The sequence below is a fragment of the Urocitellus parryii genome, chromosome 12, assembly GCF_045843805.1.
Source record: "Urocitellus parryii isolate mUroPar1 chromosome 12, mUroPar1.hap1, whole genome shotgun sequence".
Classification (NCBI taxonomy): Eukaryota; Metazoa; Chordata; class Mammalia; order Rodentia; family Sciuridae; genus Urocitellus; species Urocitellus parryii.
This window is the reverse complement of record NC_135542.1, coordinates 99,979,737-100,051,825: the sequence shown is the minus strand read 5'-3', so window position 1 is coordinate 100,051,825 and position 72,089 is coordinate 99,979,737. Positions and strand designations below refer to the sequence as shown.

The 72,089-nt window shown below is 34.8% G+C and overlaps 1 pseudogene; it reads right to left on the bottom strand.

Moving 5' to 3' along the window:
* Window positions 1-39,906: 39,906 nt before the first annotated feature.
* On the bottom strand, window positions 39,907-40,751 carry LOC113187949 (RCC1 and BTB domain-containing protein 1 pseudogene; annotated as a pseudogene).
* Between the last annotated feature and the right edge of the window lie 31,338 nt (window positions 40,752-72,089).

Sequence of the window (72,089 nt, the reverse complement as noted above, 5' to 3'; positions counted from 1 at the left end):
CTAAATCCGATGCAAGCACACAAGAGTCTTTATTGCAGGCTCGAGCCTGGACTCACAACCATTCCCAATGCAGCGGTCCCAGGGAGTGAGTCCCGGTCCTTTGTTCAGTGAGATTTTATAGGTTTTGGGGGGATACTCTATGCATCACAACATCACACAGCAAATCATACCATACTGTGGGAAAATCAAACAACAACTCTTAACATTGATTAGCACATTCAATGGCGGGAACAAGTTGGGTAGGGGTGATTGGTTAGTACAATAAGGGGATTCGTTTGAACTGATTGGTTTAGGCCACGAAGGGTGTACGTGCTGAACTACATGGTTTCCCAACATGTTATCAACCACCATAAACTACTTGGGGGTCATCTGGCATCCCAGGTAATTTCCCTGTCTCATGCTGATTGGAGGTTGTTAGGGGGGTTGCTATGGGTCCTCACCTAGCTTAACTGAGTCAGGGACACCTGGCCCCCCAGACCTATCCAGCTATTTACACACAAACAACTCAGCAGGGTGAGTATGTGCTTAGGAGTGCTCTATGGGTTTTTCCAAGGACAAGGGTCATGCCCCCTTCCTTAGGACAGGCCTTGAGGTAGAAGCTGCTGTTATTTATTTATTTTTAAAAATGGAGTCACATTAGTTTCTCAGTATGTCTTAATTCAGTGACATCAAGTTCATTATCAAGCTGCCTCCTGTGAATGTGGCTGTTTTTTCCAACATAAAATATATTTTTCCATGTTCAAAGCAAGTTAAACATATTTAATTAACTTCTTCAAATATGGTGCTCAGACAATGATAGAAAACTAACCACATATTAGATACCTAGAAAAAAATACTTATTGATTTTCAACCTGGGCCCTCTGTATGAAATTAAAATTTAAAGAAATTATTTCACAAATCCTGTTAAACTTAAATGTAAGGAGCTAATCCAAGAAACTCCTTATAATGCAAATCTTTCTTAAACTTAAAATTCATGAACTTCAACATGCTCTGAAACAATGGAACATCAGAACAAAGAAAGGGGGTGTATAAAATGTAATTCTGAGCTAGGAAACAAGTAACTCTCCTGTCTAAAATTGGAAGATATCAAGAAATAATTTATTACCACTGAGAACAGGAGATGGCCTCACACACACTGGCTTTAAGGTGTGTGCACACACACACACACACACACTTGTGCACACACAATATAATCCCTTTTTCTCTACTTTGTACACAATTTTCTTGGTGTGAATTCTTCATTGAAAGGGAAGGAGAAATATTAGATACAATGAAAGGCAGGGAACAAAGAACTGTGAAAGATTAGAAGGCAGGCTACATTTTATCTGTCAAATTCCCACTTTCTTGCTGTGAAATTGTTCTTTCTAGTACTTTGCTTTTTTAACATAGATTAGCTCTTACCTAAATCCTTCACAGTGCATTTAGAACTAAATAAAGCATTAATATGTCCATCTATGTGAAATGTTCCCTTAACTGTTACCTCTAGCAGTCATTTAACTGAATTTGATATGGAGAACACATTGACATTGTAAAGGTTAATGATCCAATGATTAACAATACTCATTTTCAGAAAATGGCTAATATTCATTGTTTCATAGAACAAGGGGAACAACAATTTGTTCAATAGTCCTCAATATTGGGGAGAAACGTCTTTCTTTTTATGCAGAATATTATTCTATTGTCCTCAAGCAGGTAAGTGTTCTTATAAACAGTATGTAAAGTGACTCCTGTTGTTTCTTCATCTATGCAGGATACAAAAGGGTTAAAAGAAACAAGTGCTTCCCTACTGTAGAACAGCCCAGTAGCAAAAAAAAAAAAAAAAAAAAAAAAAAAAAAAAATAGAACACTCCAGCCAGGTAGACAGAGCTTGGTATTGAGACTGTGATGAGGTAGCCTAAGGAGCCTAAACATGGATTTGCAAAGAGAAATCCTTCAGGCAGATTGAGCGGGGCAACATAAGACCAAGGAAAAACCAATATGTGGAATTCTTTATGCTAGATGGGCAGTGCTTTAGGACACAAGTGAAAAGAACTGCAAAAAGATAAATGCTAGGTGGATTTAAATTATAAATCCATGTGAGCAGATTTAATTTATTTAAAAATGAGTGGTCATATTTAGGAAAAGCAGAATTCTTTACTAATACTGAGGTTCACTATAAAAGATTAGTACTATTACTATCATTTGGGGACTTCCTATGTGCCAATGCATTGATTCTTTCTATGACTCTCAATATTCTCTCCAATATATCCTCTAGGGTGCGTAGTAATCATATTACAGCTGCAACAACCAAGATGAAGCCATCAAGGGTCAGAGCTACAAAGTGGTAAACAGTCTATCCAGACACAACCTGTTTTAATAGCAAAGGCCCAGTTCAAAACCATCATTCAGTCATGGTTTTCCACTTCTGCAATTCTGTAATCATCATTGATATTGTCATGACCACAGTGAACAACATCAGTATTATCATCAGCCTCATCCTTATCATGTTATACAGGATACTGTTCCCTGATTGATTAGTGAATAAATCCTATCCACAGATCCTAGGACTGAGAGTCTTTCTAAACACGATCTTGCTCACCAACAACTGTGGCTATTAGAATTACATATGAAGTTACCTATACAACCTCATACTTCTGGGAGCTTACTACATATAGTATGTTCCAGTGAGGAAAACAGAAGCTCTTGAGGTATTAATGGAATTTATCCAATGGACTGGGTCAAACAGATGATAGGAAAGCTATTAGACTCTCAGGTCATATTGCAGTTCCTCAATAATATACAACTGCTGAAAAAAACTGAAAGACAATGGGAAGAGAACGTGTTTTGGCAGGTTGAGAGCCTGAAATCATCTAACACAGGCTAAATCCAGGAACATTAGCACAGAATAGAACCACAGACATGTTTGTCAAGCTGCTGAAAATATCCCTATATTTGTATCTGAGGCACAAAGATCCCTATCACATCCAGAGATGAGTGAAAGGAGACCAGCGCAGAGATATTCTGTCATTTCCCTTCCTCCTGCCTTCACAACCAAACTAGCAAACTCCTACCCCACTGGCTGAATCTAGTAGTAAAGCAGGTAGACAAAAGAGCCCGAGAAATTAAGCCTGCTGGGTCACCCGCCTTGCCCCACTGAGTGAAGCAGGGAAAGGGTGAGGAGAGGGTCTGAGTACAAACTGGATAATAAATGGCACAACAATAACCTCATATTGTTACCATTGTTTACCAATGAGGAGTCCTTGCTTCTCCAATGCTGAAGTATAACACCAGAGAAGCACACCGAGGCAAGGTTAGAGTGGAAAGTAGAAGCTCTATTAAGGACAGCAGAAAAGACTTCTCCCTGAGGAAGAAGAGGACCCAAGAGGTGGAATCTGTGGAAGGGCAAGTTCTTCCCTCTTTTATAGCTAAGGTCTTCTTTCAGCTTTCCTGCGTTCCTGGGTCGGTCCTCTGTTCTGTTATCTTGCAGTGATAGAATGTAGGTGGGAAGGCCCAAAGGTGAGGGACAGATGGGCCAGAGGAGTAATCTGGGCAGGAAGGGCCTGGAGTGGCTTTCTATTAGCACCTCCCTGTTTGCTGGGAGCTGCTTCATTAACATTTCTTTAGAATGGGCTCTGGGCCTTGGGAACATTAACATTTCAATTTCCCCAAGTGCTGCTCTGCTTTCCTGGGCTCCATTCTCAACATGGCTTTCATTTTCGATTTTACTCCATATTAGACCCGATTTACCTAACTACACTGACTACCTATCTTTAAATCTGGATTCAATATGATGATTGGGGGTGCTAATCAAATGTCTCAAACTGAATTTTTCGTGAACCAAATAACTTGTATTTTTTTTTTTTTTAATTTCACTCTGTACCAAATTAAAGCAGATGTATTTTTAACAGTTCTGGAGGTGATAAGTTAGGAAATGGATCTCATTGGACTAAAAATCAAGGGCTGCATCCCACTCTAGAGACTCTAGGGGAGTCTCTTTTCTTGCTCTCTTCTTGGTTCACGGTCCTCTGCAATCATTGAAGCTAGTAAATAGCATTCTTAATCTCTGATGCTCCTCTTTGATTTCCCTTTTAAAGACCATGTAAGGAATCCCCCCACACACTCAAGGATGCTAGTGCTTATGTTGGGCCTATCCAGAAAATTCATGATGAGTACCTTTAATTGCACCATCTTAAACAAGGTTTCTATTGTTAGTATCATAAAATTTATTGTACTAATTGCATGTGATAAAGTAACAGGCAAGAAGCAAACTCATTAAGGTTGAAGAAATTGAGTTAAATCTGATCGATAATCTTGTGGAATTTTAAATGATGCTTTGGTGCCCAAATGTCATTTGGGCTATTTGGATGATTATTTTACTTTTTTTTTTCTAGATGTGTTTTTTGTTTTGTTTAATTCTAGACAGCTGGACATGCATATGATTTGACTTCTGTCTAAACAAGGTGTCACTATTCCAAGTACCATAATTGAATAAAATAGAGCCCTATTTTCTTAACAAATTAAGATAATTGCATACTAGTTTATCAAATTAGTTTGGTCCAAATGGACCTTTCTTTGTTTATTGGTCACTGTTATCCAGTTGGTTTGGAAACAATCCTGGAGCTAGAAAAGGCTTTTTTTTTAAATGGAAAATCTTGGCCTCTTCCTCTCCCCCTCTCTTTCCCCTTCCCCATCACCTCATTGCCATGATCTCAACTGGTTTCCTCTGCTGTACACTTCTGACATGATGTTTTGCTTCACCTCAGAACCCAAAGAATAAAGTCAGCCATCTATGGACTATCTGAAACCATGAGCCACAAAATAAACATTTCTTCTTCTAATTGTTCTTCTTAGGTCAGTTGGTCACAGCAAAGAAAGAGCTGACTAAAACACAATTCTACTCTAAAAATATTTTTAAACGCTTATTTTTAATTTAATCAAATCTGTAGAAATTTGTATGTTTTAATGTAATTTTAATTAACTGTATAATATACTTTACATATAATATACTTTACATATTTTTTCTCAGATATAAAATGAAGAAAAATATTATTACCCATTTCATAAAGTCAATGTCAGGATTTTAAAAGTTCACAGATAAAGGCATCTAGAGAAACATTTTTTTTTCACATAATAAATACTATATGTCTTCACTGTTATTAATAAAGTGATTAGCTGGTCACTGTTTTATTCAATACTAATTTCAACTCAGTGGAGAACTAGCACTGACATGCCTCACAATGATTGTCAAGGAACCAACAATAACTTGTTGGTTATTGAGATGGATAGTGCTCTTTGTGCATACCTGGACAGAAAATGACCTATTTCTGGGTATACATGAACCTTTATATAGGGACAATGCTTGCAATTGGTCTATGATCTGTGTTTGTAAGCCTTCCCCTTGGAAGTGTATTGGTTTTGTAAATTAACTCCTTAAAGACTTTCCACCTGGATTAAACTCATTCGTGTTCAAGCAGAGGTGCTAAGCTTCAATCTAGATTTTTCTTTTTACGTGGATACATGCATTCTACAATACTGGAGAATAATCAGTATTTTATTGAAGAGTAAGGTGACTATAGATAACAATGATACACTATATACTTCAAAAAAAGTTAAGAGAAACGATATTAAATGTTTTTACCACCCAAAATGGACAAATGTTCAGGGCGATAGATATGTTTACCCTGATCTGAGCATCACCCTAAGTATACATATACTGAAACATCACATGGTTCTCCATAAACATGTTTAATTTTTATATGTCAAAAAAAAAATAAGAGCAATCAAGTTAGACTGATGCATTTTAGAATTGTTCTGTATAATTAGAGATAGCACATGATCAAAAGTAACCCTGGAGAGGAAAATTAAGTTGCTTTTATGAGGAAACAAAGGCATGGTCACCTGCATAGTATGGGTGAGGGGCACATAGCAAAGCTTCTAGCTCCCCAACATCCCCCCTTGCCGCAGTCCAGCTGCAGCGAAATAACTGGGGGATGACGAGCAACTTGTGTACATTGATACAGCAGGAGTGGGAGCCATTAATTGTAGGACAGGAGGGGTACTTATACATTCCACACAGCTTATCTTAATTAACACAAACTAGATACAGCAGTCAACCAATAAGGAATCTCCATACTTAATGGCTCACTGGAATTACCTCACAAACCACTCCCTCTGGCAAAATGCCAGGCGCCATCTTGACTTGTTTACAGACCCTAATACCCCCTAACATACTCACCACAAAGCTCATATTACACAATTGAAACTGCCATGATTTTTAATCTGCATCTTATAGTGCATTGAAATGCCTATTCAAGAAATAGAAACTCTCAGCTAAAAGTTCCTTGGAACTTACACTGCAGCCAGTTAGCCACAGTCTTGTTGGACAAGGGTAAGCTTATAACACCTAAAGTATTGGAGAAGACACTGAGGCAACAGCAGAGGTAGATGGGCAAGTTTGAGGGTAAAGCTCAAGAGAAACTCAGCTTTTTAGTTGTTAGAACAAGGACCAAATGGAAACAAAACTCTTTACTAATGGAGAACTAGCACTGACATGCCTCACAATGATTGCCATGGAACCAAAATGTGAGCACACCTCAGTGCTCTTGACACAAAACCATAACTACTTTCTTGTTAGGAAAAGAAAAAGTGAACCTGTTTAACTTAAGAGAATCTTCTTTTGCTTCTTCATGACCTATAAGACAGGAAGTAAAATATATATATATATATATATATATATATATATATATATATACACACACACATATATATATATACACATATATATAATATAATAAATAATAAACATATATATATAATGTGATTATATTTTTTGGAAAAAATAAGCAGTAAACAGCAAAATGTGCTCAAATATTACTTTGGAAACAATGTTTTAGTGAATAATTAAGATATATTGTGTATTGATTTAGACAATGTGCTCCCTAAACAAAGAACTTCTTTGTCATTTGTATTACAGGATACTTGCAGCAATGCTATGAGTTATTTTACTCATTCCTTTGTTTTATATGTTATAACAAAATTAAATACAAAGACAGTTAACGTGCCTAAGATCAGACAAACAGTACTATGGGCATGAGACAGATCTAGGTTTTAAAATTTGTGTTTTGTAGGCATGCATACTAAAGTTTTGCATTCCTTTGTCTAATTTATCTCCTTTCTCCAAAATTAAGAAGTGACAAGCCAGCAGGTTCTCTTCCTTCATCTTTATTCACAGCTTTTCCTGCACCCCCCCAGTCTTCAAAAACATCATTTACCAAAATGCATAAAAGAATAATAACAGTGAAATCATTGCTCTCCTCAAATCATACTAATTTTAAGACTCATCTCAGGCTTAAAAAAACCCACACAATTTAGGAATGAAATATTCCCTATTGTTTTTGATAATATGTGACTTTTCCATCTTGCTTTCATTTGTTCTTCTCGGTCCTCCTAATATTTCTTTCCCAGGCTGGGTTATACCATTGCCTAGCAACCTTCTTTCTTCCTTCTAAATACTCACAACTGACATCAGTTGTTCCTGGCTTCCTCCTACCTTAATTACCATTTTGTTAAACTGAATCTCTTTATGTTAAAAAACTAGTTTCTCATTAAAGCATTGGTTTCTCAAAGTTAGCTGCATATTGAAATAATCTGAAGAGCTTATAAAACCTCAAAGTCTAGATCTGGAGACAGCAAATTAACTCAGAACCTGTGGAGGTCACCCCCTGACAGAGGTAGTTTTCTGAACTCTTCAGGTTATCTAGTGTCAGCACAGTGGAGGATCATCCTCTTAAGCTTTCATCCTCGGTCCCTAATGAATTTCTTTAATTCATTCCCCTGTTAAAGCATTCATTAGCAGATTATGGCAGATCAGGGAGCCATCTCTTCATTTTGTGATTACAGGCAAAAGCAGTTGTTAATGTGGTTAGGGTAAGTTCCATCCAAGTGAGAAACAGGATTGCCAGTTTGCCTCTTTAGTCCTTGCAATTCACTATCGGATACTTTTTCCTTGCTTAAATGTTTTATTGACTCATTCACTGAAGTCACTGAAAAATTTACAGCAGGAGCCATCTCCAAGGGCAATAGGTGCAAATGGAAGTAAAGAATCCCAGGACCAGCTCTGAGAACAATAGGGGAGCTCAGAGAAGTGGTAACAAGGACAATGATGGTGAGAATCACCTGCTCCCACGGCCTTCTCAGTGTTGGCAAGGATGGATGCAAAGACTTGGCTCGGCTGCTTGGCTGAAATCAAAATACAAGGGAAGGACAAATGCTCAGCAGTCGTATCCAGGCTTAGTGACAAACTCTAATCATGGACACTTATAAAAATCCTTATGCCCATTAAATTCCAGGCTAATTCAGCCAGAATCAGGGTTGAGGTCCCGGCATCGATGTTTTTATAGCTCCTTGATTCCAATGTGTATCCATCATGAGAATCACTCTATCAACAAAAATAGAACCTCACCGAGAACAATTCAAACTTTTCTACATTCTGGCAACGAATGGTGTTTGGCCAGGGCAGGAGGGTCAAACAGAAAAGTTCCAACTCTTCTCCTGACCATCACCCCAAGTGCTCACCTTTCCACTGAGCCTGGTTGAATATAGATTTTAGAATTGATTTCTGATCATCTGTTTCCTTCTCCTTATATAAGTCTCATCCTTTTGCTGCATTGGTTTTTAAAAGGACTCTGGATACCCTCCCGATCAAGCAAACAGAATTTCATTTTCAAAATTGTCACCTCTCTTCTACACTGCTGCCACATTTCTGACCCTTCACTCACCCCTAAATAACTTCTGCTGGCTACTATTATACTTAACACAATTATTGGTATATGGATCATGTATTTCTATCTACAGTAAAAGCTTTGAGTTAGAAAAAAAAGAAGAAACAAAGGACATAGCAAATCACGTGAAAAATTATTTATAGGTGATATATTCTAAATATGATTACATGGAACTGATTACAGGCATCATTTTTCTCTAACTCAGTAGTCTGATTTTCTTTTTAATATTCAATACATGGAATGCAAATGTGAAATCTTCATAAAACATGTCTCATTGATCCCCAATGGTTTCATTGAAGTTGACCTGATATTCTCCTTTAGCCAAGAAAAATTGAGAATTTTGTATTTACCTCATTCCCAAAACCATGATTTTTCCTTTACAAAGAGTGATCTCATAAATACAACATCTCTTAGTAATAATTGGGAAATTTGGAGCAGATAAAAGCTGTGTTCTTTTTTTTGAGAAACGTCTAGTGGGGGGAGACTAAACACACATTTAAAAATATTTTTATGCTGAATCACTCAATGAAAAATCCAAACGTAGATTCTTTGGCCTTATCTTGAGAAAAAATATGTAAAGTATATTATATGTAAAGTATATTATACAGTTAATTAAAATTACATTAAAACATACAAATTTCTACAGATTTGATTAAATTAAAAATAAGCGTTTAAAAATATTTTTAGAGTAGAATTGTGTTTTAGTCAGCTCTTTCTTTGCTGTGACCAACTGACCTAAGAAGAACAATTAGAAGAAGAAATGTTTATTTTGTGGCTCATGGTTTCAGATAGTCCATAGATGGCTGACTTTATTCTTTGGGTTCTGAGGTGAAGCAAAACATCATGTCAGAAGTGTACAGCAGAGGAAACCAGTTGAGATCATGGCAATGAGGTGATGGGGAAGGGGAAAGAGAGGGTTTAGTAGCTTCTTTGTGTTTTTCTGGAATATGTCTTGATGGTTATGCTCTAAAAAAAAATCAAACTCTAAACCTCAAGATCCTCACATATAAAATAGCAATAATACCAACAATCTGTTAAGATGATTGAATGGTTTAATTTGTATAAAGCACTTAGTGCCAGTTATATAATAAGTGATAGCCAAACTACATATGTTATATGTCAAATGATGTGGTATTGAGTTACATTATTTTATACTACAATGAATGCAAAACATTTTAAGTAAATAAAAAAGAAGCTTGAAATACCACAAGTAAAGGGACGAAGAGATGTGTTCAAGTTCACATGGAGTTAATTCAATAACGTTTCATTGTGTTGGTGAGTTGTGATGAGCCTTGAATCAGCAGAAAAATAATAGCAATTACTTCTGTTAAGAACATGGCATTTAGTAATGAGTGAGAACTAACTTGGCTGACTTACCTTGATATTCTAATAATAAGTCCCAGCTTTATGGCAATGTATTATAATTTATCATTTTGAGCAATTCTTTGTAAAAACCATCTTGGATATTTAAGAGTTTCTCACTCATGCATATTTTAGTCAATGAATTAAAAGGCAAAGCAGTATAAGTCCAAAGCTTCCCTTGATGGATGCTATGTGAACATAATGCAATGGAAAGTGAAGAAGCAACTTGGTTTTTATGGGAACCATGGGAGATGGTGCTAACCCCAGAGACTTTACTATTTTCAAGATAGACGACACACTCAATTGGTTGAGTACTCTGAGTTAAGAAGGTGTGCAAACATTTGTACAGACTGACTTTGGGGATCCTTACAACTTTGAGATTACCATTTTAGACAAGTGGACAGAACCTTTTCTAGCAGATGAAAGCAAACAGAAAATGGCCTGAAAGATAAAATGACATATAAAAAAAAAAGGCACACAGGAGACCCATGGAATCCCAGTTTTATCCCTTGTCAGAAGATTCAGGTTGCAAAGAGAGCCAAGCTCCCTAAATATTTATGTTCATACTGTTTTTCCCCCCAAATAGAAGACTGACTCATTTGATTTCAGGCAGGATATAAGGATATTCAGTTACCCTAAACTAAAGGAATTTGACATGGCCAGTCGTGGATAGTTTCTTATATGTGTACTTCCTTTTGAGGTTCCAAATACCAAAATTTATATTAATCTAAATTCATTGATTCGTATCACAAACAATGATTGAGTACTTAGTGTGTGATACATAAGGGTGTATGCATCATAGGAAAATATAGATAAATAAGACCTTCGTTGGGAGGAAATTGTATTTAATCCAGATGAGACTGTCATGTGCACAAATGTAATAGAAAATTAGGCAATAATTGATTCAAAAAAGGTGTCTGCATAAAGGCTAGTCATTAAAGCCTAGATTTCCATGTAGGCAGGGACAATGCTATTTCAGAAAAATCAAGAGAAAGATTTCCACTTGTGTATGGCTGTTATGATGGAATTTTTCAGTGTATAGAATGAAGGTAATAAAAGAGAATTTTGAAATTCTCAATGGTGATTTTTATACATATGCGGTCACTTGTAGGAAATCACCCAATAAAAGGAAGGGAGAGCCCTTTTCATCTGGAGTGATCATGGAAGATCTTTAATAAGAAATAACTTAGAAATAATTCCTTAAATTATTTAACCAAACAAAGCTTAAGAAAAAAAATATAGTTTCAGGAAGAAGTGACTCTATAAAAACCTTGGGCAAAATGTTTACAAATTATTAATTTTGAAAGGGCACCCATGTTAAAGGCCTTGTATAGACCTACCTCCTCCACAGAGACACAATAAATTGGTGAATGGGATACAAAGGGGGCACCTAAGGCTACCTTTGCAATGATAGCATCTCTGAGGGAGCCTGGGATGCAAAAAATAATGTGGTTTGTTCATAGCAGGCTTCATGGGTATATAACCAGTGGAGTTGAACAGGGGACCTCATTTAGAATATTAATATTCTGCAGTTGTCTTGAAACTATCAATGGTTTTATCAACAAATTTGTCTTTTGTAGGTAAAATTCAATGGGACAATAGAACATTGGTTTGTAAGCTTGACTTAGGGATAAGATCATCTCTTACCACCTCCCTGCCTCCTCAGCACAGATTCTCAACCACTGACACTCCCTGGAGTCTGTGTTTTCCTAGCCTCACCCTTTCCTCCTCTGCTCCAGGATTGCTCTAACTCTTCTCCTGAAATAGGGACTGGGTTCTGCTTTTATGGGAAGGCAGAATTCCACTTCATTCATTCACTCCTAGTAAGGGCCTGGGAAAATCATAAGGAGACTCCAGGTTGGGCATGCACATTCCACAGTGCCTCATGATGACACTCTTTTCACATCAGTTGGGCAGTCCCACAGCTGTTGGATAAAGGACTTAATGGAGATATGAATCCAGCTCACCCCAGATCCAGGTACTACGCTTGGCTGTGGATGCAATCCTTTGAGGGTCACTTATCTACCAGCTGTTGGGGTGACAGGCTGAGAGGAAGGAATATTGACCTGTCCATCCAGAGCCAGCAAGGCACATTGACTCAGCAACTGCAGGGCAGGGCACCAGCAGCTGTTAAATCATGCTCACAGCAGATGCCTGAACCAGAGCTCTCCATGCATGTGAGGTGCTATATAAGCCCTAAAAGTATCTCAATGCCTCAAAGAGGAAAACATGAAATGGCAAATTAAAATTAAGAAACAAACACATGGTATGTCAAGACAGAGTGGGTGAAGAAAGAAACATGTTTTTATATTTTTGCAATTTTTAACATAAAAAATGTATAATGAAAAACCTTACAACAAAAAAAATTGTAATATAAAAATGTATAATGAATACCTTACAACACAACAAAAAATCACTATCTCCATTTTCTTGCTGTTAGAACAAGGAGTCCTCAATTTTCATTTTGCACTTGACCACCCAAATGGTGTGGCTGACCCTGGGTCGGTGATTGCTTTTCTACAATCTGAGTATAAAAAGGGACATATAGCAAGAAGTGAATGTTCACCAATATTCATCCCACCTCTTTTCTGGATATATCAATTGATTGTATCTCACCCATTACATGTAGTACATGTATGTGATACACTGTCACCAACAGAATGTGCCTGGAAGTGAGGTGGATTATTTACAGGACAAGGCAATGAGGAACAGATGTGCCTTCTTCCTTTCCATAGTCCATCATCTGGTAACACAGCAGATTGTGTCCTTGGAGTGACAGACCCTTATTGAATTCATGGGGCAAAACCTCACCCCAACTCCTTTCAATCTTCAAGAACACATTAGACTCCAAATTCAATTAAAAAAATAAGCAATTGTTGTTAAATTTGGTTGTTATGTGTCAAATAGTTACTTTTTTGACTTAATACAGGTCATGAAAATAGTTATCAAACTGTGACTTACCTGGGTCTCTCTCTACTCAAAACATAAGAACTCAGTGACATATGTCAGATTACTTTCAAGTTCCTTAGGGTATGAGATGCAAATATTTTTTAAAATTATACTATTAAAAAATCATGTGAACTTTAAAAACCTCTCCTCTTTTCCTGTTTTGACATACCTTTTAAAAAAAGGTTAAATCATCCAGTGAACTTTGGGAACCAGGTATCAGAGCAAATCCAGAAAGGAATGATAAGAACAGATAGTTATAAACAGGAGGGAGTAGAAAAACTACCATTCCCACACATGTACCAGACACTTCAAACAAACCTACCAGACTTCTATAAGAAAGTGACTCATTTCAGTTCTTTTCCTAGAATCTAAGAAAAAAAAATTGAATTCATGGACTTGAAGTAAAGAGAAGGAAACCCTTCAGATCAGCAGGTTCTCTGAAAGGCCTTGAGCCTTCAAAATTTGTGAGCCCTATTTGAGTATTTAGCTCCTTAGGATATTCAACTTCACTTGTGAACACATATTATGCTAAAAGGTTGAGCTCTAGATGTGCGAAGCCTTAAAACAGAAATGACCACATTCACAGATGAAGACTTATTCATTACTGTATTTCTAAGATACATAATTTAGATAAAAAATTACATTTGAATTCCTGCCTCTACCATACCACTGGATAACCCTGGGGAGATGAAAGCATATATAAGTATAGATGAAAGATATACAAGTATATATTTAGGTTTCCTCATGCCCTTTGGAAGAAAAAAAAAATTCCCCTGAGTTATTCATCTCTTTCATCTAAAATGTGAAACCTATGTACAAGTTTCACTTTATACTTTTTAATGTCTTCATTACAAGCAGCTTTCACTTTGCAAATGGGGCTGTAAAAATGCCCATGCAACCTGAAATCACACAAGGGTATCACAATAACCAATGAGAAACATTCTGGTTATCCATGACCTTTACTTTTTGTCAAAATATTAAAATAGGTATAAATGTATAAGGAAATTAAAAAATAATAAAATTATTTTTGTACATTGTAATTGAACACATTAGAAATTTGATAAATTTTGAGCTTTCTGAACGTCACCTGGCTTCCTGCCTAGGTGAAGTTCTGTGCCTAGGTGAAGTGCCATCCTCATCATTCTCGATCACTTTCTAATATTTAACTTCTTATAATTTCAGTGTCGTAAAATATTTTAGAGTCTTTTATCTTTTCCTTTACCTTTTTATCATTTTTCTCTGGGACATCTTTTACATTATAAACACTTTCCACAGTTACATTAATAAGCTGGCCTTTACGAAGTCCTTTGGGCTGCATATCCATTCTCTGGAACATAAGGTGTCAACAGTCTCACAAACAGCTATTCCTTTTACAATTCCAATTTATATTTTATTCAAATTTCACTTTCATCACTTTCACTTTTCCTTTCTCACTGGACTTTCACCTTTACCAATTCCTTCTTTCCATTGTTAAATGTCCATGAGCTTAACCTCAGTAGACAAGGAGGCAACACAATCACATACTTTGCAGTCAGTCTGGATAATAAATAACAGATGCACACTGACCAAACACCAACAGACTCTGAAAGGAGTGATGCAATTGATCATTTATCATGATGTGAATCAGTTAACTCCCTAGTGATTGTGGACTGAAGCGCTACAGCAGTAAAGTTTGTACTTTTTTCAATTACTCATAGCTAATATATCATGGTAATTGAAATTTTAACCTTGTTCTTGGAAGCTGGTTGTATTTAACTAAATCATCACCAAAATGTATGTATGTTAGGGAACTTACAAAAAAAAAAGGACCGTCTGTACTTGGTAAATATTTTCTCAAGTATATAAAATGATTTAGTTTTATATATTATTAATTGATTTTTAACAATTGTTACCATTTTTTCCTAAAATAACTATATCTTTAACCTATGCTTTAAAAGTGGCTATTGTTATTTGTTAATGTCCAAATCTATTTTTTTTTTTTTTTTTTGGTAGCAGGGATTGAACTCAGGGGCACTTAACCACTGGGTCACATCCCCAGTCCTCTTTTGTATTTTATTTAGAGACAAGGTTCCAGTGAATTGCTTAGCACCTTGCTAAATTGCTGAGGCTGGCTTTGAACTTGCAATCTTCCTGCTTCAGCATCCTGAGCCACTATCATTAAAGGTGTACAACACTATGCTTGGCTAATGTCCAAATCGTATACATTATTAGGTAACAATTTCATAAAATGTCATGTTGTTTGACATAAATTCAATAAAATAGACAAATTTGAAATGTTGTATTAAAATTCAACTAATTGTTGAATTATACCATAGATATCAAAAATATTGAACCACTGTTTTCATATGAAAAAAACAAATCCTTATAAATTATAGCAATAGAATGCTTCTCTACATTTCCCAGGAGTCTTATACAGGTTGCAGTATTTATAGTTCAGTACAATAGTGCAGCTTGTCTCCAATTCACCTGGAATATTAATGGTAATATTAATTGGATGATATAATGGATATTTTTGTTATTTACTATAGAAATTCTCCTTGAAATTTGTAATATTTTGTATTTTCATGTATAATAGAATTGCATAATATTAAGGTAATGCAGGAAGAGGTACTTTAGACATGCATATACAATGCCCTGTGACTTTCATTCCCACTGTTCTGTGCAGAGGGGTGGGGTGAGTGTGGGAAGCCATCCTCGCACGTGATTTGAGGTACCTCCCTGGCTGGGTGAGAGGCGCTTAGACACATCTTTGTGTCCAGAGCTTCCTCCCCCGCTTCTAAGGTCTGAGTGTAAAGGTAAAATTTCTAAGCTGATTCTAAGCTGTAAAGCCTGAGTTAAAGTGTAAAAGACCGGGCATTGTAAAGTTTCTAAACTGCAAGGCCTGGGTTAAAAAGTAAAAGACTAGGTATTGTTAAAATTCCTCTGCTACCTCCAGAACCTGTAATCCCTGTAGCTGTTAGGACAATACCTGAACTGCCCAGTAAATATTTCCACTGTTTCCACTGGTTGTCTAATAACCTGGGATTCTGTGTAGTATGTCATGTAGTCCTATAGGCCCTAAAACCAATCAGTTTGAATGTGTACCCCACTTAGGAGTGACCAATCACCCCTGCCCAGACTGTTCCCACAAATGAATGTACTATTAATCATGTCTCAGAGTTGTTGTTCATTTTTCCCACGCCTCATGATGATTTGTTCTGATGTATGCAAAGCCCCCTGCCCTCCTCAAAAAGTGTACTTAAGCTCTGCTTGACCTCTGCTCTGGGCTCTGGGCTGCTCTCCCTTCCTGAGTGAGCCTTGAGCCACAGCATGCTGGTTCAATAAATCCCCTCCTGCCTATTGCATGAAGTCAGTCTCTTGTGTGGTCTCTTTCTCCGACGCTTCGCTGGACCCTTACATGAGGGCTTGTCTATCCATGTGGAGGCATGCCTGGCCACTACCCCTGAAAACCCAATCGTCGCACCTGACCTTGAGACACTGCCCCCCTTAATCTTCATTGGATAAGATTTTCCCCAGAATTTTTTGTTTCCCAATAAAAGTCCACTCACTGGAGTGTTTCTCTCTCTCTCTCTCTCTCTCTCTCTCTCTCTCTCTGGCTTCTTCAGTAAGCCTCACTACCCTAATAGGTAACTTGAGGCTGGAGGTAGGAAAAACTGTCCTGTAGCTGGTTTAAAGGTAATTAGAGCCTGTATCTTTAATTCAAACTCCTTTCGGATTTCTCAGGTAGCTGAACCTTCATTTATGAAGCCTGTGCTGGCCACAGGCTAAAGGGGAGGGGCAGAGCAGAAAAACAATTACATTTCATTACCTGTGTTTGTTACTTTAGTGAAATAGCTGCATTCTATTTCACTTAATTTTCATAACCACCTGTTATAATTTAGATGTGAGGTGTCCCTCCAAAGCTTGAGACAATGCAAGAAGGTTTAGAGGTGAGATAATTGGATTAGGAGCCTTAAACCAATAAGTGCATTAATCCTTTGATGGGGTTAACTGAGTGATAACTGTAGATCCCTAGGGTGTGGCTGGAGGGGGTGAGTCACTGAGAGAATGCCTTTGGGGTTTACTTTTGGTGAGCTGAGCTGTGTCTCTTTCTGCTCCCTGGAATCATGTTCCCATCTGCTTTCCTCCATCACACTCTTCTGCCATGATGTTTTGCTTTATCCTAGGACCTGAGGAATGGAGTCAGCCATCTATGGATTGAGACTTGAAACTGTGAGTCCCCAAATAAACTTTTCTTCTTCTAAACTTGTTCCTGTCAGGTCTTTTGGTCACAGCAGTGAAAAACCTCACTAATATACCACTCTAAGAAGAAAGCTTTGTTATTCCCATTTTAAGAATAAAGAATTAGAATCTCAAAGTCAAAAAGTAACCTTTCAAAAAAACACAAAGATAGAAAGTAATTGCATGGTGATTTATATCCACTTTTGTCTAATCCAAATATTCTCTTTCATTTTTAACACCAGCAGATGCAACCTTTTTTTTTTTTTATTAATTGCAAGCAATTTATTTGATGTGTATTTGAAGGGATGAAAACATACCAAAAAACTAGTTAATTAGTGATAATCACAAATCCATCAATAACATGGCAAAATATTGTGTTATATATCATAAAAACACCTACCCTGATTACACAATTCAAATTATCAGCCCATTGGATGATTGTTAATGCTGTAACAGAACTGTTTATTGAAAGATTCTAGTTAATCCCAAACATCTGTGGTTGTACCCTACCATATATATTCAAATTATTTTAAGCAAGTCTCTTGCAAGGATATCACAATTACAGCTCTGCTTAATTCAAAAGCCTGTTTTGAAACTGTGATGAGCTATTGTCCATCAAACAAATTTATAAGCTTCAAAATGTCCATGGGACTCACTTAGTATACAGTATGTGTATTGTTTTTTACATACAATAATGCAGTGTTATTCTCAACAGATAACTTGAAACACAATTTGATTTCATGTTCTTAGCATAGCAGAAGCAAACTCCATTTGCTTATACACAAAATGTGGGTGATCTGGAAAAATAATTCTCATAAGTACCTTAAAAATAGCTATGCAGCACTAAGTAAGCAAGGCAGCTAGAAAGTCATGTATTTTTGACATTACAGAATGAAGTCATGCTGCCTCTGGGTGGGTCTTCATTCTGCTATTTCCATTGTTCTCTATTCTGAATACTTTATAAATGAGTAATACTTCAGAAAACTTGAGAGCTAACTTTTCCTAAAGGCATCAGATGTTTTAAGAAAGAACCCTACAGCAAGTCTAACATTAATGTGAAATACTGTAAATTAAAAATCTCTGGACTGGGAAATAACAGAAATGCCAGTTTCTAGAGACTGTGGAAATCAACACACATTTTGCTCTATTTGTACTCACAACTCCAACTTGCTGGAGTGTAAATGAAAAATAAATTTATGCTTTCATATCTAAAGCAAATAAACTAGAAGCTTGGATTACATACTGCTATAAAAAAAGATCAATGAGCTTATGTCCTTGGCAATAAATAGTAAGAGCAGACATATTCATGTATTTTTTGCCATCTAAACTTATATTCTTTTGCTTACAATATCTCATTCACTTTTTAAAAATATTTTTAGCAATCTTAAATTATCTCTTTGGATTCCAAAGAAAGTACTTGAGATATATAAGTTAACATTATATACATTTAATGCGTGACATGACATAAATGAGATATGGAGTCAGTGATTTATCCAAAGAAAACAGATTTTTTTAAAAGAAGTAATGAAATGGATCCTTGTATAAGATAAATTTAAGCCCCGAGACTTGTTTTCTTCAAATACAGTTTTAGAGTCAGTCAACATTTGCCTAGAATGTGTCAGGTACTTACCAAGGGCCTTCCTTAAGAACTGGCTTCCCCCAAGAATTTATCTTCCAGAGGGCAGGACCTGATTTTGAATAAAATAATCACAGATTCTTGTAGAATTATATTGAAAGAGAAGGATACAGTTACTTTTAATGCCATATAAGGAGTATCTGATCTGTAGGTGTACTGTATTAAGCAGAGACTACATAAATCAATTATTACAATAAACAGAGTGTTTGGTATAGTTGAGGATATTACAAATGGCAAGATAAAGGATATTGGTGACACTCATGGTGTGACTTTGAGAATATGGGGCCAGAAATAGTGAAGAGATGAAAACTAGTGAAGTTGAGAAGACCAGAAAGTGGGATTCAGGTGTGCAAATGTTCCCTGGAAAGAACTTTCATCTTGAGACACTGGCCATTTTCTAAAGAGAGACATGACATTTTGGAAACCAGTTTACTCACTCACTTGATCTTCTCTATTTCCCTGTTGGCCAAGAATGATTCTATAAATGGCAAGCTTGATCAAGGCCATGTATTTAAAAGATAGTTCCTAACTCTTCCTCTGTTTGATTTTTACAATTAGCTCTAGATTTCAGTAACATTATATCTTAAATATCACTTATACTTATCTTCATCCATTTTTCTCTCCGTATTTGTTGTTCTTCAGGGTTTTTTTTATATTTCCCAGTTGGACTATGTTTAAAGCCTTATAATGCCAAAGTCAATTTCAATCCATCTAACGTTATTGTCAGAGTAATCTTCTAAAAATGAACTTTTTTTCAAATCCCATAGCTACTTTATGTCTCAATGCCCTCTGAAAACTCCAATAGCATCATCTTTCTGCACCTTTAACTTACTCATGGAATTATCATTCCACTATATTTTTTTTTAAGTTGGATCTTCCTTCTCTCCTTTTTCATCTTTTATGTGAAAATTGCTGATTTTTTTTTACTTCCTGTTAAACTCAAATCACATGTAATTTGTGCTGTTTCAAAGACACTACAATTTCATAGTCAAATACCAGTTTTTCCTTTAAAGTTTACGTCAACATATACTTTGCCTTTTGGTCTTTGTCCAGTGGCTACCCAGAGTGAGTCAAGTCTTCTAAAAATTGTCTTAGTGGTAGATGGATGATAAGACTAGACTTCAGAGTTTAAGATGCCTTCCTGTAACAATAACTAACTTTTCTACTTTCTTTTCTTTTTTTTTTTTCTTTTAGTAATTTTTCTGTTTCTTCTTCTCCTTTCTTTCTTTCTTCCTTTCATCTGGTTCAACTATTTTTCTTTTTTTTTTTTTTTCAAATTAAATGTCTTTATCTAACTTACAGATTGGAAACTGAGGTTTAGAGTGGTATAAGTAAATCTCCCAGGGCAACATCGAATAAATGGCTGTACCAGAAATTATGCCAGCTCAGACTGAGTCTCAGGTCTATGTTCTTTCCATTAAACCAGGCTGTCTCCATTTAAATATGTATGTCATCTTGATAAAGATCTGGTAGAGACCAGCCCCTTTCTGAGCTGTCCAAGGAGTTAAAGCTTTTATGTCCTGCAAGTAGTGGTTCAACTATTTTTCTTCCTCTTTGCCTTTCTTTCTCTGCTTTTCCTTTAGCAAGGAAAATGCTGTGGCAGACTGGTGAGATATGGAGAAAACTCAGACTGTTCTCTTCCTATTAATATTAATATGTGGAAAAATTCTCAAACTCTTTTAATTCAGTGTCCTGAAGAAATCTTTATCTTGCTCCAAAATCTCCACCAGTTTTCAGCTTTTATAGTCTCATGTCGTCTCCATCCTCTCAACTTTACACACCCTTGTTGAATTATCTCTTCTTGTCTGTATTTAATATTTGGCAAGATTTTTAGCCAAATGGGGGAAAAAGATTTTTATAATGCCTTGAGTAGATTAGACTTTACTGATATTTCATTATTGGGATTTCAGGACTGGGTAGGATGGGTGAAGAACAGAACACTTGTAATATTGAAAAAAAAAACATTTTTTCACTGAATAGAATATTTTATCAATGTTCAAATAATTTTCAACCTCCATATTTCTGGAGAATTTCACTATCATTTCTCATCTAATCCAGTGTCTCTTTTTTTCCTTTCTCTCATTTCTCCTGTGTATATATATTCTTTTTCTTATAGTTCCTCTTCATTTTCTGCCTCCTCTCCAGATTGAGAAAATGAAGAGGAACAATTTTGTTGAACATTGGTAAAATATTCTATTCAGTGAAAAATGTGTAAAGCACCTATAGGTTCAATCTCCAGTACCAAGAAAAAAAAATCCAGTTCCTCTGTTACAATGATAAGACTGAACGCCTAAGAGAAAATAAGTGATTTGTAAGAATAGCTGGCTTAATAAAAGGCTGGCCCAGAATTCAGATCTCTTAAAACCAATTTGGGTTACTATTAAGCTTATTGAATTCTCTCAGCCTGTAAAATGAGAATTATATCATCCATATTATCCATTTTTACCTCATAAAGTTATTGTAATTAATAAAAGATGTGATATATTTTTATAAGCAATAGTGTACATACTAATCTGCAATACTATTGATAACAGGGACTTTTAGATTCTCTTTCTTCCTGCAGAACAAAGATTATCATTATTCTGTTCTATATTCTTCAATTGGCTTTGGATTACTAAGCCCTTCCCAAGTCTTTGTACACTGTAATTATACCTCTTTATTAGACAAACAAACAGCAATCTATCTGCATACACTGATTCCATAGCAGATTTCCCCTTGAAGTATATCATCTAGAAATAGATCCAGGGATTTCACCACAATGGAGCAATAGACTGTGTCTGAAGTAAACACAAATGACTTCCTGGCAAAAGGTAAGGCAGTGTTCAGAAACATAGACTAGAAGGAAGTAATGATTAAGGTTTATCCTTTGGAGAAAATGCAAAATAACAGCTCTGAACTGAAATTCACTGGCCATAATTACATAGATTTGGACATTTAATATTCACCCAAATAAAGTACATGGAATCATTCATCCAATGCAAGCAGAGTTAAAATTTAAATCAGGATAGTCTGCTTATCATTGCAGATAAATGAAACCAAAAGCTAAGAGTCAGAAAGAAGCAGCTTATGGGAGCTTTTCTTTAGTTAATATATCAGAAAATATAAAGATTCTGCAGATTATGCCAAGAACTTCTTGAGGGAATACTGAGACTCTAGATGATGATCTGTAATTACTGGGATGGTACCACAAGCCCAACATGGTACTATGCCAGGAACTGAAGATAGGGAAAGATTTCCTCACTATATACAAAATTAGTTAATATGAACCAAGGAACTCTCTAACATGCTAAGACTGCTGAAACTAACTACTGTGCTTTTGGAAATGAAATTAATCATAGTTTCTGTTGTCAATGTTAATTCTCTATATAAAAGCTGATGCATTTTCAACAATAACAACAACAAAACTCAAGTAAAAATGCTGATCAGGGTAGGGTCTTGGTAGAGCATAACAAAGAAAAATAAAATGGGACAGGAAAAGCCCATAGGCTTACTTTTTTAACAACAGTTGGAAAGAAAAGCAGACAAAATTAAAAGAGGACCAACAAAAACGGGGAAGGAAACCACACAGTTTAGCCCAAATTATGGGCTGAAAACTGTGCCAGGCAGGACTAATTTGTAGCCTCCACAGCTGGTCAGCCTTCCTAGAAGAAATTCAATCAATACAGCTTCTCCCCATCTTCAGATAGATTTAACAAATAAAACTAGGAAAATGCTTCTGAAATGGGTTAGCTCAGTAATCTTTATAGAAAAATTTGTGAAGGGATTGTTACTAGTGGAACTTAATCCCCCACCCCCATGGAAGACAAGCAGAATGGGTCTGAATTGACCTGAGTACTAATCACTACTGGCAAGTGCTAACTCCAACCCAATGCTCCCTACAGTGTCTGCAGAAGTTCAGTCAAAGATGGGTCAACTGACATCCTTACCCCATCAAGGTGACAGGTAAAACTGGAGTGAAATATAGCAGACAGGGTGGAAATTTCTGTGCTGCCCATAGAGCGCTTGTACTCACAGTTAACACAATTCTAGATAGCCCCCAAGTTCTTAGATAGTACCATTCTTTAGAATTCTCAACGGAAGGCAGTGGACACCCATGATTTATAGCCACTTGTAGTAAGACCTCAGATGCTGACAGATCAACTGACACTTTGGCCCAATCATGGGGATGGTACTCCAGTTATCTACACCAGCCTGGATACAGGCTTCTGCACCAGAGATCACCCACAGAGAATCTGCATTTACAGGTTCCATACTTGCAGACAGCCAATCAGCTCTATAATACTTTAAAGAAGCCCCTGTAGAGGGGAGGGGGAGGATGGTATCCCACAGTAGTCAGCATGAGATCCCTGGGCTCCACACCCTATATCCCTGCACTCAACAGAAACAGCCAGCAAACACAGCATGCATGGTACCCTCCAAGCATTCAGACTGTGGTCCCTGGGTGACAAATAAAAACTGGCTGGTGAGAAAACCAGGGCAAGAAGGGAAGTAGCTCCAGTCCTCTAGGAGTTCCAAAATTTCCAGTTAACCCAATTCTCATTCAGATGCAAAAACCCATAGAAGATAATTCCTGAGGATAACTCAAAGCAGACCCCAGAGAAACTCATGAACACACAATGGCAGTTTAACACACAATGGCAGTTTACCCCACAAAGGAGTTTACAGAGGAGCACCCAACAGAAACCAACACCAACAGGTGTGCCCAATAAAAACCCACTGACTTGCAACCTGTGCATTTTAGAGGGGGCAGCAGTCCTATGTCCCATCATGAGCTATCCAGTGCCACATAAAACAGTCTATAATACCTCCATCTTAGACCACCACACTACACAAACTCCAAAGTATACACATGGGAACTCACAGTGGATTTTGATAGCCCTGGATACACAGAGCTTTCCTTCAGAAGGGCAAACAGGACTATGCCCCCTAAAAGGGAATAACTTGTCTGCTAAGTCACTTCTCTGACCCAACAGAAAGGTAGTAAGTACTCACACATACCAAAAAAGCAAAGGGGTCTCCCTGAATTGAATCAGAGGTGATCACTGTCTCTTTTTGCAAGAAAACAAAAAAGTAAAACCAAAGAGTAGTGGGCATTTACTAAAAGTTGCAAACCTTGATGAAACCTAAATTAGGAAGATTGAATGAGAAATCTATTTTATAATGGATTATTGTAAGTAGTTCTAATGTCAATTTAGATATTATAGATGACACTTTTGTATGAAATTGGTAGTATTCCATTACCATTTGATACTGTATCCTCAAGCCTGAAGGATTAGAAATGTGTCAAAATTACAGGAACTAAAAATCATCTTTCTATAATAACACTGAATGCAAATGGTCTAATTTCTTCAATAAAAAGACAGATTGGAATAAGGGATTTAAATAGTGAACCCAACTATGTGTTCTTTACAAGAGTCTCACCTTATAGGGAATGAAATCCTCAGGCTGAAGGTGAAAGGATGGAAAATGATATACCATGCAAATGACAACCAAAAGCAAGCAGGAGTAGCTATGCTTCTATCAGACAAAGTAGGCTTCAAGTAAAAATTATTTAGAAAAGAAAGAAGATCATACTGGTTAAGAGAATCATACTGGATTAAGGAATCACCTAAGAAGAATATATAATGATTGTAAATATTTATGCCCCAGATATTCATGCACATATGTATATAAAATAAACCCTACTCAATATAAAATCAAATAGATCACAATACAATCATACTGGGTGATTTCCATTTTTCTCACCAATAGATAGGTCATACAGACATAAACTAAGAATCTTCAGAACTATAAACACTATTAATCAAATAGACCTAACAAATATATATATATATATATATATATATATATATATATATATATATATATATATAATAGTTACTCATCAAAAACAGAATTCACTTTCTTCTCAGTAGCACATGAAACTCTCTACAGTAGGTTGTGTTTTAGGTTACAAAGAAAATCTACAAATAGAGAGAAAGGAGATGATTCCTTGCAACCTATCAGATAATAAAGGAATAAAATTTGAAATCAATAATATAAAAATAAAAACCACTTCAACACATAGAAATTAAATATTATAACTTTGAATGAGGAATATATCATAGAAGAAATCAGAGAAGAAATAAAAAAAATTATAAACAAGTGAGGACAGAGATACAACACATCAAAATCTTTGGGCTAGGGTGAAGGCAGTTCTAAGAAAAAAGTTTATATTATTGATTATGTACATTAAAATAATAGAAAGACCCCAAATACATAATCTAATGTTGTACCTCAAGGCCTAGGAAAAGAAGAAGAAAATACTTCTAAAATCAGTGGGAATAAAAATGATAATGAACTTCACAGCCAAATTAATGAAATGGAAAATAAAAACAATAAAAAAGATCAATTAAACAAATATTTGGTTTTTTTAAAGGATAAATAATGTTAATAAAGCCTTAGCCAAACAGTGTGAAAGAGAGGGTTATGGGTGAGACCCAAGGATGAAAAATAAGATATCACCACAGACACTTCTGAAACACAAAGGATTATTAAACTATTTTGAAAATTTACACTTCAATAATTCAATGAACTGGAAAGTCTAGAAGATACTGACGAGTTTCTAGACACATATGACCTGCCCAAATTAAACCATGAGAGTACAGAACACTTAAACAGACCAATAGTAAGCAAGGAGACACAAGCCAACATTATACTGAGTAGAGAAAAACTAAAAGCATTTCCTGTAAAATTGAGAAGACAACAAGGATGTCAACTCTCACCATTCCTATTCAACAAAGTTTTTGAAATTCTAGCAAGAGCAATCAAGCAAGAGAAGAACATTAAAGAAATACAAATAGAAAAAAGTAGTCAAATTATTTCTGCTGATGACATGATCATATATCTAGAAGACCCCCAAAAAACTGCAAGAGGAGACTTCTAGAGCTGATAAACAAATTTAGCAAAGTAGCAGGATAACAGATCAAAATACATAAATCAATATTTTCCTATACTGCAACAGTGATTCTGCTAAGAAATCAGGAAAACTATCCCCTTCACAATAAACTCAAAAAATAAAATTGTTGAAAATTTATCCAACAAAGGAGGTGACAATGAAAATTATGGAATTGAAGAAGAACTCATAAGATGGAAAGATCTCCTATATTCTTGGATGGGCAGAAATAATACTATCAAAATGGCTATTCTATCAAAAATAATATATGGATTTAATGCAATCCTCATCAAAATACCAATGAACTAGAATAAACAGTCCAAAATTCTTTTGAAATAATAAAAGTCCCAGAATAGCGAAAGCATTCCTGAGCAAAAAGAGTGATACTTGAAGGTATCACAATTCTTCATCTCAAAATACACTATAGAGCTATAGCAACAAAAATAGCATGATATTGCCATCAAAATAGACCTAAAAACCAATAGAATAGAATATGAGACACAGAGACAAGCCCACAGAGTTACATTCATTTAATGCTCAACAAAAGTGCTAAAAACATACATGAGAGAAAATATAGCATTTTTAATAAATGGTTTTGGGAAAATTGGATATCTATACGTAGAAGAATGAAACTAGATCCCTTTCTTTCACCCCACACAAAATTCAATTCAAAGAGAATCAAAGACCTCAAAATTAGATCAGAAACTTGGCAACTGCTAGAAGAAATCATACACCCAACATTGCAATATACTGGCACAGATACCAACTATCTTAACAAGACTTCTAAAGCTCAATAAATAAAATCAGTTTCAATACGAGGTTCAGCAACAAATTAAAAAGCTTCTGTACAGCAAAGAAAAGAATTGAAAGCATCAAGAGAAATCCTACAGAATGAGAGAAAAATTATTTGTAAGCTACTCCTCCAACAGGAGATTAATATCTAGAATATGCAAATAATTCAAAGATTTAACACCAAAAAATAAAATGAAGTAAATAAATAAAAACAAAACCCAAACCACAAATGCACAAAAGAAGTAATCAGATATTTCTCAAAAAAAAAAAAAATACAAATGGCCAAAATATATGTGAAAAAAAAAGTTCAACATTTCTAGCCATCAGGCAAATGTAAATCAAAACTACATTGGAATTTCATCTCACTTTTGTCAGAATATCAATTATCAAGAAAATAAATAGGGGCTGGACTTTTGGCTCAGTGGTAGAGTGCTTGCCTGGCAAGTGTGAGGCCCTGGGTTCGATCCTCAGCACTGCATATAAATAAATAAAAGATCCATCAACAACTAAAAAATATTAGAAAAATAAATAATAAAAATAATAAATGCTGGCAAGGATGTGGGGATGGGTAGATACACTCATATTACATTGCTGGTAGGACTGCAAATTATTACAATCTCTTTTAAAAGCAGTATGAAGGTTCCTAAAAAGACTTGTAATGGAAATATCATAGAACCTGGCTATTCCATGCCTTGGTATTTATCCAAAAGAACCCAAATCAGCATACTATAGCAATACAGGTACATCAAGGTTTATAGCAGCACAACTCATAGTAGCTAAGCTATGGAACCAGCCCAGGTGCCCATGGAGAGATGAATGGATAAAGAAAATTTGGTATATAAACACAATGTAGTTTTACTCAGTCATAAAATAGAATTAAATTATGGCATTTTCTGGTAAATGGATGAAACTAAAGATCATCCTGCTCCTAGAATGGTGAAGTATACAGCCAACATGGCTTATGCTAAGCAGCTAAGCAGCATAATGTATCACCCAAACCTGTAGCTCTCCTGATTAATCCTTACAATTAGATACAATACATATATATATTTTTGGTAACATTCATTTTATTTTTATATTAAAAATAATTTTGTTAAAATATAAATAGTATAAACTACTATTAAAACTTAATCATATTTTATAAAATTTGCCTCAAATGCAGGTCTGTCTTAATAAGTTGAAAAGACTGATAAGGCCCTAATATCTCAATCTGTAAAGCAACAATCTAGTAAAAAAGGCAGAATCAGGGAAGGCAGATTTCTAGAGATACTACCATTCTATTTAATGTCCATATAGATACAATATTTTTGTATAACAATTTATTAAATTCTATATGTCTTAATCGACTGAACTTCACCAAAACACACAACAAACTAGTCTGCCCCTGTATTCTTATCCCAGAGCATAATATTCCAAGTCAAATTAATACAAACACAAAAGTTTAGGATAAGTAAATTATTAAGTGGTTTATTGGTTGGCTGATGGTTTATGTAATATACTTTGGAATAAAGTGGCCGAGAGATCATTACTATCATTACTAGTTTTTTAATTTTATGGAAAAATAATGAAGTTATTTTTTTATAGTTACAGAAGTGTCAATATCCTTCTGAAGATGTCTAGCTTATTTTTTAAGGACTTAAGTTTTTTTTAAGTGTGTTAGTATTTTTAAGTGTTTTATAGTTATACAGAATACTGGAGTTCATTTTGACACAAGCATACATGCATAGAATATAATTTGCAAGTACTTCTGCTTTCTTTCTCTGTTTCCCTTCCTCTACTCTAATGGTCTTCCATGTTTTAGTTATATTTTATTTTTTCTTTGTATATGGTTGGAAAGCCCTGTGATATATTCATATTTGTACTTAGTATAATTTGGTCAATTTCATTAATTTCATTCTGTATTCCTGCTCTTTTCCCAATCCCTCCTCCCTCACTCTTTCCTTTCTCTCTTCTCTCTACTGATCTCCATTCTATTTTCATGGAATCCCTCCTTTTTAAATTTTTCTTCTTATTTTGCTCTTGCTTCTCATTATGAGAGAGAACCTTGGCCCTTGATGCTCTGAGGTTTATTTCACTTTGCATGATGTTCTCCAGTTCTATTCATTTACCAGCAAATGCTAAGTTTTGCCATTGTGTTTGTTTGCTTGTTTTCTTTTTCACAACACTACGGATCAAACCTAGGACCTTGTATACATCAAGTAAGTATCTGCCATGAACATAAAATAGCCCTGTCAAGCTCTTCACTTTTGTAAGGCCTTCTCTGACAATGCTAGCCAAAAATAGTATCCTGATTCTGTGGCTCAATCTGGAACATATCATTTGCACTATCCCTTTTAAGCCCTGTTAACTTTCTACCTTGCCCTATCACCCAGAGGCATATAGAATCCCTTAAATATCAGCTTTACTTGGCTCACAGTCTTCTGGCATTGAGTTCAAGACTGTGTTGGTTTTGTGTTCCTAATAAAGCCTAGCACTGTGCCCTGTGGATAGAAGAAACCAATAATTTTTTTTTGGTGGTGGTGGTGGAGGAAGATTAAACTCAGGGGAACTCAACCACTCAGCCACATCCTTATTTAGAGACAGGGTCTCGCCAAGTTGCCAGGTACCTCGCTTTGCTGAGGCTGTCTTTGAATGCTCAATGCTCTTGTCTCGGCCTCCCCAGCTAGTGGGATTATAGGTGTGCACCACTGTGCCTGGCTAAAACCAATAATCTTAACATGTTTGAATAAGTGAATGAGTGAACAATTTAGAAGTAGCTGCAAATTTCAATGTTCTGTGGGGTAAAGATAAGACATATCTTGAACAAATTGCTCTTTTATTCTTTTGAAATACATAAAGAAAAGATAAAAAGACCACAAGGCATTAACCTCCATATCATCTGCCATGAGATCTAGATGTATTTTCCATTAAATTTTATTTATCTGGTATGTTTTCTTCTGTTCCTCTTTTTCTTTTAAATTCTGTAACATTGAATTTCTTCACTTTCAATTTTATTTTGTATGTTGGAAAAATATCTCAACATTACTTAAATTTTGAAGGAGAAGTCATAATTCTTTAATCCTAATCTACCAGTTTTTTGTATTTTCTCTTTGATCTTTGTTTACAGTTCAATATGTTTACAGTATTATCTTTCTAGTGTATAAACAATTTTTTATTATTTTATATTTTGATTTGAGGAAATAATTGTTGTCTGAGAGTTTTCTTTTATATATATATATATATATATATATATATATATATATATAAAAGATACATATATAAAAATTTGGTATTAGGAAAGTTAGTTTATTTTTACCTAATTATATTAGTAGTACATTAGGTCGGTGGTTATCCAAGTTGGCTGCCAACCTTTTTTCCCCACCTCAGCTCCATAAAAGCTACTTGCATTTTTGACACATTTTTTTTTTTCTCAATTGGCCATTAAAGTTTAATGGACAATGACTGCTAAGACAAATTTCATGGTAGTAAAAGTATAGCTTTAGGGGTTTATAAAGATGTAAGTTTAACTTCATGCTTTTTATGCTTCCTTGCTCTATGGTGTAGAGAAAGGTATTTGTTAAAGCCTCAGTTTCTTTGTAAACAGGTTATGATCATTTATACTTTGAATGATGTGGTGAATGAACACAAGAAAAACACATGACAAAGCAATTTAAGTTGTAGTTTCTGTAGTTCCTATTCCTTTTCACAACCACACCTAACTTTATTTTCCTAATTTTTGCTAACTTCTCACTCATCCTAGCTCCTAAAATCATACATTTACAGAGCAGCTGATACAATATATCAGTTGAACAGATGATATATGTAGTTCTGTTCAAATATTTTTTTTCTTTATGAATACACGGAAGAATTACATTAAAGAATATAACCCTGGCAACTATTTAAAACTTCATGACCATCTTTAATAACAACAACAGAAGCAGTAAAAACAATCACAAAACCATTTTACCAAAAGCTTATTGAGGAAATTGCCTTAAATAGTTTACCTGAATTATTTCTAATACTTAGAAAAAAATCATAAAGTAATCACAAGCTCATGTTTTAGAAGAAGAAACAGATTAATATGGCCACAGCTGAATAGAATACAAATGCTAGAGAGCAGGTCCTATTCAGAAACCCACATGTTCCACCCAGTTTACTCCATTTCACCCTAATAAACATTGGAAAATCAACCTAGAGTACAGGACTTCACTGAAATAATTTACTGAAAAATGAATACAATTTCTCTTTAAAGATGTCTATAGTAAATGACAGGTTTATAAATTACACACATAAACACATACACAAAAACACAACTCATTTGGTGTTTTGAGCAACTGGTTATCAGAAATGAAGATTCAGGAGACATTAGCGGCAGTGTCAATTCTATGTTTCTCTTCACACAATCCTGATAACTTTCTTAACAATTTTTGGAGAACTTATATTGCCATTGGAGACATGTGTTGACAAAAGGCTAAGAATAGAGAACTGATTTCCTTGGTTTGGATAGTATTACATGCAAGAAGCTGGTCACTCCATCCAAATGTGTAAAACCATAAGGAAACATGTAGATTCTTACAATGTGAGTCTAGAGGGTGATTGACATTCAGGCAACACTCAATCCAGTGTCTCTCCTGATATTTTCCTGAGATGCCCACTTTTGAATTCTCTTTTGGCTTAATTTATGTTGAGGTTGGATTCCTTCCTGGGGAATAAATGGCTTTAGAACTCCACAGTATTCAAAACAATCTTGTCTCATCTGATGGTTTTCTCCTGTGTCCCACACAATTTCCTTTTGTGAAGCTTATTTTTTTAAAATCCCCTCATATTTCTTGGATGTGAGTAAGGTTCCATCTCCATACCTGAACCAATCCCTGCCAGGGAAATGTTGTGTTGACCAGCAAATCTCAAGGTAAGAGAATGAATGACTGTGATAAGGAAAACAAGATTCACCAATGGAGTCAACCTATCGATTCGGCACTACAGTGGTAGAGGGTTAATATTAGCTTCCCACATCCTCATACTGTTCATGAAGAAGAAAGCGACATTTTAAAGGTAATTACCAAGAAGAGGAAGAAAGTGGGTGGAGAGTGGATAGTAATATCCATCATCCTCTGTCCAACCCTCTTTCCTCAGCCTACCCACACTTTCCAATGTGTATGTTAGCTGATATAGATGGTAGCATTGTGAATGTTCTTGAACAGATAATTAAAAAAAAATCTTCTGTAATAAATCAGCTCTTAGAAGATGCCAATTGAGTTATACATGGCTATTAAATTTTGATAGGACTATATTTTTCTGTATGATTTTATTAGGTAAATATCATATATATTTGTCATTTTATTCATTGTCTTGAGATTTTTCTCATTTATTTTTTATTTATTCTTTGAATTGTTCAAAGGAGTCGTTTCATTTCCACATTATTTGTGAACTTTCCAGTTTTTCTTCCACACTTCATTCCTAGTTGGATTACAATTCAGTCAGAAAAGACGACTGTCATGATTTCAGTCTTCTTAAATTTTTAATGAACTCACATGCAATCATTGCTGAAGCACATAGCATAAGCACTTGAAAATAATGTGTATTCTGATGTTGGATAAAATGTGATATCTAAATCTTTTAGGTACATTTGGGCCAATAGTGAGTGTTGTTCATATCTTCTCTTTTCTTATTGATCATTTTAGATTCTCTAACCATAATGGAAAGTGTGATACTAGCTTTATATAGTAATGGTAACAAGTTTATATTGTGGTATTTTTTTGGTCTGTCTTTGTGTATGCATGTGTGTGTAAATATCTTAACTTCTAAACCTGTAAGGATGGTAGGGAAAGTTGAAAAATGATTTCTGGTGTTATGGTGTTATTATCAGAGAAAATTCTCTGTGGTTTAAGTTTTTTGAAATGTGTGATGATTACTTATGTTTCATTCCATGGGAATTTTTTGTAAATGTTCTCTATGTTTATAAAATTACTATTCATCTGCATTTATAGGCCTGGTCTTCTGAATTTTACTATTAGTTTGAATGATTTAAATCTTCTGTAACTATTCTGATATATTTTTTTTGTTTGTTCTAACAGTCACTAAGAGACATGTTTAAATTGTCTATTTGAAATTTGTCTCTTTTACATGTATATTTTGGTTCTTGAAGATATATTTTATCTATTTTAATTTAATGTGTATTTGTATCTAAAATTTTCAGCTTTAATTTAACTTTAACTTTGATAGAATTTAAGAGTCTCTCCTTATCTGTAGTAGTCCTTTACTCCTTAATATTACTTTATTAGACATATAGCTAAATCTGTTTTTATTTATTTATTTTCCTTTTTTGGACCAAAATATACAAATATGTACCCACTCTTACAGTATACAGAGTAGTTTTACTGCCCTAAAAATCCTCTGTGTTCCACTTATTCATCCTCCTTTCCCTCAGGTCCTGGCAACCATTGATTGCTTTACTGTCTCTGTAGTTTTATCTTTTATAGAATGCCATAGAGTTGGTATTATACAGCATATAACCATTTAAGATGAGCTTCTTTCACTCAGTAACATGCCTTTAAATTTGCTCAATGTCTTTTCATTTTAGTAGCAAATAATATTCTACTGTCAGAATGTACCAGTTTCTTTACTCATTCACTTCTTGGAATTCATTTTGAAATACATATCACTTCAAAGTTTTGACAATTATAAATACTTCCATAAGTATCTATACATAGATTTTTATGTAAACATAGGTTTTCAACTCTTTGTTGTTGTTGTTACTGTATTGAGGATTGAATCCAGGAGTGCTCTACCACTGATCCACATTCCTGTTCTTTTTATTTTTGAGACTAGGTCTTGCTAAATTGCTCAGGGTTGCCTTGAATTTGTCGTTATCCTCCTGCTTCAGCCTCCTCAGTTGCTGGGATTATGAGCATGTGCCATCTTAGCTGGCTTCAGTTTTTTTGGATGAGTTCCAAGGAGTGTTGATTGCTGGATCATATGTTAAAGTATATTTAGCTTTGTAAAAAATTGCCAAAAATTTCTCTGAAATGGCTGTACATTTCCAGTTCCCACCTTCACTGAACAAAAGCCTGTTTCACTACATTTTTACCAGTATTTGATGTTGTAAATGTTGTGGAATTTGGGCAATCTAATAGACATGTGATGTTTTCTCATTATTGGTTTAATTTGCATTTTTCTTAAGATACATGATGTGGAAAAAGTTTTTATATGATGTTGCCTGTATAACTTTCTTGGTGAGATGTCTGTTAAGATTTTTGGTATATTATTTAATCAGGTTGTGTTGTATTGTATAGTTTTAACAACTCATTGTATATTGTGTATAATAATCTTTTGTTGCCTGTTACAAATATTTTCTCCCAATCTTTTTTTTTTTCATTCTCTGGACAGTATCTTTCAAATGGCAGGCATTTTTAATTTTAATGGTTACCAGCCTATCAATTCTGTCTTGCATAGGTCATGCTTGTGATGTTGCTTGTAAAAAGTGACTACCAAATACAAGGATACTTAGATATTATCATTTATTTCTATCAGTTTTATAAGTTTGTTTCATTTTATATTTGTTATCTATTTTGAGTTTATTTTTATGTGTTGAGTCATTTGTTTTTCATGTGGATGTTAAGTAATTCTAGCACTATTTGTAGCAAAGACTTCTTTGTGCCCTTTGCATTGTTATTTTGTCTTTATTAAAAATTATTTGATTACATGTGTATGTGGGTCTATTTTTGGATATTATATTATTTTGATCTATTTGTCTAGTCTTCCACCAAAAGTATACTCTCTTGACTGCTGAAGCTGACAGTATGTCTTGTTGTACTTCAATGTTGTGTTGGTCATTTTGAGTCTGTATATATATTATATTAAAATATAATTAATAAATAATAATATTATTTATTAATTTATTAATTATATATTATTATGTTATTATTTATTAATAATAAATAAATATTATTATTATTTATAAATAATAACATTTATTTTTGGATTTTAATTGGGATTATGATGTACTATGAGTAAAGTTGGGAAGAAGAGATGGCTTGATAATATTTTTATTCTATGCATGAGCATTTATTTATTTAATTTATTTATTTTATAAGAGTTTTATAGTTTTCCTCATAGAGATCTTGTACACATTTTCTTAGATTTTTTTAAAATTTTTACCAGGTTACTTATTAACATTTTATTCTAAATATTACAAAAATACAATTTATATACTAGCATATCACAAACATTGTTCCAATAAGAAGTTCAAGAGTATATTTGGGGAAATTTTAAGAAATGTGAATACTTTGACTTCCATATGCATATCAAATGAAAAGTCAACTTAAAGTTTTGATTTTCATTATAATTAAAAATGAAATAAAAAAGAAAATTGAATATATTTTTAAAATTACCCAATTCTTGAACTTGTTCTCATCACTACTGTACATAGTCAAATTAACTCAGTTATAACAAATTACTCAGTTATCCAATATGAGAAGTGGTTCTTCACTTATATTAGAAACTGAGTAAATATTTGGTGAATAAACTCTTTATAGATATGAATATACTATGTTGTGTTTTTTGAAGAAATTTTTTTCAACTAAAGCAGTAATAAACATACAAAATTCTCCTTTTTTCCCAGATTGCAAGCCTATAGAACAATAATTGTAAAATACTCCCCTTTATGTCTAAATTAATGTGCATTTATCAACATAGCAAAAACCAAAAACTTCTACCATGGAGCAGAACTAATTTTAAGTAATCTATTGGGCCTGGATCACTTGTGGTTTGATCAATAAAGGGGGCATGTGACTTCTATGAGTTGATAACTTTGCCTATCAATAATTTTTATCTTTGGAGTCTCACTCTCTATCCACCCCAATACACACACAATTAAGTACATTGCTAAAATTGTAGCTGCAACATATTTTGTGCTTCTTGTAAATGTGGTTGTGAAAAGTGGATTCAGGATCTCAGTTCAGAAGGAGTCATTCTAAATAGGAAACAACATACTAATATAACTCATAGGAATGGAAATGAGTTAATAGACCAGAGAACAGGGCAGAGTTTGTTCTTAATGCAAACTCAATAGACACACGTGATAAAACTGATAAAAATCTTATATCCCAGAGTCATATTTCTTAACCAGACCAAAACAATAGCTACATTTTAAATAGAGCCTTTCCAGGAAAACTACGGTTTTAGAATCCCTTTGCAAGGTGAAGGTCTGCTAAACAGTAGATTTAGTGCAACCAAAAGAGGAAAAAACACAACATGAAAGGTGACTACATTTCCAATCAGTAAGTCTTTGATGGAATTTGGCCTAGATAATGTAGACAAAGCAAATTCCATTAAGTCCTATAAGAAAGGTGTTTGTAATACCACTTCTTCGAGTCATGATGTAGCAGATCTGACGTTATAGCAGTCATAGCAGGAAAGGAAAGGGTCTACTATATATGACTTTGTTTTTCTTTATTAGTTAGAATTTATAATATTTAAATGTGAGAGGGTAACATAAATTTTATTTTACAAATTGAATATTAATGAGATAAAAGACCACTGAATAAGCAGTGGAAATTCTAATATAGTAAACATTCACCTTTATCCAAAGTTTCAGTTTTCCATGGACAGTTCTACATGGCTACTGTTTATGTGCTTAAATCCATATAAAAATTTTGTAAGCCTAGAATTTTACTTTTACTCAATTATCATTTTAACTTATGTTAAAAGAACACACCTTTGATGTACCTTATAGCTTAAAATCCATCAATTACAAATACAAGCCTACAAAAGCCTCAAACAATCCTAACGGTCCTTTCCAGCAAGGTATTGTACCAACTAGCAACTAACAGCAGTACTTCACCTAACCCACCTCCAGGATAGCATTCTTAGTTTCTGGTGGGTCACTAGGTTCATTTCACAATTCACAAACTGTGACAGCTTGTGGCATCAATAATTTGTATTATTTGACCCAGGACAGTTGTCAACAACTTCCTTTTTTTACAAATTCAGAAGTTCCTCTAATCAGAAACAAAACCAAAAACAGCTAAACATTCAAAATGTTCCAGCCTAAACATAAGGAAGGTCACATTTAAAATACACATATCTAAAACGAGAGCTGTTCAAAATGGCCTCAGGGAAAGTTGAACATCCTTCAGTATTCCTACAGAGAATACAAATGTGCAAAAAACAACCTGAAGGTTTTTACCTGCAGAATCACATCACCTGTAGAGTACAAGCTGGGCACATCACCAACAGAGACTTAGAATGCTTGCCCATAGCCAGCAGCCTTGTAAAAAAAAAAAAAAAAAAAAAAAAAAAAAAAAAAAAAAAAAAAAAAAAACCTTAAAAAAAACTTTTTAAATTTCTATTTAATTATATATGACAGTATATTATGACATATTTATACAAACATGGTGTTTTTAGTCAGCTTTTTTTGCTGTGTCTAAAAGATCTGACCAGAACAATGTTAGGGAAGAAAAGTTTATTTGAAGACTCATGGTTTCAGAGGTCTTAATTCATAAAAGCTCCATTCCCCAAAGCTCGAGGTAAGGCACAACATCTTGGCAGAAGACTGTGGCAGAGAGAAGCAGCTCACATGGAGATCAGAAAGCAAAGAGAGAGATAATCTACTCTCTAGATACAAAATATATACTCCAAAGCCATGTCCCCAGTGAACCACTTCATCCAGCCACACCCCATCTGTCTCCAATTACCATTCAGTTAATCCCATCCAGGATAAATCCACTGATTAGATGAAGGCTATAACCCAATCATTTCTCCTTCAAATTTTCTTGCATTGTTTCACATGTGGGCTTTTGGGGGATACTCCACACCCAAACCATAACATATGGAATACATCTTATTCTAATTAAGATACCAGTCTTCTGGTTGAAAGGGATATGGAGATTCACTGTGTTGTGTTTAAGTATGTATATAGGAAAACTTTATGTCAGATTTCTATTCCTGTTCTCCCTTCCTTCCATTCATTCTCCCTTGTTCAATACAGTGGACTTCCATTCTCCCCCTACCCCACTTATTGTGTGTTAACATCCCCATATCAGAGAGAACATGCAGCTTATAGTTTTTGAGACTGGCTTATTTCACATAGCATACTATTCTCCAGATCTATCAATTTATTGGAAATGTCATAATTTTATTCTTCTTTATGGCTGAGTTAATATTCCATTGTCTATGTATACCATATTTTCTTAATCCATTCATCGGTTGAAGGGCATCTACATTGGTTCCATGGCTTAGCTATAGCAAATTGAGCTACTATAAACATTTATGTGGTTGTGTCATTGTAGTATGTAGATTGTAAGTCATTTTGGTATATACTGAGGAATGGGATAACTGAGTCAAATGGTGATTCCATTACAAAGTTTTTGAAAACCTGCCATAATGTATTCCATAGTAGTTGCACCAATTTACAGTCCTACTACCAATGTATGATTGTATCCTTTCCTCCACATCCTTACCAATATTTATTTTACTTGTATTCTTGATTGTTGCCATCTTACTGGAGTGAGATGAAATCTCAGTGTAGTTTTAATTTGCATTTCTCTAATTTCTAGGGATGTTGAAGATATTTTCATATATTTGTTGACTATTTGTATATCTTCTCTGTGAAGTGCCTGTTCAGTTCCTTTGCCCATTTTTTAGTTGAGTTATTTGATTTTTGGTGTTAAGTATTTTGCATTCTTTATATATCCTTCAGATGAATGCTTTATCTGAGTGGCAGGTGGCAAAGATTTTCTCCCATTATGTAGGCCCTCTGTTAATGTTATTATTTGGTGTAAAGAAGCTTTTTTGTCTTTTATCCTCCCGTGTATTGATTTCTGGTTTTATTTCTTGTGCTTTAGGAGTGTTGTTGAGGAAGTCAGTTCCAACATGATGGAGAGTTTGGTCTACATTTTCTTCTAGTAGATGTAGGGTTTATGGTCTAATCCCTAGGTCTTTGATCCATTTCGAGGTGAATTTTGTGCAGGGTGAGATTAGGGATTCAATTGCATTCTATTGCATATGGATTTCCAGTTTTCCCAGCACCATTTGTTGAAGAGGCTATCTTTTATCCAATGTACATTTATGGTGCCTATTCTAGTGTGAATTACTTGTATTTATTTGGGGTTGTCTCTGTGTCTTCTATGTTGTTCCATAGTTTTCATGCCTGTTTTGGTTCTTATACCATACTGTTTTTGTTATCATATCTCTATAGTATAATTTAAAGTCTGGTATTGAGATGCAACCAGATTCACTTTTCTCACTAAGAATTGCTTTGGTTATTTTGGGCCTATTTATTTTCCAAATTAATTTCACAACTGCTTCTTCTATTTCTATGAAGAGCATCATTGGAATTTTAATAGGAATTGCATTAAATCTGTATAATGCTTTTGGTAGTATGACCATTTGACAATATTAATTCATTTTGACAATATTAATATTAATCAAACAACATGGGATCTCTATTTCTTAAGATTTTCTTCAATTTCTTTCTTAGTGTTTTGTAGTTTTTATTATAGAGGTCTTTCATCTCTTTTGTTAGATTGATTTTCTTGAAGCTCCACCCTTACTGGCTTTATAAATTAACTCCTTTAACAGTGGACCATGCATTTGTCAAAATGTTACCATCTGTGTATCTTCCTTAAATGATAGATGCAAAACTTAAAGCAGAAGTCTTCTAAATCTTATCTTATAAATCTTATGCAGTGGAGAATAATATGATTTTCTACAGTGATTCCTTACTTGATAATGTGGTGGCAAAGTTTTTTCAGTCTGTTTTCACAATAAGATGTCACCACATTTAGAAGACCTATGACATCTTTAGGTGACAGATCCAGTGTGTCTCTGCAGAGTAACTGGTCAAAGGCATGATACATGAGGTACAAAAAATGGTCTATTTCTATCATGTCCTCCATGAATTCATATTCTAATATAAGTGGAACATGAATTGAAAAGTATTCACCTGATTTTCAAAACAACTTTATGGACATGAATTAAACATTTTAGATAGGCAGTTTTCGGTCTATCAGAGTCTTTCTTCATTACATGAAGCCTTTGATATTGATTCCCAGAAGCACTTTAAAATGTATTTATTCAGTGACTCTTACTACTGCTATAAAGTCTCCATGTTCTACAGATAGAAGGTAGTACTAGAAAGCCCACTTTATCCTTGCAGAAGTTGGTGAGATAGAGAAGGATTACTGATTGGCCTCCAACACAGGCCCCACATGGACATCTGCATGCCCTGGGCCTTGTCAGTAGACATGTGGATGGAATGACAGGCAGTAATCCCACTACCCTTTATATTCCACCATGATTGGTGCTGGAGTTAGGTTATTTTTATTACCAGTTTCCAACCACACATCTATGTAAGCTCCCCAGGAATAGTGCAAGCCCTTATCTATTCATGCTAGAGTACGTGCATAGCCACAATTTGTTTTACACACATGATCTATAAGGTTACCAATCTCACAGGCCTCAGCTGGTTGCTGATGTTTCCTAAATCTAGCTGACCATTGCCATTATAATCCCATCCAAGCACCTCACACTGTCCACGACTATCATAGACCAGATCTGACCATAGGCAATCAAATACCAATTACCCTCTTAATAAACAGTTGGTACGCTTTTGAGGAGTTAGTTGATTTGCTGTAGATCCTAATTACACCTGGTTACCATTGATATAGCCTGAAACAAACACCTTTCCATCAGCTGGTAGAGTCATTGTTATCTGATCCTCAAGCTACTTCAACACCTGCTTGATCAAAAGATTGGTGCAGACATGGATGAGAGCAATCCCCTGGTTGGCGATTCCTTTCCCCAGCTGGATGTATCCATGTGACCTTAGGCATAGACCACTCCATCTTCAGTGCTGAGGAAAACATGGGGGCCAATTCCATAACCAAGGATTTTAATCTTTCCATTTAAGGATTTTAGTGTCTCAGTTACAAGTGTGATCTGGTTATTTCCACTTGTCAGACAATTACTGTAGTTCAGTCCAAACACAAAAATCTCATCATTGTCATTAATGTACAGAGATTCCTTGGCTGAGAATGGCAAAGACACATGCTTTCAAAATAGATGCAAATTCTTGAGGGGAGAACAGAGTGAAGATTAGTCACGTTCCTACATCCACCATGACTGTGACTTCAAGCAGTTCCTGTAAACTAACATCTATGTTTTGGTAAATAGATCATGATGAAGTACAAGTTGAGAATCCCTAATCCAAAATCTGTCAATCTGAAATGTTCCAGAATCTAAAATTTTTGAGCAATAATGTGACACCATAGGCATAAAATTTTACACTTGACCTCACATGACAGGTTGCAGTCAAAACAGGTGCATCATATATTGCTTGTTTAGGATCTCTAAGGGGAAAAATAAACAAACTTCCCATCCCCTTCATTTGTGATACATATTTTCCATGCAAACCCAGGTTCCCTCACACAAGAACAAAGGGTAATACAAGAGCACATGTGCAAGCCAGATACTCCAACAGTTGCTTCATCAGATTACTCCTCAAAAGTGTGTGATGTACTGCATTACTAACTTTGCCTTTTTCCCTCATTCTTTGCTCTGAAGTATAATAATATAGTTGTGCATATCAAAAAGGACTGAAGACATCCCTGCAGTTGGCAGTGATAAGAAAAACAGAAGCATTTACATTTATCTGTAGCAAGAATATAAAGATTTTAGGGAAACTGGACACTGGTTTAACAGTGACGTGTCTTTTAAAAGAGCACCATGTTTGAATGACCAGTATACATGACCTAAAGAAACAGAAAATAAATCCTGATGCCGTATACTAAAATTGCCAATCAGAAGTGAATGAAAAGTTCTGTGAGGCCTCCTGCTTCACTTTTTTTCACTAAGGATTCTTTGGCTATTCTGGAGGGGTACAAATGAATTTCATGAATGCCTTTTCTATTTCTATGAAGAATGCCACTAGAATTTTAATAGGAATTGCATTAAATCTGTATAGTCCTTTTGTTAGTATGGCCATTTGACAATGTTAATACTGCCTATTCAAGAACATGGTAGATCTTTCCATCTTCTAAGGTCTTCTTCAATTTCTTTCTTTAGTGTTCTGTAGTTTTGATCACGGAGGTCATTCACCTCTTTTGTTAGATTGATTCTCAAGTATTTTAAATTTTTGAGGGTACTGTGAATGGAACAGTTTTCCTAATTTCACTTTCAGCTGATTCATCATCAGTGTATAAAAATGCATTGAATTATGGGTATTAATTTTAAATCTGCTACTTTGTTGAGTTCATTTATGAGTCCTAAAAACCGTGTTGTATTGGCACAAAAACAGACATGAAGACTAATGGAGCAAAATAGATGGCAAAAAGACAAACCCACATATATACAGTTATTTCATACTAGACAAAGACACCATAGGCATACATTGGATAAAAGATTCAAAATATTCAACATCTCTAGAAAGTAAAGGAATGCAAATTAAAACTATACTGAGATTTCTCACTCCAATCAGAATGGCAATTATCAAGAATATATGTAAAAATAAATGTTGTTAAGGATGTAGGGAATAAAGATGTACTTATCCATTTGCTGAAGAAGAAACTGTAAATTGTACAACCACTCTGGAAAGTAATATGGGGATTCCTCAGAAAAGTTGGAAAGTAACTACCCTTTGTGCCAGTTATACCACTCCTCAGTATATACCCAAAGTTTTTAAAATCTGCATACTACAGTGACACAGTCACATCAATGTTTAGAATAGCTCAATTTACAATAGCTAAATTATGGAACCAACGTAGATGCCCCTCAACAGATAAATGGATTAAAAAAATGTGGTACACATATACAATGGAATATTACCCAGCTATAAAGAAAATGAAATTATGACATTTGCCAATAAATGGATAGTGCTGGAGACTATTATGCTATGTGAAATAAGCCAGTTCCAATGAAGGCCAAATATTCTCTCTGACATGGATTCTAACACACAGTAAACTGGGGTGGGGGAGAGAATACAAGTGTATTGGATTAGACAAAGGGAATGAAGGGAAGGGAGGAGAGATTTGATTAGAAAGATAGTAGAATGAATTGGCCATAACTTTCTAATGTTTATGTGTGAGTTTATGAACAGTGAAACTCTACATCATGTACAGAATACAATTCTAATTAGGATGTTATACTCCATGTATGTATAATGTCAAAATATACTCTACTCCCATGTGTATGTAAAAAGAACAAATAATTTTTTTAAAAAAAATTTAATTAAAAAATAAAATAAGACAGTATAAAGCTAAAAATGAATATTATATACATTTATAAGGTCAATCTATCAGCACTGCAGTGAACACACACCACTTAATAGTGAACTGATCGTGAAGCAAGCAAATTGCTATCATGATAAACAAAACATTTGAGAGAACTACACATATACAGCTTGTTGTAGTTTAAAGTAAGATGCAACATTAAATCTTTAAAATTTTTTTTGTGATAAGGCATCTACTAATCACAAAGCAATGGATAAATTCACTGATAAGTTTGCATCAGTTATCTGATGAAAATCTCTCACCAGAAAGTGAATCTGTTGAGCTGATCAAATATTACAGTTTTGCCATTATTGCCCCAGAATGACATAGAATATGGTTGATGAGACAGATCTTAAAGGAATTAAGAAATCTTATAGGAAGCCCAGGGTAGAATAACTGTGATGTGCCAATGCAGCAGGTAAACATTATGTTAATTTGATGTGATACGCAAGAGCTGGTGTCCACACTATTGTAAAAATGATTTTCTTACCAGTTCAATATTATCCTAATGAATAGGCCTAGGTTACCCAGTACATGGTTTCTGATTACTTTCACCAGGATTTAGTATTGGTGGCTTGTGCTCCCTGCAGAAAAGCTAAATTGGATGGCAACTCCAAGATTTTATTATTCCTTGACAACTGTTCGATTCATCCTTTAGCAAAACGTCTCTCCAAGAGTCATGTTTATACCATATACTTTCCCCCAAATGTGACTTTATTAATTCAGCCATGTATTCATTCAGGCAGGGTATCCTTAGATCAATGAAGAGTAAATATAAAAACACTTTCTTGAACAGCTTGTTATAGCAGTAAACAGATGTGTAGGCCTGGAAGGTTTGTAAAACGACCTTATCATGCAGTTTGTTGAAATATGTTGCTGTCGTTTCTTAGAACATACAGACTAAGCATAATTGTGTGTGAATGGTCTGGAGTTATATTCAGCCATGATGATGGACAAGGTGGTGATGACTGAAGAATTCTGTATGTCAAATGAGAAAAAAATTATCTGACCTCTTTATATATGCAAAAAGCATATGCCCTTAGAATTCATTAATAAGCACGAAGTAGTGCATATTGACAATTTTACCATTAATAATGAGGCTCCAGTTCATTCATTGCCCATGGTGAAATAACTGAAATGGTTCTGAATTGAGGTGATCATAATATTAGTGAAGATGAATATGGCATTGTTGACACTTCAGAAAAAAATGCCTATAAATGACATGGTGAAAACGTGTGATGGGTTTATTGATGGAGCAGCGTGCATTCATTAAAGAATGAGAAATCATGTTCATTTATAAAATCAAAGGGAGACTTTCCTGACAAAAACAGTTGTTAATGAGGCAGAGAATTTTGTAGGAAACATTTTAAAAAGCCATCCAGCAGAGAGTGCCAGGGATCCCAGCAGCCTGCAGCAGGGCCCCGGAGATCCAGGCCAACTGATTCGCGTGGCCTGCCCTGCGGCTACAGAAGGCGTGGCGCCTCAGTGAAGCCATTAATTAGCAAGCAGGGAGGTTAGGGAAGGCCATTAGGTGGAATCCCACCAGCCAAGCCCACACGGACCCTTGGGCCGAGCACGGGATCTCAGAAGGGGAAGGAAGCTGTACAGTCCCATCCCCCACAGTGGACACTCCACCGAGGCAGTCAGCGGCCACCATCCGGGAAAGCTGAAGGATACACCGCCACTCTCCTTCAGAGTGCAACATCAAAACAGCGGACACTCCATCCAGGCAGTCAGCGGCCACCATCCGGGAAAGCTGAAGAATACACCACCACTCTCCAACAGCTTGCAACATCAAAACAGCCAGCAGCAGGACCCCGGAGATCCAGGCCAACTGATTCGCGCGGCCTGCCCCGCAGCTACAGAAGGCGTGGCGCCTCAGAGAAGCCATTAATTAGCAAGCAGGGAGGTTAGAGACTGCCATTAGGTGGAATCCCGCCAGCCAAGCCCACCGCACATGCCCGGAACAGGCCCAGCGACCTGCCAGCATTGTAGTCACGACACCCCAATTGGAATAGGGACAGAGCAGAGCCGCCTTCCACTCCCGGAACAGGCCCAGAGAGCCGCCAGCGTGGTAGACACGTCACCCCAATTGGAGTAGGGGCACAGCCGCCGCCCGCACCTGCAAGGGAGACTTTTCAAGTATACAAGAGCAACATAAATAAATAGGGGGTAAATTTCAAAACACAACAGTTGCACCAAGCAGAAAGAAACGCGAGCAGTATGAAAAGACAAGGAAAGAAAGGACCACAAGCAATGCAGGTCAACTCAACTTTAGAAGAGGTAATAGCTGCAACAGATGGAATATCAGATAAAGAGTTCAGGATATATATGCTTCAGATGATCTGGAGTCTCAAGGAAGACATGAGACAGCAAAATCAGACAATGAAAGATCACATTGACAAACAAATCCAGGAAGTAAAAGATCAATTTCACAGGGAGATAGAGGTAATAAAAAACAAACAAATTGAAATTCTAGAAATGCAGGAAACAATAAACCAACTTAAAAACTCAATTGAGAATACTACCAGCAGAGTAGATCACTTAGAAGAGAGAACATCAGACAATGAAGACAAAGTATTTCAACTGGAAAAGAACATAGACAGCTCAGCAAGTCTGCTAAGAAACCATGAGCAGAACATCCAAGAATTATGGGACAATATCAAAAGACCAAATTTAAGAGTCATTGGGATACAGGAAGGCACAGAGCTCCATTCCAAAGGAATACACAGTCTATTCAGTGAAATAATACGAGAAAACTTCCCAGAATTGAAGATTGAGACAGAATCCCAAATCCTAGAAGCCTACAGGACGCCGAATGTGCAAAATCATAAGAGATCCACACCTAGACACATTATAATGAAGATGTCCAACATACAGAATAAGGAGAGAATCTTAAAAGCTGCAAGAGAAAGAAAGCAGATTACATTTAGGGGTAAACCAATCAGGATAACAGCTGATCTCTCAACACAGACTCTGAAAGCTAGAAGATCCTGGAATAACATATTTCAAACACTGAAAGACAATGGGCTCCAACCAAGAATCGTGTATCCGGCGAAATTAAGCTTCAGGTTAGAAGATGAAATTAAAACCTTCCACAATAAACAAAAGTTAAAAGAATTTGCAGCTAGAAAACCATCTCTTCAAAAAATCCTTGGCAAAACATTACAGGAAGAGGAAATGGAAAATAACATTGAAAACCAACAATGGGAGGTAGGACAGTAAAGGGGGGAAAGTAGTCAAAGAGGATAACAAATCAGGTTTAGTAACATCAATAAACAAATATGGATAGAAGAACAAACCATATCTCAATAATAACCCTAAATGTCAATGGCTTAAACTCACCAATTAAGAGACACAGGCTAGTAGAATGGATCAAAAAACAAGACCCAACAATATGCTGTCTACAGGAGACGCATTTGATAGGAAAAGATATACATAGACTGAAGGTGAAAGGTTGGGAAAAATCATATCACTCATATGGACCGCGGAAACAAGCAGGAGTGTCCATACTCATATCTAATAAAATAGATTTCAAGCCAAAGCTAATCAAAAGGGATATAGAAGGACACTTCATACTGCTCAAGGGAACCATACACCAACAAGACATAACAATCATAAATATATATGCCCCAAATAATGGTGCAGCTGTGTTCATCAAGCAAACTCTTCTCAAGTTCAAGAGTCTAATAGACCAACATACAATAATCATGGGAGACTTCAACACACCTCTCTCACCACTGGACAGATCTTCCAAACAAAAGTTAAATAAGGAAACTATAGAACTCAATAACACAATTAACAACCTAGACTTAATTGACATATATAGACTATACCACCCAACATCAAGTAGCTACACTTTTTTCTCAGCAGCACATGGAACCTTCTCAAAAATAGACCATATACTATGTCACAGGGCAACTCTTAGACAATACAAAGGGGTAGAGATAATACCATGCATCTTATCTGATCATAATGGAATGAAACTGAAAATCAATGATAAAAGAAGAAAGGAAAAATCAAGCATCACCTGGAGAATGAACAATAGGTTGCTGAGTGATCAATGGGTTTTAGAAGACATCAAGGAGGAAATTAAAAAATTCCTAGAGTTAAATGAAAACACAGACACAACATATCGGAATCTTTGGGACACATTGAAAGCAGTTCTAAGAGGAAAATTCATTGCTTGGAGTTCATTCCTCAAAAAAAGAAAAAAACCAACAAATAAATGATCTCATACTTCATCTCAAAATCCTAGAAAAAGAAGAGCAAAACAACAGCAAAAGAAGTAGAAGGCAAGAAATAATTAAAATCAGAGCTGAAATTAATGAAATTGAAACAAAAGAAACAATTGAAAAAATTGACAAAACTAAAAGCTGGTTCTTTGAAAAAATAAATAAAATTGACAGACCCTTAGCCATGCTAACAAAGAGAAGAAGAGAGAGAACCCAAATTACTAGCATACGGGATGAAAAAGGCAATATCACAACAGACACTTCAGAAATACAGAAGATAATCAGAAATTACTTTGAATCCTTATACTCCAATAAAATAGAAGATAGTGAAGGCATAGATAAATTCCTTGAGTCCTATGATCTGCCCAGATTGAGCCAGGAGGATATAGACAACCTAAACAGACCAATAACAATAGAGGAAATAGAAGAAACCATCAAAAGACTACCAACTAAGAAAAGCCCAGGACCGGATGGGTATACAGCAGAGTTTTACAAAACCTTTAAAGAGGAACTAACACCAATACTTTTCAAGCTATTTCAGGAAATAGAAAAAGAGGGAGAACTTCCAAATTCATTCTACGAGGCCAACATCACCCTGATTCCGAAACCAGACAAAGACACATCAAAGAAGGAAAACTACAGACCAATATCTCTAATGAACCTTGACGCAAAAATCCTCAATAAAATTCTGGCGAATCGGATTCAAATACATATCAAAAAAATTATACATCATGATCAAGTAGGATTCATCCCTGGGATGCAAGGCTGGTTTAATATACGGAAATCAATAAATGTTATTCACCACATCAATAGACTTAAAAATAAGAACCATATGATCATCTCAATAGATGCAGAAAAAGCATTCGACAAAGTACAGCATCCCTTTATGTTCAAAATGCTAGAAAAATTAGGGATAACAGGATCATACCTTAACATTGTAAAAGCAATCTATGATAAGCCACAGGCCAGCATCATTCTGAATGGAGAAAAATTGAAGGCATTCCCTCTAAGATCTGGTACAAGACAGGGATGCCCTCTCTCACCACTTCTGTTCAACATAGTCCTCGAAACACTGGCCAGAGCAATTAGACAGTCAAAAGAAATTAAAGGCATTAAAATAGGAAAAGAAGAACTTAAATTATCACTATTTGCAGATGATATGATTCTATACCTAGCAGACCCAAAAGGGTCTACAAAGAAGCTATTAGAGCTAATAAATGAATTCAGCAAAGTGGCAGGATATAAGATCAACACGCATAAATCAAAGGCATTCCTGTATATCAGCGACAAACCCTCTGAAACGGAAATGAGGACAACTACTCCATTCACAATATCCCCCCAAAAAATAAAATACTTGGGAATCAACCTAACAAAAGAGGTGAAAGATTTATACAATGAAAATTACAGAACCCTAAAGAAAGACATAGAAGAAGACCTTAGAAGATGGAAAAACATACCCTGCTCATGGATAGGCAGAACTAACATCATCAAAATGGCGATATTACCAAAAGTTCTCTATAAGTTCAATGCAATGCCAATCAAAATCCCAACAGCATATCTTGTAGAAATAGATAAAAGAATCATGAAATTCATATGGAATAATAAAAGACCCAGAATAGCAAAAACAATACTAAGCAGGAAATGTGAATCAGGCGGTATAGCGATACCAGACTTCAAACTATACTACAGAGCAATAGTAACAAAAACAGCATGGTACTGGTACCAAAACAGGCGGGTGGACCAGTGGTACAGAATAGAGGACACAGTAACCAATCCACAAAACTACAACTATCTTATATTTGATAAAGGGGCTAAAAGCATGCAATGGAAGAAGGATAGCATCTTCAACAAATGGTGCTGGGAAAACTGGAAATCCACTTGCACCAAAATGAATCTGAATCCCTATCTCTCGCCGTGCACAAAAGTTAACTCAAAATGGATCAAGGAGCTTGATACTAAATCAGAGACACGGCATCTGATAGAAGAAAAAGTTGGTTATGATCTACATGCTGTGGGATCGGGCTCCAAATTCCTCAATAGGACACCCATAGTGCTAGAGTTAACAAATAGAATCAACAAATGGGACTTACTCAAACTAAAAAGTTTTTTCTCAGCAAAAGAAACAATAAGAGAGATAAACAGGGAGCCTACATCCTGGGAACAAATCTTTACTCCACACACTTCAGATAGAGCCCTAATAACCAGAATATACAAAGAACTCAAAAAATTAGACAATAAGATAACAAATAACCCAATCAATAAATGGGCCAAGGACCTGAACAGACACTTCTCAGAGGAGGACATACAATCAATCAACAAGTACATGAAACAATGCTCACCATCGCTAGCAGTCAGAGAAATGCAAATCAAAACTACCCTAAGATACCATCTCACTCCAGTAAGACTGGCAGCCATTAGGAAGTCAAACAACAATAAGTGCTGGAGAGGATGCGGGGAAAAGGGCACTCTTGTTCATTGCTGGTGGGACTGCAAATTGGTGCAGCCAATTTGGAAAGCAGTATGGAGATTTCTCGGAAAGCTGGGAATGGAACCACCATTTGACCCAGCTATTCCCCTTCTCGGTCTATTCCCTAAAGCCCTAACAAGAGCATGCTACAGGGACACTGCTACATCGATGTTCATAGCAGCTCAATTCACGATAGCAAGACTGTGGAACCAGCCTAGATGCCCTTCAATAGATGAATGGATAAAAAAAATGTGGCATTTATACACTATGGAGTATTACTCTGCATTAAAAAATGACAAAATCATAGAATTTGGAGGGAAATGGATGGCATTAGAGCAGATTATGCTAAGTGAAGCTAGTCAATCTTTAAAAAACAAATACCAAATGACTCCTTTGATATAAGGGGTGAAAACAAGGACAGGGTAGGTACGAAGAGCTTGAGAAGAATATTTACAGTAAACAGGGATGAGAGGTGGGAGGGAAAGGGAGTGAGAAGGGAAATTGCATGGAAATGGAAGGCGATCCTCAGGGTTATACAAAATGTCATATAAGAGGAAAGGAGGGGTAAGACAAGAGAATACAAATGGAAGAAATGATTTACAGTAGAAGGGGTAGAGAGAGAAAAGGGGAGGGGAGGGGAGGGGGGATAATAGACAATAGGACAGACAGCAGAATACATCAGACACTAGAAAGGCAATATGTCAATCAATGGAAGGGTAACTGATGTGATACAGCAATTTGTATATGGGGTAAAAGCGGGAGTTCATAATCCACTTGAATCAAACCGTGTAATATGATGTATTAAGAACTATGTAATGTTATGAACGACCAATTAAAAAAAAAAAAAAAAAGCCATCCAGCAGAATGCCTCCTCATCCCTAGGGAAATTTCTTTCTTGCTTCCTTGTCTCCTGACTTTTTCTGTTTCCTACCTAAAAAAATAAAATAAAGTTTACAGTAACCTTTTAATATGAATACAACTTCAAAGGTGAGGACTGAGGGTTTTTATCATTTGCTGCTGCTGTTGCTTAATATCTGGTAGGGGCGCTCTGGTAATGCTACTGTACTGCACTGTTACGATGCTGAATACTTAACTATTTTCTCACTGGGTTACTGACATGCTGTGATGAGTTGGATATGTGGCATCTCCCAAAAGCTCCTGTGCTAATACAAGAATATTCAGAGGGAAAATGATTGAATTAAGAGATCTGTAACTTACTTTGTCCATTCTAGTTTGAATGAACTAACAGGATGATAATAGTAGGAAGGTGGGAGAAGTTGTCTGGAGAAGTTGGATCACTGGGGTTGTGCCAGTGATGGGTTTTCTTTCCTGTTGTTCTTTCCACACCTCACACCTCTGCTTCCCAACTGGTGTGAATGGAGCAACACTCTTCTGCCATGATGTTCTGCCTCCTCCTGGGCCTAGAGCAATGGTTTGGGATTACCATGAACTCTGAAATCATGAACCAAAACAAACTCTCCCTCCTCTAACTTGTTCTTGTCAGGTGATTTGGTCACAGTGCAGAAGAGCTAACATATATGCCATATTTTCCTGATTAAGTATTTACGTGTGAATAGGTAGAAGTAAATTATTGCTTATTGGTAGCAAATAGAGAGTCAATAATGATGGTGTTTGCAAATCACCACAGACTATACAGGACACGGATGGTGGATAGTGACATCGTTGCTTCTGATAAATCAATGTACATAAATTCAGTTTCATGCACAGAATTATTAAAAATGTGTACAAAATGAACTTCAGGCTGTTTATATACAAAATACAAAAGTATTTTATTTTTTGACTTAGTTCTCATCATGAAGACATCTAATTATGTAACATAAATATTCCAAATTGCCCCCCCAAAATTCTCAAACCAGAAAAACTGTGTCTAAGCATTTTGAAAAAGGGATAGTCAACCTGTATGATCTTAAGCTATTGGTTTTTGTAGTTATTCTTTAGAAAATTGGTGGAATTACCCTCTTTCCCTTTTTATACTGACAGTTTTTATTTTATTTTGGGGCACCATTGGACTTTGATAAATGCTTTTCTACATTTGTCAATATGACTGTGTGTTTGAGCATGTTCAAAAACTGTGTCTAAATATTTTGAAAAAGGTATATTCAACCTGTATGATCTTAAGCTATTGGTTTTTGTAGATATTCTTTAGAAAGTTAGTGGAATTACCCTTTTTCCCTTTTTATACTGATAGTTTTTATTTTGGGGCAGCATTGGATTTTGAGAAATGCTTTTCTACATTTGTCAATATGACTGTGTGTTTGAGCATGTTCCTATCTCTATGCTTAGTTTAGGTAAATCAATAAATGTGAGAGTTTAATTGATAAACTGTGTGTGTATGTGATCCTGGGGACCAAATTCAGGGTTGTGTGTGTGAAGGCCAGCACTGTATCACTGAGTTACATCCTAAGGCCCGTTAATTGATTTTTGGAATACCAACTTTCCATAAATAAAGTAATCTCATTTGGTCACAGTGTTTAAATTTTTTACACTGTATTGGATTCGGTTTGTTAATGCTTTGTCTGGTATTTGACATTGATGTTTATGATGGACATCAGTCTGTACTTTCCAAATCTTTGGGTATTGCTTGGTTTTGGTAATAAAGTAATGTTGTCTTCTTATAAAGGATTGGGAAGTAAGTATCCCCTCTGCTTCTATTATTTTAAAAATCGCTGCAAATTGATATAGTTCCTTTCTAAATTGTTTGGTCGAACATTGGTCTGGTAGGTACCACTAACAAAGGCATTTAAATGTTGATTCAATGTATTTAGTAGATAGAAACCACATATGATCTTCTATCTCATCTTACTTAACTTTTGTTTGTTGAATTGTTTCATTTTATGTAGGTTATAAAATTTATGTTCAGAGTTTTTCTTAGTATTTCTATAATATCTTTTTAACAATCATGAGACCTGCCAGGATGACCCCACTTTCATTTATGACATTAGTAATTTCTCCTCTTGTGATGTTGTTACAACAACTTGTTACTGTCATTGTTGCAGTTGTTGTTAAGGTCAATTTTATTAATCTTTTCAAAGAACTAGATTGCACTGTCAGTAATTTCCCCCATTGATTTCCTGTTTACAATTTCACTGGTTTATGTTCTAATGGTCTTTCTATTCTTCTGCTTACCTTGTATTTAATTTTTTGTTCTCTTCTAATTTTTTAAGGTGGAACCATAGGTTATTGACTTTACTTATATATATTTTTTTCTAACATGTACATTCAAATGCTATAAATTTTCTGAGCATTCTTTCTCTGCAACCCAGAAACTTTAATAAGCTGTGTTTTTATTTTCATTTAGTTTCAGGTATTTTTAAAATTTCTTTCTTTTTCTTTTCCTTGCATGCAGATGTTTAGAAGTATTATTCACTCTCCAAGTATTTGAGGATTTTTAAATTTACCTTTCTGTTATTGATTTCTCCCTTAATTCCATTAGGCTCTGAGAACAGAAATTGTGTGCTATTCATTCCTTTAAATTGTTTAAATTGTTTTAGATATGCCTTATGGCCGAGAATGTGTTCTATCTTGCCGAATATCCCATGTGAGCTTAAGAGGAACATGTATTCTGATGCTATTTAATGAAGTAGTCTATAGACGTCAATTATATCCAGTTGATTAATGGAGGTACTGTGTTTTAAGTATGCTCCTACTGATTTCTGCCTGCTGTGTCCATTTCTGAAAGAAACTTATTAAAATCTCTAACTGTAACCAGTGTATTCATCTATTTCTTCTTGTAATTCCATCAGTTGGTTTCTCATGTATTTTGAGATTTTGTTGTTAGGTGCATCCATGTTAGGATACATACAAAGGATAATTGATCCCATTCTCATATGTCATACTTATCTTTGTTCCTGATAACATTCTTTGATCTCAAGTCTATTCTCTCTGAACTTATTATAGCTACTCCTGCTTTCTTTTCTTTGTTTTAGCATGGATTATCTCTCCATATATTTATTTTTTTACTATTCTTGCATACATTGTTTCTGAGTAGAAATTAGGTTTAATTTTACCTTTGTTCCTCTATAGGTAAGGTGGTTTCCCTTCTGACGTCTTTCAGGATATTTTGTCTTTGAATTTCCATAGTTTAAAAATCATATGCCTGCGTGTTTTGAATTTTTTGTTGTTTTGTTTTGTTTTCTATGTATCCTCCTTGGAGTTTCTCTGGGATTTCTGCGTCAGCAATTGAGTGTCTGATATTCATTTGGAAAAACTCTTTCTGGAATTTCCATTCTATAGACATAAATCTTTTATAGTTGTCCCACAATTCTCGGATATCCTTCCTTCTTTTCCTTCCTTCCTTTTTCTTTTTCCTTTTTTTCCCCTTACATTTCAATCTTGGCACTTTCTTCTGAGATATTCTCCAATTCAGGGATTCTTTCCTCAGCCTTTTCTATTTTGCCATTAAATCGATAAGAGACAGTCTTCATTTCTCCATCTGAGCTTTTTAATTCTGACATTTATTTTTGATTCTTAGAATTTCCAACTCTGTTGCAAATCAGCTACTTTATCCGTTACAGCCTTTAACAAAGTAATCATGATTATTTTAATTTCCAGGTATGATAATTCTAACACCTCTGCCTCCATCTGAGACTGATCCTCAGGCTTGTACTATCGCTTTCTCTCTTTAAACTGTGTGTGTGTGTTTGTTTGTCTGCCTTTAATATGTCGCATATTTTTTCCCTGATAGCTGCTCATGATGTTCACGATAAAAAAGGATGATTGCTCTGATATAAGGGAGGTGACTCAAAACAGAGTAGGGAGGAAGAGCATGAGAAGAAGATTACCACTAAACAGGGAAGAGAGGAATAGGCGGGAGAAGGGGAATTGAATGGAAGATGGAAGGAGACCCTCATTGTTATACAGAATACATATATGATGGTGTGAGGGGGAAGGAAAAAAAAAAGAGAGAGAGAAATGTGTCACAGTAGATTGAGTTGAGAGAGGTGATGGGAGGGGAGGGGAGGGGAGCAGGGGATAGGGAGGGCAGCAGAATACAACAGACACTAGTATTGCTGTATGTATATACGTGGCTATATAACCAATGTGATCCTGCAATCTGTACACGTGGAAAAATGAAAATTCATACCCCATTTGAATCAAATGTATGATATGTCAAGATCATTGTATTGTCTTGAGCAACTAATAATAATAACAAATTTTTTTAAAAAAGGATGGCTGTAAATAAGAACTTAGTGATATGGTGGAATAGTGTGCAAGGAGAAGCATTCTTTAGTCCCAAACCTACAGCTCAGACTTTAATTGAGCCTGAATCTCTGGGATGTGAGCTTCACATGTGCTTCCCAGGTTTACTTACTTATCCTCTGAGGTGAGACAGGATGAACAGAGTGAGTTGGTGTTTGGGTATTTCTGTTACAGCTGTCTTAACTTGGGCCATTTCCCTTTTCCTAGGTATATTAGACTCTGACAAAACCTCACAGGTTAAGTTCTGGACAGTTTCTCCCGAGAGCAGACCTTGTTAAGAACAGAATGACCTGGGATGTTTAAAATAATTCCCTTTGCCCTAGTCCTTTGGGAGCACAAAGGAATTTTTCTCTGATAATCATGGTGGGAAGCTAGTCCGGCTGCTGGAGGTAAAATCACAAAATGGCAAGGGCTAACAATAACTAGGTCTCCCTGGAGTTCTTATCTTTCAGGCTTGTTACTGAGTTCCCACAATTATCAGTTACAGTTTAGGTTTTCCTACCTGAATACTGGTTCCCATGTAGTTTTGTGTTCCTGGATTTCTGTTTCAAAAAGCCATGAGGCTCTGCATTCATCTTTTAGTTTTTGCAAATTTGGACACAGTTGTTTGCCCTGAGACCACACCAATAAAAGAACTAGAAATACTCGTTCCTTTATTAGTTTATTCATCTTTTACTTATTTTAATAATGGCAAAACATGTCCTAATACTGAACAACAACCCTTGTGTGTTTATGTTTTAAAATTAATCCATGTTTTCTTAGTTATTTAGTATATAATACAATTTTGTTATTTATTCTTATTCAATGTTTTGCATAAAATTTTGCCATACAGAAATATATTTGTGTTGCCTAATATAGTAGCCACAAGCCCCATACTTGAAATATGGTTACTGTGATTATTTTTGTTGTTAAATTTTAATTACTTTACATTTAGATTTCAATAGAAGTATTGAAAAAAATTGCATAAAAACTACAAACTCAATCATAGGAAATCAAATGCAATTTTATTCTCTTTCCTAAACTCTCTTACCTTACTTTCTGCAAGTGTAAATTTATTTAGTGGATCTGTCCCACAGTAAGTGAGTTTGCATACCTACATGAAGACTTATGCTGACACACCCAAACACATACACACATATACATATTTCCAAGAATACTTTTGATATTCTGAATAGTGTTCAAATAAACAAAAATGTGTGTAAAATATGTCTGTTTATTCACATACATATATATTTTACACACACATATATGTATGTATATGCAAGTATTATAATAATCATATTTACATTCATATTGTCAATTTTATCCCTCATCCCTAAACTTCCATACGATGACAGTTTTCTGCCTTTTGAAGAGCAACTTTTATTTCCTTTCACAATGTTTACTTCTTGTGGCTACATCTTGTTAACTTCTGTGTGACACCTGTGTTCTTGAAAGACATACTTGCTAAGGTCACAGGGCTGCTTGGGGCAGGTTGGTAGTGATTTTCTTTCAGCACACTGAGGATTCATGTTTTATTTTCTCTGTTATAAAGTTATTGGACAGTCCAAATATTTATACTTTAAAGAGAGTCTCAGTTTTCTTCTAGCTTTTTAAAGTAGAAGCTTTTTTTCTTAAATGTTCCACAATGTTAAAGTGATATATTTTGCATATGATTTCTTTATACTTGTTGTCCTTGGTTGTTTTTGTCCTGTTTCATTTGATTTGAAATTACACTTAGATTTCTTCAAGAAATTTTAGATATTTCTTCTTATTCTCTTTTTCTTTTACCATTCCAAATAATTAGAATTTTGACCTCCCTGTTATATATCTTATTAACTTAACATTCTTCTGTTATTTGCCCTTGTTTCTTTTGTCTTTATTTTGGATATTTATACCTCATATATATTCTACTTCACTGATCCCTCTACAAAGATTTCTAATAATTTATATTTAATCAACTGTTACAATCTTGGTTGTGGCTATTCTAGAAATCCTCTCACTCTTTTTAAAGTCTTCTAAAAATAGTTTACATTTCCTTAAAAACTGCTTTGATCATGTGTTTTATTTTGTAAACATAGTGAGCATAGTTGTTTCAAGTTGTGTATGATAGATCCAATTTCAGACTGCTGGTAGTTATTTTCTACTGCAAGTGATAATTCTTGCTCATGATATCTTATCTCTCTATTTCCTTGGTTATTTTGGGTAGTATGTAAAAATTTGTGATAGCATATTTTTGTTTTTTGAAGAATTATTACTTATGCATAATATACTAAAGACTTAAAGAGTATCTTCACCCAGGTTTGGGGATTGAGCTGTATATAGGGTACCCTATATTATGGGATAATGTTTTGCAGTTTGTACAAATGCTAGTTAGTGTCGTTTAATCCTGATTCTAAAGATGTAAGATTTTTTTTTTTATCTCTACTCAAAATGTGAAGGTTTTACCAGGATTACACATAGGTGTGCCTTGGACCCCAACTTCTGTACCCATGTCATATTATGTTTTAAAGATACAGTCTCTCAGCCTTTCTTTAGTAATGGCAAAGAAAGACCAGAAAAGGGGACAAAAAGAGTGGTTTACTTCTGCTTTCTGCTTAATCTTGGCCTGGTAGTTTTGCAAATGAAAAAAAAATCAGACATTGTCTTATGAGAGTTTGTTTAAACTGAAGCTGTAGCTAGATCACATATTACACAGAATTAAGCTGACACATAATCTCCAGAGCTAGGAAAAAGACACACTGCCAATGATCACAACCTTTTCAGTTTGTGTTCTTTTTTTTTTTTTACACAATAATTATAATTCAAAGGCTGTCAAGCATTTCACCAGTTGGATAAAGAAAATATTCTAGACACTGTTTTTACTTCAGGTAGATTTTGTTACTTGCACATCATCATTTCCTCTTAAAAATATAATGGGACATGGGAGTCCAGCAATTTAAAATCGAAACTTTGATTTTGACACAAGACTATTTATGTAACTTCATTATAATTTTCTTCTGAATGGAATGTAGTTTTGTATTTTAAAAGTATCTGCTAAATCAAAGAATCCTTTCTTACACAAAAGGTTTCCAAAATTTATGTCAGAATTCCTGTGTATTGTCAATGTCTCCTATTTTTTTTATATATTTTAGCATCATTTTATGCTATATATAAAACTCAAATTTTATTTAAAGCAAGAGAAATGTTTTCTATACATCAGGTACAGAAGAATTTTAAGTCAAACCATTTAGAGAATAGTATCTTTGAAGTCAATCATAAGATCAGTACGAAATCTTTTCTAAACTTTTGATTGTATTCCATTCCAAAGCAGAGAACTGAATAGTGTTCAATTAGACAGAATATCTCCATAGTAAATTGTTAAAAAAAAAAAAAAACAGAAGACTATGGTAAAGCACTTTGTTCCTGGTTCCTGAAATGTCCCAAGAACCCATCCAACGCAAGGGAACAAGGGTGGGCCCAAACTGCAATGTCCAGATAAATACTATCTTGAAGAACACTGACTCTCTTTTCCACATATATTGCAAACAGGGCAGACTAGTATTATATGTACAAACTCCTTTCCTGAGTGCCCACCAGGACACCTACTCCTTGGAATGCTGGTTATATAAGGAACAAAGCAATCTAATGATGTCACTGCTTCCATAGCCTTACTCAGAAAGCTTTTCCCTTGTATTAACTGGTGTGGAACTGCAGAGGGCACAGTGGAGAAGACAAGTGTCACTCATTTCCCAACTATCACCAGAAAATACATAAAGGGGGACAGAGGTGCTATTTTCAAAGCACTGTGAGGAACAGAGGTGCAATCTATCTAGGTCAATAAACCTATGTCTCATATGACATCCCAGGGTACTTTCTTTGGTCTTTGGTTAAACTGTGCCACTGCCCTAATTCAATAAGACTGTGAACTGAACAGTAATAAATTAATACATCCAAAATTCAAAAATTAATGAATTAAGATTTGAAATAAAATTTAAAAAAACAACAGAAAACAAAGCCCATGCACATTTCCCTTGGAAAATTATTCTATTGGAAATTATTCTATTAAATTTCTTTCATAAGCCTTGTAGTAGTATAGACCAAGTTCCCTTATCTGCAGTGTACCAGAGAAGAGTGATTAGATAACCAAAGATTTGAAGATATTATTCTGCCAGTGCCAAAGATCTTAAGAATATAATGAAATAATTGACTTTCATTTAATTATTTAAAAGCTGGCCAACCAAAGGATGATTATGCATGTAAGTCTAAATTTTCTGAATAAAACAGCCTATAACATATATCACACTGGAAGAACTAGAATCAAAGGTGTTCTGGGCCAGTCTGACCTATAGTCAGTAAATTATGGAAAAGGGCCTTTATGATAAAGGCCAGAAAGTAGAATTGAAAAGTCCTATTTGTTATCATTAAGAAGCTCTTTCTTAAATTTTATAAAAGAGATAAATTGATGGGTATTTGGACTACTGTGGATTCTCCCACAATGCCATGGGAAGACAGTAGTGAATTTCATATATTCTAAACTGTTGGTTTAGGAGGTAATTATAGCACTTACTGGGTAAGACTGTTAATGCTGATTATTTCATTTAATCTTTAACATAGCCCTCCTGTGAATTAGAAAGTACTGTTTGCTTATTCTCTTCTGAGGATGAAAATTAGAAAATTTTAACTAAATTTTTCATTGCCCTAAAGTTAGCAAAATACAGACAAACATTTGGACCCAGCCAACCTGGGGCCCGAATGAGCTGTCTTAAAATTACATTTAAGTTTCTCATGGAATAAAAGGAAATGTATACTAAGAGATCAAGAGAGAGCTACACCCCTAAAAGAGGCTGCTTGAGATGAGACAGCCAAGGTCATGCAGAAGTGAGAGTCCAGGGAGCAGTATTGGAACGACTGAGCACCATCAGGAAAAGAACAGTGTTGCTAGAGTAGGGGATACATAGGCCCTAATTCCGTCAAGATTTTCATGAGAAAGAATGGTCAGAGAAATGGGGGCACTTGGAGAAGCTAGGAGCAGCATGAATATTTAACAGATTGTCTGGCTTTCTGTCTAGCAAGCATGCTTTGGGTTCTTAATATCAATTAGCTGGTTAATAAGGAACAGTTTGCTAGTGGCAACAACTCATTTCTCTGAATTTAAGTTCGCATTAATAAAATGTGATTCACACTCCATTTTCGTACAGTTCAATTGCATCTTCATGACTCTTCAACTAATTTTTTTTTAATTGAGCTCACTCTCAGAGAACACAGTATATCTGAAGATAGATGCTAAGATGAGGTAAGCAGGGAAAAATTGTAGTGAATGAACATAAAGAAATATACTTCTCATGTATACTCACACCTACTTTAGATCAACTGGGGGTTTTGCTCATGGTAGTTGCTCTAGAATTCTAGTACATCGGAGGCTCCATGTTGAAATATTCCTTTAATATTCAATGAAGAGCAGGAAAGAAGATGAATTGCATTCAGCTCTTAGAGCTTCTATTTGCAAATGAGTTATATCGCTTCCTTGGTAGGATGGTAGTCAACACATATGACTGCCACACACAGAGCAAGTATGGCCAGGGGACTTTCTGGACTGGACTTTTCTAAGTCAACTAGGCATAAGAAGTGGATCAGAAAATAACAAAGCATAATTTATTGGGGATCTTCTGTCGATAATATAATGTAATGAGACATTACATTGATACTTTTTTTTAATAAATTTTCTCAATGTCCATAAAATTACTTACCATCCTCATTTGAAGGAATGGTCCCCTGAGTTTTTCTGTTAGAGGTTTCAATGATGAAATAATAAATCTTTTCTCCCCCTTTGGCTTTATGCAGACAGTGAAGTTTGTTAATTATCTGATTCACCAGCTCCTGTTGAACCAACTAAGAGTGATCCTTTGATAGAAGAAATCAGGAGCTGAGAGAAAACCAAATTTTAACATCTGCCATGACCAGTGATCTACAAGGGCCTGAAATTTGAGCAGCTTCTTGGGTAGCTCAGCCAGGCATGAGCAAGAAGAGTTTAGGTCAGTGAGCTGTTCAGCTATTGATGTATTACACTTGGCACCTATGGAGAGATACCTGAGGTGAGAAATAAGATGCAATTTCAAATACATAAATAAGTTCTGCCCCTGGAGTCTTTTTTCTCAAAAGAATACACAAAATAACCTTATAAAGCAATGTTCATGTTCGTTTCCCTTGTGGTCCCAAAATAGCCATGATATTTTCTGTTCATATAATATCCTCAAATTAAACTCAGGGCCTTTTTAATTACTTAAATTACTTTAATGACTTAAATTTCTTTAATCGCTTTGGTATATGCTGATTAGATTATAGCAAGTAAATAAACTCGATATTCTATTTTTATTAATTGAAGAAAATACAATATACTATCTGAAAGAAGTTATTATGTTATGGTAATTTAGGAAAATTATTCAAATGGATAGAGAATTTTAGTACTTTAAAGATATTTTATTTCACAAACTAAAAAGCCCTGATAGTTTCAAATGGGAGTTTGAAGAGATAAATTAATATTATACCTATTTCTTTTGCATGTCCTTTGAAAAACCTTTATTCCTAGCATGGAATGAAAGGAAACTACTTTTATTTTAAAGAAAAGAGAACTGAGATTAATGCAATTCAAAAAATAACCTTTTGGACAAGGAAAATATTTTTTAAGGTTTATAGATTTTTTTAAGAGAAAGTATCATATTTCAGTATTGGAAAAGTAACAGGGAAAAGAATTAAAGGATGAAAGGGGTTACCTAAACACAAATTTTCCAAGTTCATATTTAAGAAATCTTACTTTAAATTCTAACTCCAGTTCCTCTGATCTTCAAATTTCACATACTGCTTTGTGAGTATTCCATATACGACTCATGCTAATCTATACTGTGAATTAAATAGGAATAAGAGTAACTCTAAAACATTCTATTATTGGTACAAATAAGGAAACCTCTAAAATATTTTAATATTGCATGGGTCTTATATCTGTATTTGAGAACATAAAGAGTGTTTAGTCCCACATGAAGACCACAAGTGGCAAAGTAATGAGGAAAACCTGGGTAAAATGAAGAAAAACTAAAAAAATAAAAAATCCAGATGCATTATGGGTTTCATTTTTAAAATAATTTGTTGTAATATTCACTGCATTATTACCAGATGAGTCATACTACTTCTTTAAACATGATAGTATGTAAAAGTGAATATTAAATATTAAAATACCCATATTTTATTTTATTTTGTATTTTTTGCCAACCTTTTAAATTCAGGGGCTATGGGTCAAAAGCACAAATACTTTAAAACCATCACTATTTCATGTGATCTCTAGTAGTTAATTGATCTCTAGCTTGTGATATTGCATTAGAAAAACTGAGAAACTACATTAGTGAAGAAATTTCCAAGAAACCACTTTATCATTTTCTAAATAGTTCAGAGTTTCCAGACTCAGGAAAGACCAAGAGTCTTTGACCTTGACATTTATGGAGTAACCTTTAATTTCAAGGAACATGTCATGAAATAAGATAAGAAACAAGAGGCCATCTTTTGTGTTTCGAAAACAATTTGGTACACGGAAAAAGATAAATTATTTTCTAATTATGCTAGGGCCTTAGTTACCTCTGAAGAGAACACTATTTACCTTCATCTCTTACTTTAATTTGAGCAAACATAACGTCAGTGATATACATACATCTTTATTAGAAAGATGTTGTTTATCGACTGTGTTCCCCCCTTTCAGTGCACAGGAACATAGGACTCCCCCACCAGCTCCAAGTTAGTTATGATCATATGACTTGTTTCAACCAGTAAAATGTCATAAGACAATTCCAGGTCTAAACACTTAATGCAAGGACTGCAGGGACTATGGAAACATAGATTGGTGTGGACATGGAATGTGGACAAGCTGCCCTGGACAACTGGCTGAATGCAAAGTGAACTAACCAGGAACAAAAAAATAAGTCTTTTTTTTTTTTGAGTCACTGAGATTTAGAAACTCATCTGTTTTTGTCATCCATATGACAAACTAATCTTGGCTTAAATAATCATTTTTCTCTGGCAGCTTCCAGAGTACCCTCCTGCCTTTCATGCTTTCTTCAAGAAAAATTATCAATGACTCATCCTTTGAAACTAAGTGAATCTACTTGTTTTTTTTCCTCATATATTCTATAGTTCTAAGAGAACTGATTAATGATAAGATAAACTTAAAAACAAGAATTAGTGTTTAGAAAGTACACCTGCTTCACTCTTCCTGCTAAGGATTGCTCTAGTTATTCTGGGTCTCTTATTTTTCCAGATGAATTTCATGATTGCTTTTTCTAATACTCAGCAATAAAACAGAAAAAAATCATGGCATTTGCAGGTAAATGGATGGAGTTAGAGAAAATAATGCTAAGTGAAGTTAGCGAATCCCAAATAACCCAATGCCAATTTTTTTTTTTTTAATATAAGGAGGCTGATTCATAGTGGAATAGGGAGAGGGAGCATAGGAGGAATAGATGATAGGGCATAGGGGTTGGAGGAGAAAGTAGGAGACATGAGGTTAAAAATGATGGTGATGATCATTATTACCAAAAGTATAGGTATGAAGACACAAATTAGTGTGAATGTACTTTGTATACAACAAGAGATATGAAAACTTGTACTCTATATGTGTAATAATTATTGTAATGCATTCCGCTGGGGAAGGGAAATAAGCAGAATAAAATAATTTTTTTTCAAATGGGAATTTTTATTATCATTTTTACAGAAAAGAACTGAACTGAAACTTCTGGTTTTATAACCAGAATCCTGCGTTTATAACTTATAAAGTGGGCCTATCATGCTCTCTTCTTTTAAGTCTTGGTTCATCTGCTATTAAGTATCTCCATATAGAAAAATATCATTAAAGGCAATTTCTGCAGAGCTCCCTGAAAGAGTGTGGCTGATCCCTCTGTCACCAGAATTTGCAGCATTACTATCCATTTCCACTGGTTTTCATTTCTCAAAAAAATTGTCTGTACGGTTGCTTCTCCATGGATGAATTATTCAGCAAAAATTTCTAATAAGTGTTAGTAGTGGGATTAGTTATCAATTTGAGAAGGGATTTTGTGCTACTGTATATGAAAAATGTTGACAATATCTGATCCTTCTCAGTAGCTACAATCTAGTCAGAAAGCAAAGTTATCTATAATAATCACCCCCAGAAAACAAACAAAACATAGTAATCAATATGTCAGTGTCCAAAAAATAGCAATATTGCCAAATGAGAAATATGTCCATCATATTTCAAATATGTCATTCCTGAATGGTGTTCTTCAGGAATGACACTTAACATCTTTGATGCAACAGATAAAACTCTTATTCTTTCTAGCTTTATATGTGATCTGCTCTTGAGTGCCTATATATTTACAATTATTTTGTCCTATTGATGAATTGAATTTTAATATGTAAGGACTTTATTATCTCTTCTTACAGTTTTTGATTTAACGTCAGTTTTATCTGATATGAGTATAGCTACTCCCACTCACTATTTTCTTCTGTTTGCATGGATCTCTGCCCCACCCCCACCAGTACTGAGGACTGAACCCAGGGGCACTTTACCACTGAGCTACATCTCCAGCACTTTTAAATTCTTATTTGATACAAAGTTGTGCTAAGTTGCTGAGGCAAGCCCCCAACTTGTGATCCTCCTGCCTCAGCTTCTGAGATTACAGGTGTGGACCTGCAGATAACTACAAGTGTCACTTGGACATTGTATATTAGATTTGATTCTGTATTGGCTCAGGAGTATAGTGTCTGTCCTGCTCCTTCAACTCTAATCCTGGTCAGTGATTGTGGTTCTCTCAATGAGCACAATTGGGAATCTTTGTGGCTGCTATGTTTTTGTTGGTGAGGGTGCTGCCAGCTAGCTAATGGGACAGGCATAAACATTTAAAGTTGCTGCAGATGAACTGTGTAGAAGGCTCTCTTATGAGCCCCTGTGCAAGAAGGTGCTGTGGGTTGGCCAGTTGGGTATTATGCTCCCAAGCAGAGCAGAGCTGCTTCCTGGCGGGTAGTTGTGCCAGACCAGGGTACACTCAGGATCTGAAAGCTCACTGGCTGGTGAGATGGAATGAATATATATCTGGCTGTTGAGGAGGCACATATTTATGTGGACATGTTAGAGCTCCAGCTATGTATTCGTTTTTTGTTTGTTTAGTTTTTTTTTTTTTTTGTTAGCAAAACTAGGGATAGTAGGAACATACTTCAACATTGTAAAACTGCAAATGCTAAACCCAAGGCCAACAATATTCTAAATAGAGAAAACTGAAAGCATTCCCTCTAAGAACTGGAACAAGATAAGGATGCCCTCCTTCACCACTTACATTCAATATTGCCCTTGAAACTCTAGTCAGAGCAATTAGAAGAAGAAAATTAAAGGGATACAAATAGGAAAAGAAGAACTCAAAGTATCATTATTTGTAGATGACATGATTCTATATTTAGAGGATACAAGAAACTTCTAGAACTAATAAATGAATTCAGCAAAGTAGCAGAATATAAAATCAACACCCATAAATCAAATGTATTCTATACATCAGGGATGAATCCACTGAAAGAGAAATTTGTAAAACTAACCCATTTACAATTGCCTCAAAAACATAAAATAATTGGAAATCAATCTAAAAAAATAGATATAAGGCCTCTACAATGAAAACTATAGAACACTAAAGAAAGAAATTGAAGGAGACCTTAGAAAATGGAAAGATCTCCCATGCTCTTGGATAGTCAGAATTAATATCATCAAAATAGCCATACTTCCAAAAGCATTATACAGATTTCATGCAATTCCTATTAAAAACCCCATAGACATTCTTCATAGAAGTAGAAAAAGCACTCAGGAAATTCATTTGGAAAAATAAGAAACCTAAAATAGCCAAAGAAATCTTTAGCATGAAAATTGAAGCAAGAGGCATCATACTACCAGATCTTAAACTATACTATAGAGCCATAATAACAAAAGTGGCATGGTATTGACACCAAAAAAGATATGTAGACCAAGGGTACAGAATAGAAAACATAGAGACAAACCTACATAAATACAGTTATCTCATACTAGACAAAGGCATCAAAAATATACATTGGAGAAAAAACATACGTATTTACTTTCCATTTAGGAAATTCTGCCTATTCCCTGGGAGGGTGGAGCATCACATAGATTTGAAAACCAAGGTGTTAGTTTTTCTGTTCAGTCTAGATTCTGAACAGCTAGAAATATGGTGCTAGAATTACCAATGTCAACATAGTGGAATAATGGTGTGATCTTCAGAAGGAGATATCTGTAACCACTATCTCCCAGGAAAGTTAGACTCTAGCAAGAGTTAGGGACATAGCATCATCTTCAGATCCAGTGGGTCTAAGATGTGGCCAATTAGGTCATAGGAGATGTACAATGTGAGCTTATAGTCTATATAACTCCCCCAGACTGTGTTTGGGACCTGAGAAGATCAAGAATCTCCTGTAGTAAGGACTAGAGACAATTACAATGGCAATGGGGACCACTGGGGACTCCCCAGCTCACCTTTCCCCATAAGAAGATTTTGGGCTGGGTGGTGTGGGAGGGGCAGGATGCCTCACTCTCCTCCCCTCTCTGGTGCTACCTTGGGATTTCACACTTTGCAGGTATCTTAGCATTTCACTGCTACTCCTCAGCGTATTTCCTCAGTCAGTCCATTGAAATATAGGTGTCTATACTTTGTGATATTCCCATTTTGTCAACAGGAAGGAGTGAGAGCACAACAGGCAACTATACTACCACTTTGTTCTGTACATTTTAAAAAAAAATAATTGACAATCAACTTTGCCTGAAATCATCCTCCCCCACCCATAGTAAAGTATGATTTTTTTCACTTTCTCATGTTTATATTTTAAGTGTTTATACCAATAGTAAGTTGAAGGAAAAGTCACATTGAATTTTAGTACAACAATTAATTATACATATATTCTTAGCTGGAAATTGCGAAAAAAGATATCTGTTAACTGGGGATAATGTTGGACTTTAATGAATAATTTAGTTGATTTCTCATTTCATTTGTTGAAGACATTTCATAAATAGACTCTTTTTTACTCTTTTTCTGGGAAAACCATGACAAAGTTTAAGCAAGAAGAGGTTTTAAAAATGCAGTAATTAAAAGATTTATGATGAATTAATAAAAGGTAAAAAGGAGAAAAAATGTTGGAGTAAATAAAATATTGTGAAGTATAATAATGCTAATGCTGAACAAAATTTCAAAAGTTAGAAAATAAATTTAAATACAATAATAGCAAATAATTTTATAGTGCCTACTATATTTCAAACAATTTTGGAAAGAATTAAAAATATTCACACACTTAATTTCATCATATCCTATGAGAAAAATTCTATTTAAGTATAAATTGCCAAACAATGAGGGGGCAGGGAAAATTTTAACGACTTGCTCAGGGTTATGCATTTGCTAAGAAGAGACAGCTAAAATTCAAACCCAAGGCTTCTGCCTCTAGTGTTCATTTTCTCAAACACTATATTGTGATTGTCTTCATTAACTGGTAATAAGAATGGAGTAAATCTTAGCTTAAAAGACAAGAATAGCAGAGGACATTCTAAAAAAATCCTGTTTTGTGCTTTCAAGTGGAATTTACTGAGGAACAGAGAAATATAAAAAGAGAGAATAAGAAGTATAAATCAGACAAATATTAATCTGAACAAAGTTAATGTACTTGAAGAATTATTAAAATCAAATAAAATCTATTTTAACCTATCTAAATACTAGATAAAAGGAATATTAGTCCTAGTATTAAAATCTTCAACTTTCCAGGATTATGTAAAGCTGAACAAAAACTGAAAAATTGATAGTATGAAATCTTTTACCTCATTTCATAATTAAGAGATTTGACATATAAAATGCAAGGAAAATTTAAAATATTTAAATTACTTTCTTAATTAATTTAGTGTGAACATATGAAAATTGCAACCATTGATCAGAGAATACATGGAACTTGTTAAAATCTAAAGTATCGTAGGCCATATACCACATCTTATGGATTTCTATGGTTCAAAATTCTATAGGCTAGGAGTCAAAACAAAATGTAATTTGATTAATAATTATAAAAATAGTAATTATGGTCAGAATTTCTTAACATAATCAAGTTATGAATTTAATAAGACTAAAACTAATATTAAAACTATTTATAATGGTATAAGGAATTAATATATTTAAAATTTAGGGATAATGAAAGGTATCAATTAGATGAAATTCATGGTCTCAAGTATTATATTAAAATGACAAAGAATTCAAATGAGGAAAATTCTCAACCAATTTTGTATGTGAAACCAAAAAGTTTCTGAATTGTTTCAAAGGAAGAAAGAAAGAATGGATGGGAGAGAGGAAACAAGGAAGGACTGAAACAGAAAAAAAAGAGATTTGTCTACAGAACTTACTGAAATAGAAATCCAATGAGGAATTGACACATTCAAGAATCTCCTGTCACAAAAACAAAAATAAAATTGATAGGAATCAGGTAGATTAATTTAGGCAAAACAATATTAACTTAGGCATACACTATTAGAAGAACTAAAAATAATATTTAAAAAATTATGCTGATCATTTGAAAACTTAATAAAAATGAATACATTTCAAGAAAAAAATACAACTTAATTCCACAGACACAAGAAGATAGAGACACAGAGACAAAAAGAAAATACCACTCATAACCAACTACAGGGCCCAGTTGTTTTATAGTTAGTTATAACCATTCACAGGTAATTCCAAATGTAAGCAAACTCCTACAAAGAATAGGACAGAAATGAAAACCACTATTCACCCATTTATATCATGATACCATTACACCATTAACATCAAAACCCTATATAGTAGTACAAGCAAAAGAAAGTCATGAATATGGAAGAATATTAAAACTAGCAAACTGCTTGTAGTAATATATAAAAGAGACAATGCATTATGATTTAAAATTTCCAAAATACATATGGACTAAAATTGTAAAATAAAACCATAAGCTCTTCACATTGTTTTTATGGTTTGAAGATACCATTTATTCCCCAAAGCTCATGTGGTGAGACAATGGAAGAATGTTCAGAGGTAAAATGATTGGCTTAGGAGAGCTGTGACTTGATCAGTAGATTAATCCACTTGAATGGATTAATTGGGTGGTCATTATAGGAAGGTAGGTTGTGGCTAGATAAAGTAGGTCATTGGAGGCATGCCTTTGGAGGTTATATTTTGTCACTTGCACAACTCTTTCTCTCCCCCTCTCTCTCTCTGCTTCCTGACTGTCCTGAACTGAGCAGCTTACCTTCTAGCCCACTGTTCCACCATGATATTCAGCTTCACTTTGGCCCCAGATCTAGGAAGGCAGGCAACCATATACTGAACTTATTAAACCATGAGCCAAAATAAACTTTTTCTTCTCTAAATTGTTACTACTGGATCTTTTGGTCACAGTTACACAAAGCTGACTAAAATAAGATTTATTAATTTTTTAAAATATCAGGGTTATAATTCCTCTCAAGGATGAATGAAATTAACATGTGAGGGGCATCCAGGGAGATCCTATAGTAGTTAAATTTCTGTTTATTGAGATAGTTGATGAGTGTGTAAATGTCTGTTTCATTATTATGTATTAAGCTGGTCATAGGCATTAATAACTCCATAATGTAGAAAATTGGGAATAGCAAGTGTAAAGTCAAGCATTGGGAGTCAGAAAACCTGACTTAGAGGCTGTGTCCTCACTAACTACAATGGTCTGGGCACATCTTCCCATCATTTAGCAATTTTGCATAGATTATAAATATTTTTTTTTTATTTTTTATTTTTTTATTTTTTATTTTTTTTATTGGTTGTTCAAAACCTTACACGGCTCTTGACATATAGATTATAAATATTTTTACTTTGGAGTTACTAAAGAAAACTATTAGGAGAGGTACAGTAAAGAGAGGAAGGGAGTCTATCACAGGGTATCTAAAATGTGCTTCTGCTACTTTTCTGAGAAGAAAAAATTAAGATCTCTTTCTATCCTGTTGTTTTATAATTGTGCTGATTTTACTATGGAAAAATGAGGTGGCATTTTAAAATTACTATCTCAGCCCTTAGTTATCCATTTTCAAACATTTCTTTAAATCCCATTGTTAAAGGATAAGGTCCACATATCCTCGAGTTGAAACTTCAATAATATGATCCTCATCTGTTTGTGGGGGTTTCTCCCTCCCTTCTCTTCTGTAAGAAGGTTAACACAGTGTTCTCAAATGATTTTTAGATTTTTCTACCTCCTGGTGTTTTGCTGATACATTTGAAATGTAAAAAAGCATTTTGCTCATCTCCATGCATTGAAATCCCAGTAATTCTTCAGGATACAGCTGAAACTACTCTCCTAATTACAGGGATCCTCTTAATTTTACTTTTTCTGGAACATATTTCTTCTTCTTTGAATAGTGGCAGTTTATGTATGCAAAGTAACCAAGTGGACTTAATGAAGAGAGGAAAAAAGTCTTCTATTACATTTATTATCTAAGAAAACTAGGAACATCTAATGTTTGGATTAATTATAGCACCGTAGATATGCAATTTATAAATTAATATGAGGATGAGTTATTTTTTTCTTAATTGTAAGGAAGAACTAAAAATGTATAGTACACAAGTCTTATCCTTACCTTAGTTTTCACTAACATTCATCTTATTTAAAAAATAGTAATAAATAGTACCTCACATCACGGTTTTAATGAGTAATAAGAAAATTTTACATAGACGTTAGTTTATTAATTTTACATCTAAATGAGAATTCTAGGGGCTAGTTATTTTTAGTACTGTCATTTATTATACAGCAAAGATCTATTTTAAAAGAAATTGGTCCACCTCCACCTCAGGCAGAAATTTCTAAGGTCAAATACTGACTCTTAGCAAAAATTCTCTTAAGACAAAATGAGAAAGCAAAGTAACAACGAACTAAAGCAGGTACCTTGATTCGCAGAGCTCAGATGCATATACATTTCTTATCCCCTTTTCTGCTTCATCAACTTTGACATAGCAAATGGACTATAAATGCTCTTCTTTTTAGGAGAGCAGATTTTGCCTATTTATGTTGTAAACCCTATCAGCAATTATCTAGAATAGAAACTAGCACATGACAAACAACACAAACACAATACATAGTATTTAATCTATGAGATAAATGGCAAAAAAATAGTTTCACATAAATTTCAGGAATTATTTCTGATACCAAGTCACTTTGTAAGCCTCAGAGTAAAATCTTTTATTTTCTGGAATTTGTAGAAATACATATGATGCTTTATTTCTCCTTTTTCACCTTAAAATACAGTCATTTGTCAGGCCATTCCCCATTCTGAATTTCTATTGTATCATTTTTGTGGAAAAACAAATAATTATGAATTAATAAGTATTTGTGTATAACCTGACATTTGACAGAGCAAAACCAAGGTAAATTAAATTCTTCAAAATAAACAGATAACTGAGAGAAGAAAGATCAATTTTTAATCTTCTGATTCTGCCTTCAGAGAAACTAGAAAAACATACAATGAATGACCAAAGTAAAAAAAAAAAAGTTATTACAAGGTTGAGTATAACCTACAAAATAATCATAATTATAAGCCTACATGACTGCAATGTAAACATGGGAATACTCAAAATGTGGACTAACAAGGGATGTAAACAATAGAAGAATAAAATATAAAATGTACATTAATTCAGGATACTCATAATTTGCTTCAAGGAATTCAGAAAGAGAAAAAACAAGAAAAAATTATCAATGAAATAATATAAGATTATTTTCCAAAGTGGAATGAACATGTATATGAAAAAAGAAAAATCTAACCAGGTTTCAAATAGGGAACATGATAAAAGACCCACATTTTAGGCTTAGGTATGTTGAAAAAATTACACACACTGAGAAAAATAGGACAGCTTAATAAAAATACAAATAAAATGAAGACAGAGATCAGATATATGATTGACTACCTTAGTTGTTAGAATCAAACAGGGTAGAACTTTCCTTACAAATTTAAGAGGAAAGATGTTCTACCTACAATTGCATGCCCTTTCACATTGTCAGTGTAAGAACAATATAATGACATGCATTCATATACAAAATCTCAGAAAAAGTTTACCTAATAGATAACTGTGCTTAGAAAGTCATAGGAAGAAGGGAGTATAGATATTTTTAAAAGATGATTGAATGTTTTCCAAGCAAAGAATTACTTTGAAGGATAAATTAAGACTTAAGATGTCATCTCCACAGATGAATTTGAGAACCTCACATAGAGGCTTGTGGAGAGTGAC